Source organism: Lithobates pipiens, unplaced genomic scaffold (genome assembly GCF_037356315.1).
Source record: "Lithobates pipiens isolate NorthernLeopardFrog02 unplaced genomic scaffold, aLitPip1_a1.2 Scaffold_135, whole genome shotgun sequence".
In the NCBI taxonomy this organism is placed as follows: domain Eukaryota; kingdom Metazoa; phylum Chordata; class Amphibia; order Anura; family Ranidae; genus Lithobates; species Lithobates pipiens.
In genome coordinates this window covers 3,818-75,906 of record NW_027507724.1, presented here as the reverse complement: position 1 = coordinate 75,906, position 72,089 = coordinate 3,818, and the positions used below count along the sequence as shown (strand labels likewise).

Sequence of the window (72,089 nt, the reverse complement as noted above, 5' to 3'; positions counted from 1 at the left end):
AGAGGCCTATGGCTGCTCTCTGGTCATCAGGTTGGTGGAATTGGAGAAGGGCCAACACCTCCTCTGAGGGAATTATTGCTGAGGCCCTTCAGAATGGGTTGAGGGGCCAGCTCACTAAAAACAGCCATATATATGAACAAGCCCCTACACCTCCTCCTCCTCCTGCCACAAGTCCACCACCAGAGGCACAGGCTCCAAGAAAGGCTGCAGGGAAGCATGGAGGGAAGGCTGCAGTGAAGAGAAGAAAGCGATGGCCTGGGTTCAGTCTGGTCTGACAGAAGACTGAACTGCTGCATGGTAATTCTTACATTGTAGAAGGAGCAGTCTAAAGCTGCAGGATATGAAAAAAAGTTTTTAAAAGATTTGAATGTACTGGACCATTCTTTTACTGATGCCACTAGTTCCCTGCCCTACTCCGTGGTATGTTCCTGTACCAATTTATCAATGCACTCTTTGCAGAGTGTTTTTCCCCAGGAGTACCTAAGTGTAGCCTTACAAGAGGGGCACCTCTTCTTAGAACTATGAGGGGTTCTGGTTTTTTTTTGTTCTGAAAGACAAAAAACCCACAGGTATAAAAGTATTACTTTACATCAGGGGTGCCCAACCTTTTGAAGAGTGAGGGCTACTTAAGCGACTTGGTAACTGGTCGTGGGCCACAATGAGCAGAGCAGGCAAATGACAGGTCCATGCAGAGTGGACACAGACACAGCCCACTCTACTCTATGGGTCCTCCAATCCGATCTGCCCTGGCAGAAGGGGATTGATCAACTTTTTTTTTTTTTTTAACAAATTAGATTGGAGGTAGGCAGGTGTAAAAGGACACAAATCTGTTTACATCTGCTGTTTCATAGAGGTGAATGGAGGGTTTGATTGAGTTGGACCGATTGTGTGAAAGGGGCCTTTCACACTAAGGCCGCGTACACACGCGCGGACTGTTGGCCCAACTTTGTCCGTCCAACAGTTTGAGCGAACAGTCCGCTCAAACTTAGCATGGACGGACATGGCCACACACGACGGACGAACAGTTTGCTGAAACCGTGCGCGATGACGTGAACGGCACGTACGACGGGACGAAAAATACGACATCCTATACACTGCAATGCAACCTTCCGACGTGGAAATCCTTTCTGAGCATGCGCGAGACTTAGTTGGCCGAACAAGCCTACACACGAGCGAACAGTCCGCTGAAACAAGGTTTCAGCGGACAGTTTTTCGGAATTTCCGTAAGACCTTGTTCGGCCAACTGTCCGCTGAAACTGTCCGCTGAAGCCCCACACACGAGCGGACTGTCCGCCCAAACACTGTTCAGCGGACAAGGTTGGGCGAACAGTCCGCGCGTGTGTACGCGGCCTAATGGAGCACAGTACACCTGTGTCTTTCCTGCAGGTTAGCTACACTTTGCCATAGACTTCTATTATATCCTGCAGGTGTGGGGCACTTTCTGAAAGCTCACCAAACCCGCAGGTAATAACAGAACTCTATGCCTCAGTGCAGGTAAACTGAAGGTGCACTACACCGGCTGATCAGTTTGAAAGCAGCACTGCAATTTTAGTAATAAATTTACCTTTAATAACAGTCTTCCATTCAGTTATTGCCTGTTGTTGCTGTCCCCGGAAGAGTGCATTTGGTATCACTCCGCCTGTGGCAAGAGACGGCGCTATACAGGAAACATCAGCTTATACAGCTCTGCGCCACAGCTGCTTGCTTTGCCGGCTTCATTAACAACACAGATGCTCTGGGATGGCTAGGATGATTTGGGCTTGTCAATCTGCCACCCCACAGAAGGAGGTCGTGGGCCATATCAGAGGGCTCCGCGAGCCACATGTGGCCCCCGGGCCACTGGTTGGGCACCCCTTCTTTACATCCTCTGCAGTAAACTGCAGGTGTGGGCTTTCCTCACCAGGGGCCCCATGAATCTCCCTCTGACACCGGAGGGACCTTTCCCTACCCCCTTAAACCCATAGATTGAGGGAGGGGTGGTAGGTTCTGGTAAGGGGTGCTCCTACCTAGGTTCCCCTTACCTTAGCGTGGCTGGAGCTGGCCTCAGCTGGAGCAGTCTGGTCCCTTCCTTCTGCTTCCGACATCTTTAATGGTGCCGCCACCATAGCTTGTGCTGTCTCTGCAGCATTCGCAGCTCCTCTCCAGCCCATGCCTGGCTTCTTTTCGACCAGAACCGGAAGCCGCAGGTCAACCGGAAGTGCCTGCCCTTTCCGCCGGTGACATCTTCATAAAATTTCCACAACAGACTTTACCTGGGAACTACTATGCGACTCGACGTTAGCTAGTTACAGGGAGAGGGCAGGGATGGACCCCGGTGGATTAGAAAGGGAACAGATAGAGTGGGATCGGGAATTACTTTATTGGCGTGACCTGACCTAGCTGGTTACTTTGGAGTGACCAAAACTGTTCACCGTTTGACTAAGCTATTCTTCTGGCCAGGGATAACTGGGGATATTAGACAGTATTGCCGTACCTGTGATACTTCTCAGTGTGTGAGAAAGAAGGGCTAAAGCTCCTTTGTACACCCTATCGATCATAAGGGAGAGCTATCTTAGCGGGGAGAGCTAGCAAAGCTGGGAGAGATAGCGAAGCCCGAAAATTCTGAATTCATAACCAACAACTATTACTAGGTATTAAATTAAAAAGTAATTATACTTTTTAATATCAGAATCTGGAAGCCCCCCCTTTAACAAAGGCACCCCCAGATCCCAACCCTATGTGAATACATCGTAGCCCTACCCATTCACAAAAAAAAGTCAAAGTGTAAAAACCACAGACAATTCCCTTATTTAAAAAGAAAGGCATATAAAGTATCCTGCAACGTACATCAATCACACCACCCACCAGATAAAATAGAACACGCCGCCTCCATGGGAGGTCTTCCGGTGAATGTTTTTTGTAGTGACAGCTCTTACATAGCTGACCCCACTCTCCTCTGATGTCACATGTCAGAAGGGGGCAGGGTCTCAGTTACATGCATATATGCCCCGTCCCTGCCTATTTAACAGCTGTCAGTTGAGGCAGAGTTTTTTCCCTATTTTTTGGGTCTGTCGGGTGGCGTGATTGAAGATAGATGGACATCACTGGACACTTTTTAAATAAAGGAATTGTCAAAAACTGTCTGTTGTGGTTTTTACTTTGAGACTTTTTTGGTGAATGGATAGGGGTACAGTGTACCCCTACCCATTCACATTGGAGTGCTGGGATCTGTAAAGCCCCCCCCACCCACAGACCCTGACAACCAATGGCCAGGGTTTGTCAGGAAGAGGCTCTTGTCGCCATCAACAAGGGAAAAGGTGTGCTTTGGGGGGGCCTGGTATGGTTCAGACACTTGCTCGTCACCCTTTCCTGGCCTGCCAGGCCGCTTGTTTGGATTAAGTGAAAAAATGTGAGTTGCGCTAACCTATAAATAATGAAACATATGAGTGTGCGTATGAAACACAAAAATCAAAAAACAACCTAGTGCTGAATACAACTCAATGTCACCAATTGTCAGATCAGAAAAATGGTCAAAAACCATGATTAGTGCTGTGACAAGTAGCAATTAATATATAACAAATAATGGTGATCATCACATATAAATAATTAAGAAAGCAAAATGAATACACAAATTAATAATAGTGCTAATGAATAAAAAATTTGAAAATTAAAAATTAATATTGATAAAATAGTGTCCATATCAATAGCTGACCAACCGTGGTGAAAATGCACTAAAAAGCTAAATTCCAATAAGGCTCTTCAAAGGTGCAAATCGTGCTCTCTCCACCACCAACTATATAGAGATTGGCTCCTTACTGACTAGATATGACCCCATTACAGAGGGTCACAACAGATGTAAAATTGCAGTAAGTGAGCTCTCACGCTGTCAGACTATCCATCCGATCCCATATCTTCCACAGAATGGAGCCGGCTCACTCTCTCACAGATCCGCCCCTCCCGTGCATCACATACAAGATAAAGCTCCAAATAGTGTAAAACCTTCAACTTTAATTCAATCAAACATATACAAAGTATTGCACTTACAAGAGTAGTATGGCATCAAGAAGTGTGCGCCGGGCTGGACGCACACACAAACAAACCAACCCGTGCTTCCTGGTATGTCGACAAACGAAAAACAAGGTGACGTCAGCGAGTCACTCCGCCCTACGCGTTTCGTAATACCTTACGTCGTCCAGAGGTACGGGCGGCGCATGACGTCACCTCCTTTATACCCATCACAGTAACCCAAGCCTCGTTCTGGGTCGGCGGCCATCTTAAGGGTGTAGACAACATTAGAAACACCATATAATCGTAAACCAAGCCTCCTTCCCACTCAGCGGCCATCATGGGAATATACCATAAGGTCCTGAACCAACCCAGAAGTACCCACTGCTGGAACCAAAATTGAAGACAAAGTACAAACATCCAGTGGCTAAAAAACAGAGGAAACACAGGCACAGACTCGTGTCTATGTTTACCATGCCCACCGTAACCTGCACAGGCTAAAGGTATGTTAAAAAAAACATTCGATCCAAGATAACCTTAGATCAAAACATTTCCGTTCGTGCAAAATATACCGGAAGTAAATCCAAACAACACAACGGAGGCACATAACGAGAATGGTATAAAATAAAAAAATACTAGAAATACAAAACAAAAAATGAATGAATAAAATCAATTTTAAAAGTTGTTATAAAATAATTTTTATGATTAATTTTGTTATATAACATATATAATCATATACGTACTCGAAAAGCCCATACACTCAGAACAAAGATCTAACTACCGTATGTATGAGCTGAATATGAGCCTATATATTGGTGTCATCCAAGAACAGACATAAGCCAATAGGGTTAGTACTCTAACCAACAAGAATATTGAAATGCATCAAGAGTATAAAATATTAAAAACTTTGTAAGCTTTATATTAAGAAAAAAGGGGGAAAAATAAGTACTAAAACCAATAAAATGTAAAAAGGGGTGGAATAGCAAAGAAGTAGCTATTATCCATAACTGCTGTACTGCAGTCATGAACTAAACGCCAATGTCCAAATCACTAACCCAACTGGACTGGCATTTATAATAAACATCCCCAAAAAAAGGAGAATTGTAACAAATAGCAAAAAATACCCAATGCAACTGGCAGTTACAGGAACACAATATCCGAATTGACAGCTTCTCAACTTTTTGAAGATAAACCCTCACTCACGATGGCAGGCAGACCCAGAACAGGAGACATCCTAAATAGTGATGGACGAACTTCCGACGGGACGTTTCGCGAACGCGGACCGCGGCCGATAGTTCGCGAACCGTAACGTTCGCGGCGGGCCCCATTGACTTCAATGGGAGGCAAACTTTGCAAACCTACAGGTCAAATTTGCAGCCACAAAATAATTACTAGCTGTGCAAACATAGTCCCACCACATGGCCAATGACATAACACATGTATGAGGTGAATCTGGGATCGACAACTACAAGCATTCTTTTTTTATATGTGAAATTTTTGTGACAATTCAGGACTGTGGAGAGCATGAAGGCAATGGAGGAGAGGGAAGGTCAGGGTAGGCAAAGAAGAGGGTGCAGGAGATGATCACCAGCAGCGTGACATACAGCAATGACACCTGCACCGTGATCTGACACCAGCACCGTGATAGAGTGATCTGACACCAGCACCGTGATAGAGTGATCTGACACCAGCACCGTGATAGAGTGATCTGACACCAGCACCGTGATATACAGCACTGACACCAGCACCGTGATATACAGCACTGACACCAGCACCGTGATATACAGCACTGACACCAGCACCGTAAGCAGCCCCAGGAGGAAGTCAGCATAGCACAGGGATGGTGGGAGCCCCTAATAATGAGCATAGCACAGGGATGGTGGGAGCCCCTCATAATATGCACAGCAGAGGTACAGCCCCAGGAGGAAGTCAGCACAGCACAGGGATGGTGGGAGCCCCTCATAATAAAGCAGCCCCAGTAGAAATATGACACCGCTCAACCTCTTCAAACAGGAGGGTACGGGCATATAGTACGGTGTGCTTTTTTTGGACAAGGAAGTGAGCCAAAATGAAGAAAGAAGGTCTGTGTGCTCGATTAAAAAAATAGTTTCTAGACATATACATGGTCTACTGGTCATGTGTTAAATTCCTCCGAGATCCATGCCTCATTCATTTTTAGAAATGTGAGGTAGTTAACACTGTCGTGAGCTAGGCGAGTACGCTTATCGGTCACGATCCCCCCTGCTGAGCTGAACATCCTTTCGGACAGGACACTGGACGAGGGGCAAGCCAACAGTTTGATTGCAAATTGGGCAAGCTCTGGCCAGAGGTCAAGCCTGCCCACTCAGTAGTCCAGGGGTTCATCACTCCTCAGAGCGTCCACATCGGCCGTTAACCCGATGTAGTCGGACACCTGACGGTCTAGGCGTTCCCTGATGCTGGATCCGGATGACACCTGTCGATGGGTCAGCTGAAAGAATGACCTCATAGCCGAAGTCACCAACACATCTTCAAACCGGCCTCTTCTTGCAGGCGCTGTTGGATTGGTACCCGCAACTCCTTCTCTGGGAGTGGGAATTGCTCCTCTGCCAGCGCACGCAAAAGCAGAATGCAGCATTTCTCGAAGCAAGGCCTGGAAGTGCTCCATTCTGACAGCCCTCTGTGACGGTTTTTAATTTTGATTACTTAATTATTTATATGTGATGATCACCATTATTTGTTACTTGTCACAGCACTAATCGTGGTTTTTGACCATTTTTCTGATCTGACGATTGGTGACTTTGAGTTGTATTCAGCACGTGGTTGTTTTTTGATTTTTGTGTTTCAAACGCACACTCATATGTTTCATTATTTATAGGTTAGCACAACTCACATTTTTTCACTTCTTTTTTGTATATTTGGTGTACATTAGGCCGCGTACACACGCGCGGACTGTTCGCCCAACCTTGTTCGGCAAACAGTTTGTCAAACAGTCCGCTCAAAATTTGTATGAGCGGACTTGCCCACACACGAGCGGACTGTTTGACGAACAAGGTTGGGCAAACAGTTCGCTCAACTTTTGAAATGAACGGACTCGCCCACGTAAGGAGGCGGCAAATCCGCCCATTTCAAGCGCGTGTACAGGTAGGCGGGGCCCGCGAAGGATACGTCGCGGGCTCCGCCGCCTGGAATGGGCTTAAAGGGGAACCCCAACGCCGAAAAAAATCGGCGTGGGGGTCCCCCCCAAGTCCACACCAGACCCTTGTCCGAGCACGCTACCCGGCCGGCCAGGAAAGGGGGGCGAGCGAGCGCGCCCCCCCTCCTGAGCCGTACCAGGCCGCGTGCCCTCAACATGGGGGGGTGCCTCGGGGAAGGGGGGGCCGCGCGGCCCCCCCACCCCAAAGCACCTTGTCCCCATGTTGATGAGGACAAGGGCCTCTTCCCGACAACCCTGGCCGTTGGTTGTCGGGGTCTGCGGGCGGGGGGCTTATCGGAATCCGGGAGCCCCCTTTAAGAAGGGGGCCCCCGGATACCGGCCCCCCACCCTATGTGAATGAGTATGGGGTACAATGTACCCCTACCCATTCACCTGTGAAATAAAGTACAATAAAACACACAACACAGAGAAAAAGTATTTTATTGCACAGCCGGGGGTCTTCCGTCTTCGGGGGTCTTCTCGCCGGACTCCTCCGCTATGTGTGTGTAGCTCTTTTGCCAGCGGAGGAGTCCGGCTTTCTTCCTCCCCGCCGCCGGCCTCTTCTCCCGACTTCGGGGGTCTTGTCCCCCTCTTCGGTTCTTCTGCCGGGCCACCGCGCCTGGTCCGGTGGCCCGGTCTTCTGCCGCCGTCTTCTGTCGCCGCCTTCGGTTCTTCTGCCGGGCCACCGCGCCTTCTTGTAGCTCTTTTACAGGCGGTGGCCCGGTCTTCTGTCGCCGCTGTCGTCGCCGCCGCCGCCGCCTTCCGTTCTTGTTCTTCTTCTTGTTCTTCTTCTTCTTCTCCTGGAGATGTTGACTCGACGAGCTCTCCGGCCGGAATGCCAGAGCCGCGCTGTGCGGTCACTTATATAGTGACAATGGGGCGGTGTCACATGGTATATGTCACATGGGTTGGTCACATGGGTTGATGTCACATGGGGACTATGACATCGTAAGGGGGCGGGGTCACCATGTGACCAACCCATGTGACATATACCATGTGACACCGCCCCATTGTCACTATATAAGTGACCGCACAGCGCGGCTCTGGCATTCCGGCCGGAGAGCTCGTCGAGTCAACATCTCCAGGAGAAGAAGAAGAAGAACAAGAAGAAGAACAAGAACGGAAGGCGGCGGCGGCGGCGACGACAGCGGCGACAGAAGACCGGGCCACCGCCTGTAAAAGAGCTACAAGAAGGCGCGGTGGCCCGGCAGAAGAACCGAAGGCGGCGACAGAAGACGGCGGCAGAAGACCGGGCCACCGGACCAGGCGCGGTGGCCCGGCAGAAGAACCGAAGAGGGGGACAAGACCCCCGAAGTCGGGAGAAGAGGCCGGCGGCGGGGAGGAAGAAAGCCGGACTCCTCCGCTGGCAAAAGAGCTACACACACATAGCGGAGGAGTCCGGCGAGAAGACCCCCGAAGACGGAAGACCCCCGGCTGTGCAATAAAATACTTTTTCTCTGTGTTGTGTGTTTTATTGTACTTTATTTCACAGGTGAATGGGTAGGGGTACATTGTACCCCATACTCATTCACATAGGGTGGGGGGCCGGTATCCGGGGGCCCCCTTCTTAAAGGGGGCTCCCGGATTCCGATAAGCCCCCCGCCCGCAGACCCCGACAACCAACGGCCAGGGTTGTCGGGAAGAGGCCCTTGTCCTCATCAACATGGGGACAAGGTGCTTTGGGGTGGGGGGGCCGCGCGGCCCCCCCTTCCCCGAGGCACCCCCCATGTTGAGGGCACGCGGCCTGGTACGGCTCAGGAGGGGGGGCGCGCTCGCTCGCTCGCCCCCCTTTCCTGGCCGGCCGGGTAGCGTGCTCGGACAAGGGTCTGGTGTGGACTTGGGGGGGACCCCCACGCCGATTTTTTTCGGCGTTGGGGTTCCCCTTTAAGCCCATTCCAGGCGGCGGAGCCCGCGACGTCTCCTTCGCGGGCCCCGCCTACCTGTACACGCGCTCGAAATGGGCGGACTTTCCGAGCGGGAACAGTCCGCTCATTTCGAAAGTACAGCGGACAAGCCCACACACGGGCGGACTGTTCGCTCAAACACAGTTTCAGCGGACAGTTTTTCGGAATTTCCGAAAGACCTTGTCCGTCCAACTGTCCGCTGAAACTGTCCGCTGAAAGCCCACACACGAGCGGACTGTCCGCCCAAACACTGTTCAGCGGACAAGGTTGGGCGAACAGTCCGCCCGTGTGTACGCGGCCTTAGAGTTGCAGCTTCCGAAGGGCCTTTGTTTGGGCTGTTTAGACTTTTCTATCCCGTAGCGCAGTTTGCTTCTTTTTTTTCCTTGTTTGGATTAAGGTCTGGTAGGGATTTAGGTGGGACCCACACCAATTTTTAAAACTTTCACATGAAGTTCCCCTTAAAATCTATGCCAGACCCTGTTTTTGTTTTTTGACAGCTATTGGCTTGAGCAGAGAAGTCTGCATAGAATCACAGAAGTATCGAATTTATGGTATAAATCGAGATGTCTGCTCACTGAAGTAATCATTTTTCTGCCCGAAGAATAATAGACATGATCTTTGATGCAAGATCGAAAAATGTCTAATAGTTTTTCCAACATAGAAGGCATTACATTTGCAGGACACCAGGTATACCACACCTTGAGTCTCAGGCCGCGTACACACGCGGGGACTGTTCGCTCAACTTTGTTCGTCAAACAGTTTCAGCGGACAGTCCATCAAAATTAGCATGGACGGACTTGGCCACACACGACGAACGAACAGTCCGCTGAAACCGTGCGCGATGACGTGAACGGCACGTACGACAGGACTAGAAAACGACGTCCTATACACTGCAATGCAACCTTCGGCGTATAAATTCTTTCTGAGCATGCGCGGAACTTAGTTTGACGAACAAGCCTACACACGCGGGGACTGTCCGCTCAAACCAAGTTTCAGCGGACAGTTTTTCGGAAATTCCGAAAAACTTTGTTCAGCAGACTGTTCGCTGAAACTGTCCGCTGAAAGCCCACACACGAGCGGACTGTCCGCTGAAACACTGTTCAGCGGACAAAGTTGAGCGAACAGTCCCCGTGTGTGTGCGCGGCCTCACAATGTTTAGAGAATCTCGTAATGAATCTCACTGTTTGGGTCTGTTTAGTGTTTTTCTTCTTGTAAAGCAGAGTTACGTGATTGATGTAGAGCTTTGTTTGACTGATGTAGAGCAGTGCGATTTTGGTAATTTTGGACCTATTTTGGGCTAAAACGTCTGGCGGTGTGATTTTGGACCCATTTTGGGATAAAAGGGCCGGGGGTGTAATTTTGGATCCATTTTGGAATAAAAGGAACGGGGGTGCGATTTTAGTAATTTTTGACCCATTTCGGGCTAAAACGTCTGGGGGTGCGATTTTGGAAATTTTGGACCCATTTCCAGCTAAAAGAGCCGGCGGTACGATTTTGACAATTTTTGACCCAATTCGGATTACAAGGACCAAGAGTGAGATTTCTGTGATTTTGGACCCATTGCAGGCTAAAAGGATGTAATTTTGGTCATTCTTGACCCATTTCGGGCTAAAAGGGCCGGGGATACAATTTTGGTCATTTTTGACCCATTTTGGGGTAAAAGGGCTCGGGTATGATTTTGGTCATTTTGGCCCATTTTGGGGAAAATGGGCCGGGGGTGTGCGATTTTGGTCACTTTGGACACATTTTTGGGTCACTTTGGACATATTTTTGGGGTCACTTTGGACATATTTTGGTGATTTTTTGACCCAATTTGTGGTAAATGGGCTGGGGGTGCGATTTTGGTAATTTTGGACCCATTTTAAGGTAAATGGCCGGGGTGCGATTTTGGTCACTTTGAACCCATTTTGGGTTAAAAGGGCAGAGGGTGCGATTTTGGTAATTTTTAACCCATTTCAGGCTAAAAGGACCGCGATTGCGATTTTGGTAATTTTTGACTCATTTCAGGGTATAGGCTGGGGGTACGACTGGTCATTTTTGACCCATTTTGGGGTAAAAGGGCCGGGGTTGCGATTTTGCTCATTTTGGACCCATTTTGGGGTAAAAGGGCCAGGGGTGCGATTTTGGTAAATGTTTTACCCATTTTGGGATAAAACGGCCGGGGTGCGATTTTGGCAACTTTGGACACATTTTGGGGTAAAAGGGCCGGGGGTTCAATTTTAGTGATTTTGTACCCATTTCAGGCTAAAAGGGCCAGGAGTGCGATTTTGGTAATTTTTGACCCATTTTGGGCTAAAGGCCGGGGGTACGACTGTGGTCATTTTGGCCCATTTTGGGGAAAACGGGTCGGGGGTGCGATTTTGGTAATTTTGGACCCATTTTGGGGTAAAGGGGTCGGGGGTGCGATTTTGGTTATTTTGGACCCATTTCGGAGTAAAGGGGCTGGGGGTGCAATTTTGATCATTTTGTACCCATTTTGGGGTAAAAGGGCCGGGGGTGCGATTTTGGTCACTTTGGACACATTTTGGAGTAAAAGGGCCGGGGGTGTGATTTTGGTCACTGTGGACACATTTTTGGGTACAAGGGCCGAGGTGCAATTTTGGACATTTTGGACCCATTTTGGGGTAAAAAGAACGGGGGGGGGGTTAGTCAATTTGGACACATTTTGGGGTAAAAGGGCCAGGGGTGCAATTTTGATCATTTTGTACCCATTTTGGGGTAAAAGGGCCGGGGGTGCGATTTTGGTCACTTTGGACACATTTTGGAGTAAAAGGGCCGGGGGGTGATTTTGGTCACTGTGGACACATTTTTGGGTAAAAGGGCTGGGGTGCGATTTTGGTCATTTCGGACCCATTTAGGCGTAAAAGGGCTGGGGGTGCGATTTTGGACCCATTTTGGGAAAAAGGGCCAGGGGTGCGATTTTGGTGATTTTAGACCCATTTTGGGGTAAAAGGGCTGGGGATGCGATTTTGGTCACTTTGGACACATTTTGGGGTCACTTTGGACACATTTTGGGGTGCAATTTTGGTGATTTTTTTGACCCATTTTGGGGTAAAAGGGCCGGGGGTGCGATTTTGGTCATTTTGGACCCATTTTGGGGTAAAAGGGCCGGGGTTGCGATTTTGGTCATTTTGGGGTAAAAGGACAGGGTGTGCGATTTTGGTCATTTCTGACCCATTTTGGCCTAAAAGGGCTGGGGGTGCGATTTTGGTCACTTTGGACACATTTTGGGGTAAAAGGACCGGGGGTGTGATTTTGGTCACTGTGGACATATTTTGGGGTAAAAGGGCAGAGGGTGCAATTTTGGACATTTTGGACCCATTTTGGGGTAAAAAGACCGGGTGGTGTGATTTTAGTCAATTTGGACACATTTTGGGAAAAAGGACCGGGGGTGCGAGTTTGGTGATTTTAGACCCATTTTGGGGTAAAAGGGCTGGGGGAGGCGATTTTGGTCACTTTGGACACATTTTGGGGTCACTTTGGACACATTTTGGGGTGCAATTTTGGTGATTTTTTTACACATTTTGGGGTAAAAGGGCTGGGGGTGCGATTTTGGTCATTTTGGACCCATTTTGGGGTAAAAGGGCCGGGATTGCGATTTTGGTCATTTTGGACCCATTTAAGGGTAATGGGCCAGGGTGTGCGATTTTGGTCATTTTGGACCCATTTCAGGGTAAAAGGGCCGGGGGTGCAATTTTGGTAATTTTGGACCTATTTTGGGGTAAAAGGGCCGGGGTGCGATTTTGGTCATTTTGGACCCATTTTGGGGTAAAAGGGCCAGGGTGCGATTTTGGTCATTTTGGACCCATTTTGGGGTAAAAGTGCCGGGGTGCGATTTTGGTCATTTTGGACCCATTTCAGGGTAAAGGGCCGGGAGTGCGATTTTGGTCATTTTGGACCCGTTTCAGGGTAAAAGGTCCGGGGCTGCGATTTTGGTCATTTTGTACCCATTTTGGGGTAAAAGTGCCGGGTGCGATTTTGGTAATTTTTGACCCATTTTGGGGTAAAGGCCAGGGGTGTGATTTTGGTCATTTTGGACCCATTTTGTGGTAAAAGGGCCAGGGTGCGATTTTGGTGATATTAGAACCATTTTGGGCTAAAAGGGCTGGGGTTCAATTTTGGTAATTTTGGACCCATTTTGGGTTAAAAGGGCCGGGAGTGCGATTTTGGTAATTTTGGACCCATTTTGTGGTAAAACAGACGGGGGTGTGATTTTGGTCATTTTGGACCCATTTCAGGGTAAAAGGGCCATGGGGTGTGATTTTGGTCATTTTGGACCAATTTTGGGGTAAAAGGGCCTGGGTGAGATTTTGGTCATTTTGGACCCATTTTGGTGTAAAAGGGCAGGGGGTGTGCGATTTTGGTCATTTTGGACCAATTTTGGGGTAAAAGGGCGGGGAGTGAAATTTTGGTCATTTTGGACCCATTTTGTGGTAAAAGGGCCGGGGGTGCGATTTTGGTCATTATGTACCCATTTTGGGGTAAAATGGCCGGGGGTGCGATATTGGTCACTTTGGACCCATTTTGGGGTAAAAGGGCCGGTGGTGTGATTTTGGTCACTGTGGACACATTTTGGGGTAAAAGGGCCGGTGGTGCAATTTTGGACATTTGGACCCATTTTGGGAAAAAGGGCCGGGGGTGCGATTTTGGTCATTTTGGACCCATTTAAGGGTAAAGGGCCGGGGGTGCAATTTTGGTCATTTTGGACCCATTTCAGGGTAAAAGGGCCAGGGGTGCGATTTTGGTCATTTTGGACTCATTTTGGGGTAAAAGGGCCGGGGTTGCAATTTTGGTCATTTTGGATCCATTTTGGGGTAAAAATGCCAGGGTGCGATTTTGGTCAATTTGGACCCATTTCAGGGTAAAGGGCCGGGGGTGCGATTTTGGTCATTTTGGACCCATTTCAGGGTAAAGGTCCGGGGTTGAGATTTTGGTCATTTTGTACCCATTTTGGGGTAAAAGTGCCGTGTGCGATTTTGGTAATTTTTGACCCATTTTGGGGTAAAGGCCGGAGGTGCGATTTTGGTCATTTTGGACCAATTTTGTGGTAAAAGGGCCGGGGTGCGATTTTGGTGATTTTAGAACCATTTTGGGCTAAAGGGGCTGGGGTTAAATTTTGGTCATTTTGGACCCATTTCAGGGTAAAGGGCCGGGGGTGCGATTTTGGTCATTTTGGACCCATTTCAGGGTAAAGGTCCGGGGTTGAGATTTTGGTCATTTTGTACCCATTTTGGGGTAAAAGTGCCGTGTGCGATTTTGGTAATTTTTGACCCATTTTGGGGTAAAGGCCGGAGGTGCGATTTTGGTCATTTTGGACTCATTTTGGGGTAAAAGGGCCGGGGTTGCAATTTTGGTCATTTTGGATCCATTTTGGGGTAAAAGTGCCAGGGTGCGATTTTGGTCAATTTGGACCCATTTCAGGGTAAAGGGCCGGGGGTGCGATTTTGGTCATTTTGGACCCATTTCAGGGTAAAGGTCCGGGGTTGAGATTTTGGTCATTTTGTACCCATTTTGGGGTAAAAGTGCCGTGTGAGATTTTGGTAATTTTTGACCCATTTTGGGGTAAAGGCCGGAGGTGCGATTTTGGTCATTTTGGACCCATTTTGTGGTAAAAGGGCCGGGGTGCGATTTTGGTGATTTTAGAACCATTTTGGGCTAAAAGGGCTGGGGTTAAATTTTGGTCATTTTGGACCCATTTCGGGGTAAAAGGGCCAGGGGGTGTGATTTTGGTCATTTTGGACCAATTTTGGGGTAAAAGGGCCTGGGGTGCGATTTTGGTCATTTTGGACCCATTTTGGGGTAAAAGGGCTGGGGGGGTGCGATTTTGGTCATTTTGGACCAATTTTGGGGTAAAAGGGCCGGGAGTGAAATTTTGGTCATTTTGGACCCATTTTGTGGTAAAAGGGTCGGGGTGCGATTTTGGTCATTTTGTACCCATTTTGGGGTAAAATGGCCGTGGGGTGGGATATTGGTCATTTGGTACCCATTTTGTGGTAAAAGAGATGGGGGTGCGATTTTGGTAATTTTGGACCCATACTTGGAAAAGGGCCAGGGGTGCGATTTTGGTCCTTTTGGACCCATTTCATGGTAAAAGGGCTGGGGGTGCGATTTGGATCATGTTAGATCCATTTTGTTGTAAAGGGGTTGGGGGTGTGATTTTGGTCATTTCGGACCCATTTCGGAGTAAAGGGGCTGGGGGTGCAGTTTTGATCATTTTGTACCCATTTTGGGGTAAAAGGGCCGGGGGTGTGATTTTGGTCACTGTGGACACATTTTTGGGTTAAAGGGCCGGGGTGCAATTTTGGACATTTTGGGGTAAAAAGGCTGGGTGGTGTGATTTTAGTCAATTTGGACACATTTTGGGGTAAAAGGACCAGGGGTGCAATTTTGGTCATTTTGGACCCATTTTGGGGTAAAAGGGCCGGGAGTGCGATTTTGGTGATTTTAGACCCATTTTGGGGTAAAGGGGCTGGGGATGCGATTTTGGTCACTTTGGACACATTTTGGGGTCACTTTGGACACATTTTGGGGTGCAATTTTGGTGATTTTTGACCCATTTTGGGGTAAAAGGGCCAGGGGTGCGATTTTGGTCATTTTGGACCCATTTTGGGGTAAAAGGGCCAGGGTTGCGATTTTGGTCATTTTGGTCCCATTTTGGGGTAAAAGGACAGGGTGTGCGATTTCGGTCATTACGGACCCATTTTGGCGTGAAAGGGGGGGGTGCGATTTTGGTCACTTTGGACACATTTTGGAGTAAAAGGGCTGGGGGTGTGACTTTGGTCACTGTGCACACATTTTGGGGTAAAATGGCCGGGGGGGGCGATATTGGTCATTTTGGACCCATTTTGTGGTAAAAGAGATGGGGGTGCGATTTTGGTAATTTTGGACCATACTTGGAAAAGGGCCAGGGGTGCGATTTTGGTCCTTTTGGACCCATTTCATGGTAAAAGGGCTGGGGGTGCGATTTGGATCATGTTAGATCCATTTTGTTGTAAAAGGGGTCGGGGGTGCGATTTTGGTCATTTCGGAGTAAAGGGGCTGGGGGTGCAATTTTGATCATTTTGTACCCATTTTGGGGTAAAAGGGGCCGGGGGTGCGATTTTGGTCACTTTGGACACATTTTGGAGTAAAAGGGCCGGGGGTGTGATTTTGGTCACTGTGGACACATTTTTGGGTAAAAGGGCCGGGGTGCAATTTTGGACATTTTGGACCCATTTTGGGGTAATAAGGCCGGGTGGTGTGATTTTAGTCAATTTGGACACATTTTGGGGTAAAAAGGACCAGGGGTGCAATTTTGGTCATTTTGGACCCATTTTGGGAAAAAGGGTCGGGGGAGCGATTTTGGTGATTTTAGACCCATTTTGGGGGTAAAAGGGCTGGGGATGCGATTTTGGTCACTTTGGACACATTTTGGGGTCACTTTGGACACATTTTGGGGTGCAATTTTGGTGATTTTTTTACCCATTTTGGGGTAAAAGGGCCGGGGGTGCGATTTTGGTCATTTTGGACCCATTTTTGGGTAAAAGGGCCGGGGGTTGCGATTTTGGTCATTTTGGACCCCTTTAAGGGTAAAAGGGCCGGGGTCCCTCGGTCTCCACAGCACCAGGACCCCAATGACTGAAACGTTCCAGTGGGCCACCCCGGGCCTATTATTTTTTTTTTCCCCACCACTGGGGTTCTCCCCTGTGATGTGCTTGGACCCATGTGGGTCAGATAGCTCACTCGCTGAATAACCTCTTTCTTACAGTTTTTTTGTGTATTTTCCATGCCTTCTATTGCTGTGCCCCCTCTCCCCTATCCCTACAGTTGGAGTGCTCCACTATAACATTTTCAATTGCCAATGCACAGGTTTCAGGACTTGTCCTTGCACTCCACTGCCTGCAACAGCCCCCTCTGTGTTGCTCTTGCCAAAACTTTCCAGTTATTGTTATATTTAGTGTGATCCCTACATGGGGCCTGTTGCATATCCATATCTCCTATAACGCATAGATGTTATATTTTTTTATGCCGGTTTACAAATGCATTTTTTGATGACCGCTAAGATAATTTTAATTGTTATGTTATTTGGTTCACTCTTCAGGTCTTAGCTGATTCTGCCCTACATGTGGGGCCGGGGTGCAGGGAGCTGCCCTGCTCTGTGGTCTCGCTTTACACCCCCCCCCCCCCCCTTACGGGTTTTTGTTTATTTTTCACCCCCTAGTGATCCAATGGACACTGTGGAGTGCACTGATATGTGCCTTTATAAAAGGCCTTTTTCCTCCTTACTACTTGCCTTTTGGAGCCACCTAGTGGCCTTTTTTGTTTTTGTTATGGTTATTCCTTTTTTCTGCCTGACCTATTGGGCCCATCTCCCACAATTGACGCCTACAAAACACGTGTTACTTGTATTCCTGTTTATTATAGTGGGAGAAAGTGGCTGTGATTAGATTTTGGACCCATTTTGTGGTAAAAGGGCCGGGGTGCGATTTTGGTGATTTTAGAACCATTTTGGGCTAAAAGGGCTGGGATTAAATTTTGGTCATTTTGGACCCATTTCGGGGTAAAAGGGCCAGGGGGTGTGATTTTGGTAATTTTGGACCAATTTTGGGGTAAAAGGGCCTGGGGTGCGATTTTGGTCATTTTGGACCCATTTTGGGGTAAAAGGGCTGGGGGGGGTGCGATTTTGGTCATTTTGGACCAATTTTGGGGTAAAAGGGCCGGGAGTGAAATTTTGGTCATTTTGGACCCATTTTGTGGTAAAAGGGTCGGGGGTGCGATTTTGGTAATTTTGTACCCATTTTGGGGTAAAATGGCCGTGGGGTGGGATATTGGTCATTTGGTACCCATTTTGTGGTAAAAGAGATGGGGATGCGATTTTGGTAATTTTGGACCCATACTTGGAAAAGGGCCAGGGGTGCGATTTTGGTCCTTTTGGACCCATTTCATGGTAAAAGGGCTGGGGGTGCGATTTGGATCATGTTAGATCCATTTTGTTGTAAAGGGGTCGGGGGTGTGATTTTGGTCATTTCGGACCCATTTCGGAGTAAAGGGGCTGGGGGTGCAATTTTGATCATTTTGTACCCATTTTGGGGTAAAAGGGCCGGGGGTGCGATTTTGGTCACTTTGGACACATTTTGGAGTAAAAGGGCCGGGGGTGTGATTTTGGTCACTGTGGACACATTTTTGGGTAAAAGGGCCGGGGTGCAATTTTGGACATTTTGGACCCATTTTGGGGTAATAAGGCCGGGTGGTGTGATTTTAGTCAATTTGGACACATTTTGGGGTAAAAGGACCAGGGGTGCAATTTTGGTCATTTTGGACCCATTTTGGGAAAAAGGGTCGGGGGAGCGATTTTGGTGATTTTAGACCCATTTTGGGGTAAAAGGGCTGGGGATGCGATTTTGGTCACTTTGGACACATTTTGGGGTCACTTTGGACACATTTTGGGGTGCAATTTTGGTGATTTTTTTACCCATTTTGGGGTAAAAGGGCCGGGGGTGCGATTTTGGTCATTTTGGACCCATTTTTGGGTAAAAGGGCCGGGGGTTGCGATTTTGGTCATTTTGGACCCCTTTAAGGGTAAAAGGGCCGGGGTCCCTCGGTCTCCACAGCACCAGGACCCCAATGACTGAAACGTTCCAGTGGGCCACCCCGGGCCTATTATTTTTTTTTTCCCCACCACTGGGGTTCTCCCCTGTGATGTGCTTGGACCCATGTGGGTCAGATAGCTCACTCGCTGAATAACCTCTTTCTTACAGTTTTTTGTGTATTTTTCCATGCCTTCTATTGCTGTGCCCCCTCTCCCCTATCCCTACAGTTGGAGTGCTCCACTATAACATTTTCAATTGCCAATGCACAGGTTTCAGGACTTGTCCTTGCACTCCACTGCCTGCAACAGCCCCCTCTGTGTTGCTCTTGCCAAAACTTTCCAGTTATTGTTATATTTAGTGTGATCCCCTACATGGGGCCTGTTGCATATCCATATCTCCTATAACGCATAGATGTTATATTTTTTTTATGCCGGTTTACAAATGCATTTTTTGATGACCGCTAAGATAATTTAATTGTTATGTTATTTGGTTCACTCTTCAGGTCTTAGCTGAATTCTGCCCTACATGTGGGGCCGGGGTGCAGGAGCTGCCCTGCTCTGTGGTCTCGCTTTACACCCCCCCCCCCCCCCCCTTACGGGTTTTTGTTTATTTTTCACCCCCTAGTGATCCAATGGACACTGTGGAGTGCACTGATATGTGCCTTTATAAAAGGCCTTTTTCCTCCTTACTACTTGCCTTTTGGAGCCACCTAGTGGCCTTTTTTGTTTTTGTTATGGTTATCCTTTTTTCTGCCTGACCTATTGGGCCCATCCTCCCACAATTGACGCCTACAAAACACGTGTTACTTGTATTCCTGTTTATTATAGTGGGAGAAAGTGGCTGTGAATTAGATTTTGGACCCATTTTGTGGTAAAAGGGCCGGGGTGCGATTTTGGTGATTTTAGAACCATTTTGGGCTAAAAGGGCTGGGGTTAAATTTTGTCATTTTGGACACCCATTTCGGGGTAAAAGGGCCAGGGGGTGTGATTTTGGTAATTTTGGACCAATTTTGGGGTAAAAGGGCCTGGGGTGCGATTTTGGTCATTTTGGACCCATTTTGGGTAAAAGGGCTGGGGGGGGTGCGATTTTGGTCATTTTGGACCAATTTTGGGGTAAATAGGGCCGGGAGTGAAATTTTGGTCATTTTGGACCCATTTTGTGGTAAAAGGGTCGGGGGTGCGATTTTGGTAATTTTGTACCCATTTTGGGGTAAAATGGCCGTGGGGTGGGATATTGGTCATTTGGTACCCATTTTGTGGTAAAAGAGGATGGGGATGCGATTTTGGTAATTTTGGACCCATACTTGGAAAAGGGCCAGGGGTGCGATTTTGGTCCTTTTGGACCCATTTCATGGTAAAAGGGCTGGGGTGCGATTTGGATCATGTTATATCCATTTGTTGTAAAGGGGTCGGGGGTGTGATTTTGGTCATTTCTGACCCATTTCGGAGTAAAGGGGCTGGGGGTGCAATTTTGATCATTTTTGTACCCATTTTGGGGTAAAAGGGCCGGGGGTGTGATTTTGGTCACTGTGGACACATTTTTGGGTTAAAGGGCCGGGGTGCAATTTTGGACATTTTGGGGTAAAAAGGCTGGGTGGTGTGATTTTAGTCAATTTGGACACATTTTGGGGTAAAAGGACCAGGGGTGCAATTTTGGTCATTTGGACCCATTTTGGGGTAAAAGGGCCGGGAGTGCGATTTTGGTGATTTTAGACCCATTTTGGGGTAAAGGGGCTGGGGATGCGATTTTGGTCACTTTGGACACATTTTGGGGTCACTTTGGACACATTTTGGGGTGCAATTTTGGTGATTTTTTGACCCATTTTGGGGTAAAAGGGCCAGGGGTGCGATTTTGGTAATTTTGGACCCATTTTGGGGTAAAAGGGCCAGGGTTGCGATTTTGGTCATTTTGGTCCCATTTTGGGTAAAAGGACAGGGTGTGCGATTTCGGTCATTACGGACCCATTTTGGCGTGAAAGGGGGGGGTGCGATTTTGGGTCACTTTGGACACATTTTGGAGTAAAATGGCTGGGGGGGGGGCGATATTGGTCATTTTGGACCCATTTTGTGGTAAAAGAGATGGGGGTGCGATTTTGGTAATTTTGGACCCATACTTGGAAAAGGGCCAGGGGTGCGATTTTGGTCCTTTTGGACCCATTTCATGGTAAAAGGGCTGGGGGTGCGATTTGGATCATGTTAGATCCATTTTGTTGTAAAGGGGTCGGGGGTGCGATTTTGGTCATTTCGGAGTAAAGGGGCTGGGGGTGCAATTTTGATCATTTTGTACCCATTTTGGGGTAAAAGGGCCGGGGGTGCGATTTTGGTCACTTTGGACACATTTTGGAGTAAAAGGGCCGGGGGTGTGATTTTGGTCACTGTGGACAAATTTTTGGGTAAAAGGGCCGGGGTGCAATTTTGGACCCATTTTGGGGTAATAAGGCCGGGTGGTGTGATTTTAGTCAATTTGGACACATTTTGGGGTAAAAGGATCAGGGGTGCAATTTTGGTCATTTGGACCCATTTTGGGAAAAAGGGTCTGGGGGAGCGATTTTGGTGATTTTTAGACCCATTTGGGGTAAAAGGGCTGGGGATGCAATTTTGGTCACTTTGGACACATTTTGGGGTCACTTTTGGACACATTTTGGGGTGCAATTTTGGTGATTTTTTTACCCATTTTGGGGTAAAAGGGCCGGGGGTGCGATTTTGGTCATTTTGGACCCATTTTTGGGTAAAAGGGCGGGGGTTGCAGATTTTGGTCATTTTGGACCCCTTTATGGGTAAAAGGGCCGGGGTCCCTCGGTCTCCACAGCACCAGGACCCCAATGACTGAAACGTTCCAGTGGGCCACCCCGGGCCTATTATTTTTTTTTTCCCCACCACTGGGGTTCTCCCCTGTGATGTGCTTGGACCCATGTGGGTCAGATAGCTCACTCGCTGAATAAACCTCTTTCTTACAGTTTTTTTGTGTATTTTCCATGCCTTCTGTTGCTGTGCCCCCTCTCCCCTATCCCCTACAGTTGGAGTGCTCCACTATAACATTTTCAATTTGCCAATGCACAGGTTTCAGGACTTGTCCTTGCACTCCACTGCCTGCAACAGCCCCCTCTGTGTTGCTCTTGCCAAAACTTTCCAGTTATTGTTATATTTAGTGTGATCCCTACATGGGGCCTGTTGCATATCCATATCTCCTATAACGCATAGATGTTATATTTTTTTATGCCGGTTTACAAATGCATTTTTTGATGACCGCTAAGATAATTTTAATTGTTATGTTATTTGGTTCACTCTTCAGGTCTTAGCTGATTCTGCCCTACATGTGGGGCCGGGGTGCAGGGAGCTGCCCTGCTCTGTGGTCTCGCTTTACACCCCCCCCCCCCCCTTACGGGTTTTTGTTTATTTTTCACCCCCTAGTGATCCAATGGACACTGTGGAGTGCACTGATATGTGCCTTTATAAAAGGCCTTTTTTCCTCCTTACTACTTGCCTTTTGGAGCCACACTAGTGGCCTTTTTGTTTTTGTTATGGTTATTCCTTTTTTCTGCCTGACCTATTGGGCCCATCTCCCACAATTAACGCCTACAAAACACGTGTTACTTGTATTCCTGTTTATTATAGTGGGAGAAAGTGGCCGTGATTGTAATTGCTTGGTACTTCCTACACAAGGTTACTGTTCTGTCTTTTTCTCTCTCTTCTTACTTTTTTTCCCCTTGCGTCTTTCTCTTCACCTATGTCCTCACACCCTTTCCCCCTCCTTTATCCCCCATGACCAAAACGTATTCCCGTTCCCTATCCCACAAGGATTCACCCATAAAACCACTTGTTAAACTGATCCTAAGCTTCGTCCTCATGACCCCCCATGGCTGGTGACGGTCCAATAACCTTCGCTTCCTTTAACTGAAGAGGTTTCAACACGCCTGAGAAGCAGAGCCAGACACTCTACCATTTTCATAAAAAGCGTACTAAAATTCTGCTCCTCCAAGAAACGCACTTTCGCGCAGGGGCAATTCCAGCCCTACGCAATAGGTATTACTCACAATGGTTTCACAGTGTTAATCCTCAGGCCAAATCTAAGGGGGTGTCTGTTGCCTTTCATAAATCTTTTAAACCCGGAGGTTCTGGATTCTCTCATAGACAACTCGGGTCGTTACGTATTTTCTGAAAATGAAACTAAACGATTTTCTTTTCGCAGTGGCTAACATCTATGTGCCTAACGTGGGCCAGGCTCGGTTCCTCTCTTCGGTCCTCCCCAGACTATCCTCTTTTGGAGGGCCAGCTCTCGTCATTGGAGGTGATCTCAATGTTGTCCTCTCCCCATCCGCAGACACATCCTCGGGTAAGTCTTCTGTTCCTTACTCCACCTTGACACGTATCAAATCACTCTTACATTCCTCCCATCTGGTGGATGCCTGGCGGGTCCAGCATCCCACAGATAGGGACTACAGTTATTTTTTCAGTAGCACACAACTCCTACGGTAGATTAGACCACTTTCTCACATCACAATCGCTTCTAGACACACCTCTCCAAACATCGATCGGTAACATACTGTGGTCCGAACATGCCCCCGTGTAGGGCCGTCTTTAGGCAGGACAAAAGGGGCAGCTGTCCTGGGCCCTGTCATTGTTGTGGGGCCCAAAACAGCTGCCTCATACTTGCCAACTATCCAGGTTTAAATTCCCTTGTCCCTTAAAGTTTTATTCCTGTGCTGTGTCCCAATATCTCAGTGTAAAGTGCTGGTACTAATGCTGCCCAGCTCTGCCCTATTGTTGTGTGCAGATGACTCACCTGCAGATCCTGTGTTTACATGTAAATAGCTGGTATTCGTATGTAAATAGCAGTGACAATAATGAGTAAATAGCTGTGGCCGGCGGCATTGATATGCAAATAAAGGCGGCATTCCTATGTATATGATGCTCCCCTGCTGTGAGGAGGTGATGTGCTGTAACCTCTAGCAACTAATCAGTGAGTCATAATGTGTGCTGTAACCTCTAGACACTAGTCAGTAAGCAGTAATGATATGCTGTAACTGCTGGCAACCAATCTCATTTGCTGCCTGATCTGATACAGAAAACTGATTTTAAGTCTAGCTGCTATTTATTGTATGTCTCAGAGCAGGTGGAGAGGGAAATTGCATAGGGGGGCCTCAAGAATTTTTTTGCTCAGGGTCCAATCTATATTAAAGACGGCCCTGCCCCCGTGTATCTGACTCTAGTTTGCCCCCCTGCTACCCGCCAGGGAGCCAGCTGGAAACTTAATGACAATCTTCTACGGGACACTGTGTGCGTAACGGATGTCTCTAAAGCCATAAAAGACTTCATAGGTGACCACTCCTCGGACACGACTTCCTCCTTAAACCAATGAGACACAGTGGTGTAGTGGTTAGCACTCTCGCCTAGCAGTAAAAAAGGTCACTGGTTCAAAATCCCAACCATGACACAACCTGCCTGGAGTTTGCATGTTCTCCCTGTGCCTGCCTGGGTTTCCTCCGGGTACTCCGGTTTCCTCCCACACTCCAAAGACATGCAGGTAGGTTAATTGGCTTCTGTCTAAAATTGGCCCTAGTCTATAACTGGGGATCTTGGATTGTGGCTCCTTGAGGGTAGGGACCAATGTGAGTGTGCAATGTAAAGGGATAGGGACAATTGTAGACACTCACTCAGGTTGAACTGGATGGACTGATGTCTTTATTCAACCTTACTAACTATGTAACTATGTAACTAAATGTGTGATACGGGGTACCCTTATACAGCACGGTTCTCGCCTTAAGAAGGCCAGAGCTAATGACATACGCAAACTCCTCACTACAATAGCTGAATTCGAACCCCTCCATAAACGAGAACTAGACCCTGCAATTTTTGTTCAGCTTTCCAATGCCCACAGAGACCTACTCCAGCTCCTAGATGCGCACTCCTTAATCGTCAGAGACAAAGCACGAAACCACTTCTACTCAGTAGCGAATAAATGTGGTAAGCACCTGGCGAGGATCATTCACCCTAGACCCCCACGGCATTTATCCCCTTTATCGTTCAACCGGATCAAACGAAAACATTTAATACCTCTGGGATCTCTGCATCCTTCAGGCAATACTACTCCCAGCTATACAACCTTCCGCGCACAACCCCTGACGACCAGTCCCCCCCTCTAATGACCCCACACAAGATTATATTCTAGAGACCGCCCTGCCTACTGTTGACAAACCGGACGCGACAGCCCTCGATGAGCCCCTGACTACCTCTGAATTCTTGCAGGCCATCAAAGCCCTTAAAGTAGGCAAATGCCCTAGTCCTGGCGGCTTTACGCCCCGGTTTTACAAAACCTTTGCCCCCCAACTTGCACCCCTTCTGACAAAGGCCTTTAACTCGGTGGACAGTTCCAACCTCCCCTCCAAAGAATCTTTATCTGCCAACATCTCTATTATCCCTAAACCAGGCAAGGACCCATCCCAGTGCAGCAGCTATAGGCCCATCTCCCTACTTAACATAAATATTAACTTATTCGCAAAAGTTCTAGCTACCCGTTTGTCCCCTCTACTACCTAAAATTATCCATAATGATCAAGTGGGGTTTGTCCCTGGTAGAGAGGCTAGGGACAACACCACCAAAACGATACACCTTATATCCCTGATCCAGCATAAAGGCCTGAAAGCTTGCCTTTTATCTTTCAACGCTGAAAAGGCCTTCGATAGGGTCAGCTGGAGGTTTCTACAGCTGTCTCTAGAAGAACAGCTTGGCCTCGGAGTTCCCTTCATCTCTAAAGTTATGTCCCTATATTCCCGACCCTCAGCTACGGTCCTAGTCAACGGTACCACATCGGCTCCCTTTGAGATTGCAAATGGCACCAGGCAAGGCTGCCCCCTGTCCCCCCTCCTCTTTGTCATCATAATTGAACATCTGGCCTGCACCATACATCAAAACCCCTCCATTCTCGGTATTCAAACTCCATCTGCACACCACAAACTTTCCCTGTATGCAGACAATCTCCTAGTGCAGTGATGGCGAACCTTGGCACCCCAGATGTTTTGGAACTACATTTCCCATGATGCTCATGCACTCTGCAGTGTAGTTGAGCATCATGGGAAATGTAGTTCCAAAACATCTGGAGTGCCAAGGTTCGCCATCACTGTCCTAGTGTATATCCAGAATCCACACATCTCACTGCCATCCCTGCTTAGGGAATTCCAACGTTTTGGCACCCATAGTAACTTTAAGATTAATATAACTAACACGGAAGCCCCTAATATATCCCTCACCCCCTCCACCCTGTCCCTTCTAAAATCAAATTTCTCATTTAGATGGCAAACCAAGGGGATCTCTTACTTGGGGATCATCATACCCTCAAACCTAGCTAACTTGTTCTCCCTAAACTATATTCCCCTACTCTCCCGAATACGGAAAGACCTTGAGGAGTGGGGTGGGTCTTCACTGCCATGGTTCGGAAGGATCAATACCCTAAAGATGGACACCTTACCCAAATTCCTGTATTTATTACAAAAGGTTCCCATCCACGTCCCCAAATCATTTTTTACCTCCCTGCGCTCACTAGCCACCAGATTCATGTGGAGTTAAATTTAAATTGCTTACGCTTCCGAAGACAATGGGAGGAACAGGTCTCCCTGATTTTGAGACCTACCATACAGCTGCTCATATGGCTCGCATCCTAGAATGGTTCCCCCCGCCCTTTCTCCAAGGCTTCGGTGACCGTTGAACAAGACCTCTCTCCTGTAGACCTCCGGGCTCTTTTATGGGGTTACAAACACGACTACACTCGCTTGACATTCTTATCCCCACTGACTTTGGCCTCCTTGAAGCTATGGTATAGGAAAGGACTTAACATCACCCTCTCCTCTGACCCAGGCCCCCTGACATCCCTTTTTGACCATCCCGCTCTTCCACAAGGTATAGGGGCAGCCTCCCTAGGGGTCCCTTAAACGCACGGAGTGGCCACAAGCTTACACATTTGTACACTCATCGCAGGGGACTCCGGTCCCTCCGGCAGGCCCTGGAGACTGGCTCACAGCCTTACATATGTCCACATTTACCAAACACCTACACTCCTCCTCTCAAATACATCGCAAGCATACCAGCTTTGAGGAACTCTGTTCGCTTCCAGAAACTCCCAAACACTTCCTTTCCTCCTTATATAACCTACTACAGACTTTAGCACAAGATCAACTCCCGCACTACACTAGGATGTGGACTGCGGACCTGGGTGAAGACATCTCTGTGCCGGAATGGCAAACCTCTTTTCATTTCACGCATAAGTCAACCATCTCCTGCTACTCTCAAGAAAAGAACTACAAGCTCTTGTCCAGATGGTACAGAGACCCTGCAACTTTGCAAAAAATCTTCCCGTCTGCACCAGCCACTTGCTGGTGTTGTGAAACCTCAGTCGGAACATATATGCATGTCTGGTGGGACTGTGAGAGGATCCGCCCCTTCTGGACACAGGTTTTCGAGTGTTATAATCTTATAGCTGATAGACCAGTTCCTATTTCTCCGAAAATTGCACTACTCTCCATACTGCCTATACTGGTCTATAAAATCGCAGAGGCAAAGATTGCTTCGTTTCATTATGTCCTCTGCTAGGCAACTGATACCCGCTTATTGGAAGACAAAGAATACTCCCCCATTGTCACGGTGGGTATCAATTATGAATGATACCATGAGAATGGAGGAGATGCTGGCATTGGACAATGACACATACACCAAATTTATAACCCAATGGTCGATCTGGCTCCGCTTCTCCTCCTCTGACACTTTGTTGAACAAAATCTCGAACACATAGGGACACTCTGAGCTCCCTTTTACCCTACCCCCCTGTGCATAACCCTCTCCTCCTCCCTCTACTCTCCTCCCTCCCTGCTGTTCTGTTCACCCCCCTACCACATTGTTCCTTCTTTGTTTTGTTCTTCTCTTTCCTCTCTTCTCTCTCTTTCTGTCTCCTTTATGTTATTTATTACACATTACCTCATGTAGTAACCCATGAGCATCTCCCATTGGTATAACCTCGTGAATCAGAGAATAGGTTCTCTTCCCAATTCTCCAAGCTTACTGACGGGGACCAGCTATGGATGACAGTCATTGACTGGCCTCCCGTAAATGTATTTCTGTTACTGTTCTTTGCATACATTTATCTCATGATGTTTACTGTTTTTCTTGAAAAGCACCAATAAAAATATTTTCAAACACTAAAACTACTAGCCTGCCCTTTCTACGGTCGAGATCCTTCCCTAAGGTCTACCACTCTACTAACCCCTCCTCTAAGACCAAGGGAGTCCCCATTCTGATTTCTAGCAGGCTTCCCTGGGTTCTCAAGGATTCTCTGGTGGACCCTGGGGGCCAATATCTTTTTCTTAGTGGCCACATTGGAGAGCTCCTTTTTACATTTGCCACTGTGTACGCTCCCAATGATCAACAAGACACGTTTCTCAGAACTACCCTGCACAGATTATGTGACTTTCGGGAGGGCCAGTTGATATTAGGTGGGGACTTTAATGTCCCCTTTCGCCATCGGTTGACACTTCTGCCTCTTGCTCCTCACTCCCCATTTCCTCTAGAAAGCAGATAACTAAGTGTTTACTGAATGACCAATTAGCTGATGTCTGGCATCTGCAACACTCCGGGGAAAGGGACCACTCTTTTTGCTCTTCCCCTCACAAATCATACTTGAGGATAGACTTCTTGATTCCACATGACCAACTGCACTTGGTGAGCTCTTCCTCCATCGGCCTATTACTTGGTCCGACCACGCTCCTGTAGCCCCTACCTGCACCCTCTCTAGGAACCCCTCACCTAGGTCTCTATTCTGGCACCTTAATGAGAGCCTCCTCCAGATACCGGAAGTTTTAGCAGATGTGACCAGGGAATTGGACCTTTATTTCCAAGAAAACTAAATGCAGGACTGCAACCCGGGGATAATTTGAGAGGCTCACAAGTCAGTACTCCGCAGGGTACTTATCAGGCACGGGGCGCACATCAAACGAACATGGAAGGAACAGCTTGCTAATCTGTTTCGTGAACTTGCCTCTGTGGAAGCGAAACATAAACATGCCCCCTCACGGCCCTTAGCCCTTGTACAGACGGTCGGAGATTCCGACAACCAAATCCGTCGGATCTTGTCCGAAACTGTTGCATACACACGGTCGGACAAAGTTGTCGGAAAATCCGATCTTTCAGAACGTGATGACGTAATTTTGTTATGATGGGACTACATTTAGGCTAGTAGCCAATAGCTTTGATGTAGGAATTTGATCTGAGCATGCGTGGCACTTTGTCCGATCGGAATTCTCTACACATGATCGGAGTATGTCCGATCAGAGCAGTTTGGGGAAAATATTTCCAGCAAGTTGGAAAATTTGGTCCGACGGATATTCCGACGGAAACAGTCCGATGCATACCACACACAGTCGGAATATCCGACAAACCGCTCCGATCGGACACATTCCGACGGAATCTCCGATCGTGTGTACAAGGGATTAGAGATTGAATTGGGAATAGTGATGGCCGAACGGTTCGCCCGGCGGTCGTTTCGCGGCGAATTTCCGACTTTCGCCGTCCGCGGGTTCGAACGCCTTTTTCCGTCGTTCGCCCCGGCGGACTTACGTGTTTAATGTATACAAGAACTTTAACCTTTCGTGACACGTTTATCATGTGTTACAGGACAACCAATTGAGACATGACAGCTCATGGACACTTGGACATTCCCCCTAACCTATAAATACACCCGATCCGGTGGCCATTTTACATTCTTTCTTCTGTCACTGTAGGGAAAGGATCCTGTGTGGAGTAGGGACAGAGAAAACGCTAGCTATTTGGTACACAAAAGTTCTTTTCAGGACTGGTATAGGTGTTAGGTCAGCAGCCTGAGTTTCTTTTGTCAGTTTAGATAAAGGGACAGAGCGCTGTATGCTGCTATTTTAGGGACAGCTCAGCCAGATTAGTCTTTCTTCATCATCATCATCATCATCATCATTAGCTGTTACTATCAGGTCCACAAAAGAGCTGTTCCAGCTAATCGTTCCAGCCTACTCTTTTTTGCCAATTTGTATAGGGACAGGCAGGAAGCAGTGTGTCAGGCAGTGAGGATAATTTTAAAGACTTGCTGTTACTATTAGTTCCACAAAGGTTCTTTTCAGGACTGGTATCAGTGGTACGGTAATAGGCTTGTACACGTATAATATTCTTTCTTCCAAATATAGAAAGAATATTATACTTGACTGCTGCCCTTCTGCTGCAGTCTGCTAATCATTCACAACTCACTTGTTCCACAAAGCTCTTTATCAGGACTGGTAACTTGGTCTGTCTAGGGTGCTACGGTACATAGGCTTGGGTGCGGTACAGTCTGCTGTTCTGTAAGGACCGCTATCGGTCCACAATACATAGGGTTGCCGTGCACTACTGCTGACCGCTGCCCTATACTGCAGCAGTCCTTCATTGGTATAGGGACTGACGTACAGTCTGCTAATCACTAACACACAACCTGCTTGGTCCACAAAAGTTCTTATAAGGACTGGTAACTTGGTATAGGGTGCTACGGTACATAGGCCTGAGTGCGTTACAGTCTGCTGTTCTGTAAGGACCGCTATCGGTCCACAATACATAGGGTTGCCGTGCACTACTGCTGACCGCTGCCCTATACTGCAGCAGTCCTTCAGCGGTATAGGGACTGACGCACAGTCTGCTAAACACTAACACACAACCTGCTTGGTCCACAAAAGTTTTTATAAGGACTGGTAACTTGGTATAGGGTGCTACGGTACATAGGCCTGAGTGCAGTACAGTCTGCTGTTCTGTAAGGACCGCTATCGGTCCACAATACATAGGGTTGCCGTGCACTACTGCTGACCGCTGCCCTATACTGCAGCAGTCCTTCATTGGTATAGGGACTGACGTACAGTCTGCTAATCACTAACACACAACCTGCTTGGTCCACAAAAGTTCTTATAAGGACTGGTAACTTGGTATAGGGTGCTACGGTACATAGGCCTGAGTGCGTTACAGTCTGCTGTTCTGTAAGGACCGCTATCGGTCCACAATACATAGGGTTGCCGTGCACTACTGCTGACCGCTGCCCTATACTGCAGCAGTCCTTCATTGGTATAGGGACTGACGTACAGTCTGCTAATCACTAACACACAACCTGCTTGTTCCACAAAAGTTCTTATAAGGACTGGTAACTTGGTATAGGGTGCTACGGTACATAGGCCTGAGTGCGTTACAGTCTGCTGTTCTGTAAGGACCGCTATCGGTCCACAATACATAGGGTTGCCGTGCACTACTGCTGACCGCTGCCCTATACTGCAGCAGTCCTTCATTGGTATAGGGACTGACGTACAGTCTGCTAATCACTAACACACAACCTGCTTGGTCCACAAAAGTTCTTATAAGGACTGGTAACTTGGTATAGGGTGCTACGGTACATAGGCCTGAGTGCGTTACAGTCTGCTGTTCTGTAAGGACCGCTATCGGTCCACAATACATAGGGTTGCCGTGCACTACTGCTGACCGCTGCCCTATACTGCAGCAGTCCTTCAGCGGTATAGGGACTGACGCACAGTCTGCTAAACACTAACACACAACCTGCTTGGTCCACAAAAGTTTTTATAAGGACTGGTAACTTGGTATAGGGTGCTACGGTACATAGGCCTGAGTGCGTTACAGTCTGCTGTTCTGTAAGGACCGCTATCGGTCCACAATACATAGGGTTGCCGTGCACTACTGCTGACCGCTGCCCTATACTGCAGCAGTCCTTCATTGGTATAGGGACTGACGTACAGTCTGCTAATCACTAACACACAACCTGCTTGTTCCACAAAAGTTCTTATAAGGACTGGTAACTTGGTATAGGGTGCTACGGTACATAGGCCTGAGTGCGTTACAGTCTGCTGTTCTGTAAGGACCGCTATCGGTCCACAATACATAGGGTTGCCGTGCACTACTGCTGACCGCTGCCCTATACTGCAGCAGTCCTTCATTGGTATAGGGACTGACGTACAGTCTGCTAATCACTAACACACAACCTGCTTGTTCCACAAAAGTTCTTATAAGGACTGGTAACTTGGTATAGGGTGCTACGGTACATAGGCTTGAGTGCGGTACAGTCTGCTGTTCTGTAAGGACCGCTATCGGTCCACAATAGATAGGGTTGACGTGCACCACTGCTGACCGCTGCCCTATACTGCAGCAGTCCTTCAGCGGTATAGGGACTGACGTACAGTCTGCTAAACACTAATACACAACCTGCTTGGTCCACAAAAGTTCTTATAAGGACTGGTAACTTGGTATAGGGTGCTACGGTACATAGGCTTGAGTGCGGTACAGTCTGCTGTTCTGTAAGGACCGCTATCGGTCCACAATAGATAGGGTTGACGTGCACCACTGCTGACCGCTGCCCTATACTGCAGCAGTCCTTCAGCGGTATAGGGACTGACGCACAGTCTGCTAAACACTAACACACAACCTGCTTGGTCCACAAAAGTTTTTATAAGGACTGGTAACTTGGTATAGGGTGCTACGGTACATAGGCCTGAGTGCGTTACAGTCTGCTGTTCTGTAAGGACCGCTATCGGTCCACAATACATAGGGTTGCCGTGCACTACTGCTGACCGCTGCCCTATACTGCAGCAGTCCTTCATTGGTATAGGGACTGACGTACAGTCTGCTAATCACTAACACACAACCTGCTTGGTCCACAAAAGTTCTTATAAGGACTGGTAACTTGGTATAGGGTGCTACGGTACATAGGCCTGAGTGCGTTACAGTCTGCTGTTCTGTAAGGACCGCTATCGGTCCACAATACATAGGGTTGCCGTGCACTACTGCTGACCGCTGCCCTATACTGCAGCAGTCCTTCAGCGGTATAGGGACTGACGCACAGTCTGCTAAACACTAACACACAACCTGCTTGGTCCACAAAAGTTTTTATAAGGACTGGTAACTTGGTATAGGGTGCTACGGTACATAGGCCTGAGTGCAGTACAGTCTGCTGTTCTGTAAGGACCGCTATCGGTCCACAATACATAGGGTTGCCGTGCACTACTGCTGACCGCTGCCCTATACTGCAGCAGTCCTTCATTGGTATAGGGACTGACGTACAGTCTGCTAATCACTAACACACAACCTGCTTGTTCCACAAAAGTTCTTATAAGGACTGGTAACTTGGTATAGGGTGCTACGGTACATAGGCTTGAGTGCGGTACAGTCTGCTGTTCTGTAAGGACCGCTATCGGTCCACAATAGATAGGGTTGACGTGCACCACTGCTGACCGCTGCCCTATACTGCAGCAGTCCTTCAGCGGTATAGGGACTGACGTACAGTCTGCTAAACACTAATACACAACCTGCTTGGTCCACAAAAGTTCTTATAAGGACTGGTAACTTGGTATAGGGTGCTACGGTACATAGGCTTGAGTGCGGTACAGTCTGCTGTTCTGTAAGGACCGCTATAGGTCCACAATAGATAGGGTTGACGTGCACCACTGCTGACCGCTCACCTATACTGCAGCAGTCCTTCAGCGGTATAGGGACTAAGAGTTTTGTCACAGGGTCATTTAAAAAATGACATGCAGAGGAAGAGGCAGGCCCTTCCGCAGGGGTGGTAGGGGTAGGGCAGGAGCAACAGGCTTGAGCCAAAGTGGGAAGTTGCAGAAGGTGCGTTCAATTACTTTAAAGGATGCACCAGACTTGGTTGAGTGGCTCGCTCAGCCTTACTCTTCTGCACCCTCCTCATCCTCTCGATCTGCACCCTCTTCTTCACTCTCTGCTATGTGCACCCCCAAAGACACTACCACCAACAACACGACCACCACCACCACCACCACATACCTTCCGCTTGAGTCACTGGAATTATTTTCCGATCCATATCAAGAGGACATTTCTGATGCGCAGCCACTCTTGGTATTGGATCAGGAAGAGGAGGTAGCAACAAGCGCTACTCAGCAGTCTGACGCCAGTACCCAGATCAGCCCAAGGAGGAGGTTGGTCCCCGGTGTTGCTGCCTACTCTACTTATAGCGGTGGGGAAGGTGACGTTGATGATGACGTGTCTAGTGATGTCACGTGGGTGCCCACAAGAGAGGAAGAGGAGGGGAGTTCAGAGGGAGATATGGACCAGCAGATAGGGAGGAGAAGCAGCAATGACTTACATTGCACAGCAGGGACAAAGCAGACTGCAAATGTATCAGGAGCGAGTCATCGACCATGTACGGTCACATCTGGCGCTCCCAGGACACCGGCACATGGCTCCGCAGTGTGGGCTTTTTTTAACGTGTCCGCTGCTGACAATAGCGTTGCCATCTGCAATCTTTGCAGTCAACGCGTTAGTCGCGGTAAGCCCAATACTCACCTAGGGACGACCGCCTTAAGAAGGCACATGAGCAGCCATCACCGAGCCCAGTGGGAGCAACGGAACACACAAAGCCACACTGCAGGCTCTCACCGTCCAGCCTCGTCTTCTACTTCTCCTTCTCCTCTCTCCTCACAATTGTCCTCCACTCCACCTTCCATCACGCCAAGCTCACATTTTTCTGCAAAAAGGCAGGCTTCCGTGGGCCTAATGTTTGAGCGTAAAAAAATGATGACGCCGGATAACCCTCTTGCCCAACGGTTGGCGGCTGGCTTGTCAGAACTCATAGCCCGCCAACTACTGCCATATAAACTGGTGGACTCGGAGGCCTTTCGCAAATTTGTGGCCATTGGAACACCACAATGGAAGGTCCCAGGAAGGAAGTATTTCTCAGAGAAGGGCATCCCAGAGCTATATGGCCATGTTCAGCGGCAAGTGAATGTATCTCTGGCACACAGTGTCGGTGCCAAGATACATCTGACCACAGACACGTGGTCTAGCAAACACGGGCAGGGAAGGTATATCAGTTTTACTGCCCACTGGGTGAACCTTCTGACGGCCGTCAAGCATGTAACCCGTGGCACCCGTGTAGATTTGGTTTTACCGCCACGGATTGCATGCAGGCCTGACTCTTCTTCTCCTCCTCCTACTCCATCCTCCTCCCTCTCCTCCTCAGCTGCCTCCTCCTTTTCCGCTGCTAGCGTCTCTTCCACTGCACCGCCCAAGCTCCCCAGAACCTATTCCACATGCCAGGTGAGACGTTGCCATGCCGTGCTGCGTCTGTTGTGCCTGGAAGCAAAGAGCCACACTGGCCCGGCACTCCTTTCAGCTTTGCGTTCACAGGCAGATGAGTGGCTAACACCGCTCAATTTGACAGTTGGTAAAGTGGTGTGTGACAACGGTGCCAATCTGCTTAGCGCATTGAAACAGGGCAAAATCACGCACGTGCCGTGCATGGCACACGTCTTAAACTTGGTCGTGCAGCGATTCCTTGTCAAATACCCTGGGGTCCAGGACATCTTGCGGCAGGCAAGGAAAATCTCGGCCCATTTCAGAAGATCTTACACGGCCATGGCTCGCCTTGCTGACATTCAGCGGCGACACCATCTGCCGGTCAGACGTCTTATTTGCGATTGCCCGACGCGATGGAACTCAACCTTCTATATGCTTGATAGGCTGCTCCAGCAGAAACGTGCAGTTAACGTCTACCTGTATGAACTCTGCGAAAGAAACGGTTCTGGGGAGCTGGGTTTTTTTTCACCGCGCCAGTGGCTGCTCATGCGCGACACATGCAGACTTCTGCGGCCATTTGAGGAGATCACCAAACTGGTCAGTCGCAGCCATGGCGCCATCAGTGACATGGTACCTTATGCCTTCTTTCTGGAGCGTGCATTGCGTCGTGTCATTGATCAGGCTGTGGAGGAGCAGGAGCGGGAAGATGAGGAAGTCGCAATGCTGGATGAATTCCCAGGGGGGGCTACTCTATCTGAGACAAGTCAACAACAGGAGTCTGATGAGGAGTCAGAGGAGGATGGTGCCGGGGCGGATGAGCAGGAGCAAGAAGAGCATGCTTTAAACCTTTCTGGGATCCCTGTTGTGCGAGGATGGGGAGAGGAGAATGAAGAGGACGACATTATCCTGGATGATGAGCAGGAGCCAGGCCACCACACCGCTTCCACTTTAGTGCAAATGGGGGCCTTCATGCTCCAGTGTTTTAATAGGGACCCCCGTATAAAAAGCATGAGGGTCAAGGACCAGTACTGGGTGGCAACGTACTTAGACCCCCGGTACAAACACAAAATGGCGGAAATGTTACCGCCGTCGCAGAGGGCTGTCAGAATGCAGCACTTCCAGGCCTTGCTTCGAGAAATGCTGCATTCTGCTTTTGCGTGCGCTGGCAGAGGAGCAATTCCCACTCCCAGAGAAGGATTTGCGGGTACCAATCCAACAGCGCCTGCAAGAAGAGGCCGGTTTGAAGATGTGTTGGTGACTTCGGATATGAGGTCATTCTTTCAGCCGACCCATCGACAGGTGTCATCCGGATCCAGCATCAGGGAACGCCTAGACCGTCAGGTGTCCGACTACATTGGGTTAACGGCCGATGTGGACGCTCTGAGGAGTGATGAACCCCTAGACTACTGGGTGGGCAGGCTTGACCTCTGGCCAGAGCTTGCCCAATTTGCAATCGAACTGTTGGCTTGCCCCTCATCCAGTGTCCTGTCCGAAAGGACGTTCAGCGCAGCAGGGGGGATTGTGACCGATAAGCGTACTCGCCTAGCTCACCACAGTGTTAACTACCTCACATTTCTAAAAATGAATGAGGCATGGATCTCGGAGGAATTCAACACATGTGATCAGTAGACCATGTATATGTCTATAAACAATTTTTGGAATCAAGCACACAGACCTTCTTAATTCATTTGGCTCACTTCCCTGACCCAAAAAAGCACACCGTACTATATGCCCCTACCCTCCTCTTTGAAGAGGTTGAGCGGTGTCATATTTCTACTGGGGCTGCTTATTATGAGGGGTTCCCACCATCCCTGTGCTGTGCTGACTTCCTCCTGGGTGTTCTTATTATGAGGGGCTCCCACCATCCCTGTGCTGTGCTGACTTCCTCCTGGGGGTTCTTATTATGAGGGGATCACACCATCCCTGTGCTGTGCTGACTTCCTCCTGGGGCTGCTTACGGTGCTGCTGTCAGCGCTGTATGTCACGGAGCTGCTGTCAGCGCTGTATGTCACGGAGCTGCTGTCAGCGCTGTATGTCACGGAGCTGCTGTCAGCGCTGTATGTCACGGAGCTGCTGTCAGCGCTGTATGTCACGGAGCTGCTGTCAGCGCTGTATGTCACGGAGCTGCTGTCAGCGCTGTATGTCACGGAGCTGCTGTCAGCGCTGTATGTCACGGAGCTGCTGTCAGCGCTGTATGTCACGGTGCTGCTGTCAGCGCTGTATGTCACGGAGCTGCTGTCAGCGCTGTATGTCACGGTGCTGCTGTCAGCGCTGTATGTCACGGAGCTGCTGTCAGCGCTGTATGTCACGGAGCTGCTGTCAGTGCTGTATGTCACGGAGCTGCTGTCAGCGCTGTATGTCACGGAGCTGCTGTCAGCGCTGTATGTCACGGAGCTGCTGTCAGCGCTGTATGTCACGGAGCTGCTGTCAGCGCTGTATGTCACGGAGCTGCTGTCAGCGCTGTATGTCACGGAGCTGCTGTCAGCGCTGTATGTCACGGAGCTGCTGTCAGCGCTGTATGTCACGGTGCTGCTGTCAGCGCTGTATGTCACGGAGCTGCTGTCAGCGCTGTATGTCACGGTGCTGCTGTCAGCGCTGTATGTCACGGAGCTGCTGTCAGCGCTGTATGTCACGGAGCTGCTGTCAGCGCTGTATGTCACGGAGCTGCTGTCAGCGCTGTATGTCACGGTGCTGCTGTCAGCGCTGTATGTCACGGAGCTGCTGTCAGCGCTGTATGTCACGGTGCTGCTGTCAGCGCTGTATGTCACGGAGCTGCTGTCAGCGCTGTATGTCACGGAGCTGCTGTCAGCGCTGTATGTCACGGAGCTGCTGTCAGCGCTGTATGTCACGGTGCTGATGTCAGTGCTCTGTATTACGGTGCTGCTGTCAGTGCTCTGTATCTCCTGCACCCTCTTGTTTGCCTACCCTGGTCCCTGACCTTCCCTCTCCTCCATTGCCTTCATTAGCTCCATAGTCCTGAATTGTCAGAACAATTTCCCAAATAAAAAAAAAATGCTTGTAGTTATCGATCCCAAATTCACCTCATACATGTATTATGCTATTGTCCAGGTGGTGGGACTACGTGCTACCCCCTAATAATTACCCCGTGGCCGCAAATTCGACCTAAAGGTTTGCGAAATTCGCCTCCCATTGAAGTCAATGGAGCCCGCGGCGAACGGTCGTTTTCGCGAACGTTTGTGTCCGTTCGCGTTTCGCGTTCGCGAAACGTCCCGTCGGAAGTTCGTCCATCACTAATTGGGAACACTTCGTACCCAGATTACTGACCTACTCCATTATAAAGCGAAAGCGGCACTTCAGTTTTGTCGTAAACTGACGTAGGAGTCAGGGGAAAAATGCGGAAAAAAAAACGAAGCCAGGTCGGTAAAGGAGTTGAAATCTGCCTCTTACATACCACAGTTGATAGATGAGAATGGCCAGAGGGCCTCTACCCCAACCCAAATAGCCAAAGTCTTTGAGAAATTTTACTCTGATCTCTACAACCTGCCCGATTCAGGGTCCAGACAGGACAATATAGACAGATATGTAACCGGTTCAGGTCTACCAACCCTCTCATCGGAATCACGGGAGTACTTGGAGGACCCGATCACACTGGAAGAAGTCCAGACGGCCGTGGGACCTCTGAAGGTGGGTAAGGCTCCGGGCCCTGACGGATATACCGCACAATACTATAAGACCTTCCTCCCTATTCTCGGCCCGTGCTTGGTGAATTTATTTAATACTCTGAGCTTGAATGGGGATTTTCTTTGAAAATGGGATTTTCCTGAGGATACCCTTAGAGCCCACATCTCGTTGATACCTAAGGAGGGCAAAGACCCGGGTCATCTGAGACCCCTTGTCTTTTTGTGAGTACTGATGCCGAGAAGGTTTTTGATCAGGTTAAATGGACATTCATGTTCTCGGTCCTTCGCCATATAGGTCTGAGTGAACAGATGCTGGCATGGATAAGTAAGATATACTCACGCCCTTCAGCTCAAGTCAAAGCGAATGGGGTGCTCTCATCTCCCCTTGACATCGGGAATGGGACCAGACAGGGTTGCCCCCTGTCGCCCCTATTATTCGCACTCTCATTGGAACCCTTTCTCTCTACAATTCGACAAAACTCAGACATAACGGGACTCCAAATGGGTACTATTGAGTGCAAGATATCTGCCTACGTGGATGACATACTGTTCTCGCTGACAAATCCCAGAGTTTCCTTGCCAAATCTCCTTCGGGAATTCCAGATATATGGGATACTTCTTGAAATCAGAGGCCATGGGGGTTGCAGTCCCCCCGCATACGTTACTAGACTTGCAGTCCAATTTTCGATTTAAATGGGCCCATACAGCCCTTAAGTACTTAGGTACTTACATTCCACTGGACATCGAGCGTACGTTTATGTTGAACTTCCCCCCACCCCTTGTCACTAAGATCCGCAGTTTGCTTCACGGGTGGCATTCTGGCCTCCATTCCTGGTTCAGGAGATGCAACCTCATTAAAATGAACATACCATATAAATTTACCTATCTTTTCCAAGCTCTCCCGATCCAGATTCCAGTCCCGTTTTTTAAGCAAGCTCAATCCCTGCTCACTCAATTTAACTGGGCCCACAAAAATCCCAGACTTAAGTGGTCACAGCTGACATAGTCTAAACAACAGGGAGGGTTGGTTCTCCCTGACTTGCGACGCTACTACCTGGCCTCCCATCTGGGGCGTGTATTGGACTGGAATTGAAACAAACTCTCTAAGCTCTGGGTGCAACTAGAACAATCTCACTCCCGAATTCCGCTAAGAAGAGCCATGTGGTGCTATAAGGATTTACCCACAGAATTGACGTCACATCCCACTATAGTGGCTTCATTTAAAGTCAGTCACCTGATCGCTACCCAAAACACACTCACGTCTTTGACTTCCCCCCTATTCCCTATACGTGGCCATCCGAACTTTGAACCGGGACCCACTTAGGCCGCGTACACACGCGCGGACTGTTCGCCCAACTTTGTCCGCTGAACAGTGTTTGGGCGGACAGTCCGCTCGTGTGTGGGCTTTCAGCGGACAGTTTCAGCGGACAGTTTGACGAACAAGGTTTTTCGGAAATTCCGTAAAACTGTCCGCTGAAACCTTGTTTCAGCGAACAGTCCGCCCGTGTGTAGGCTTGTTCGTCAAACTAAGTTCCGCGCATGCTCAGAAAGGATTTACACGCCGAAAGTTATAATGCAGTGTATAGGACGTCGTATTTTTCGTCCCGTCGTACGTGCCGTTCACGTCATCGCGCAAGGTTTCAGCAAACTGTTCGTTCGTCGTGTGTGGCCATGTCCGTCCATGCTAATTTTGAGCGGACTGTTTGCCGAAACTGTTGGACGGACAAAGTTGGGCGAACAGTCCGTGCGTGTGTACGCGGCCTTAGAAATTCCAACCTAGACCATGCGTCTAAAGTCGTCATTGACAGAAAATGGCCTTCTATCTCAACCCTAACAGATCCGACAGGGCTTTTCCAACTGCCTTTTTGGAGAGCGGCGCAACGACATAATTTTCTCCATTCCATCCCCAATCCTCAAACTTTCGCCTGCCCTCAGACGGAGTTTGAGACTCTATGCAGGAGCGAAGGCCCTTTGGCCCACATTCTCTCTCAAACAGATCACCCACACTTAACCCGTCTGTCCAACTGGGAAAAGGACCTTAATTGCTTGTTTTCCCCAACACAGAGACAACGCATTATCACTTTGGCTCTCAAAACCTTGCTGTGCACGAAGATACAGGAGACGAATTTTAAACTTCTCACCAGGTGGTATTTGACACCATCAAAGCTGCATAAATCTTTCCCCTCTTCCTCGAACATATACTGGGGGTGTGGAGAAGAAGACGGTCACGTTGCTCCACATTTTTTGGTCCTGCCCCAGCTTGGTGGACTTCTGGACAGAGATCCGATGTATAACACAAAATTCACAGACTTCTCCATCCCGGAAGAGGCTGCATTCTTTCTCTTGCACCATTCACAGATTCCCATTAAGAAGTACAAAAAATCTATTTTATGGCATGTGATAAATGCGGCGAAATCCTGCATCCCTCTCTATTGGAAAAAATGTTCCCCCGCTTTCATTACTCACTGGCTTAGGAAAATAGAGGACATTAAAAAAATGGAGGACAAGGTAAGCAAGAATTTTTTAAACAAACCTGGGACATCTGGAATACCTTTATATTCTCGCTGGAAGGATGTCGCCTGCTGTCGCCTTAGTGCTCTGAGCTTTCCTTGACTGGCCCCTTGGGCAGTGGCTGCCATCGTGTCTCGACCCCTCTTCTCCTTTCCTGATCTTTCACCCTTCTCTTTTTTGCCTTCCTCCCCTATCTCTCACCCCCTCCACCCCCTCTCTCTTTTGGAAAAAGTGGAAAATTGGGAATGACGGCCCAACACCCCCCTCTGGATGGATTATGCCGTAGGGACCTGGGGTTTGTGTGACCCTGGATCTTGGTACAGTACTTTATCCGTGCCTCGAATCATTATGATTGATGGAAGGCAGACTCACAGTTGCGAATATACCTGTATCAAGTATTGTTCAGCTGCTTTTTGCTCTGTATTTCTCTGTTGCATTATGTACTCGGGGGACCGTCTTAACCTGTTTGGAGAAAAAAATTATATTTGAAAAAAAAAAGAAGCCTACGACACCTGATATTCCCAGGCGGTCTCCCATCCAGGCATTAACCAGGCCGGACCCTGCTTAGCCTCCAAGATCAGACGAGATGGAACAGATTCAGGGTGATGTGGCCGTAACCAATATATTCAGGCACTCTCAACTCTCTTGACAAACGCCAAGATGGTCACCTTGAGAACAAGCGGAAAAAAATAGGTCAACGGCAACAACATAAAAAGAAGCCTACGGCATCTGGAAATCCCAGGCGGTCTCCCATCCAGGTACAAACCAGGCCCAACCCTGCTTAGCCTCTGAGATCAGATAAGATTGGGCTCTTTCAGGGTGATGTGGCCATAGGAGCTTTCTTCAGGCACTCTCAACCCTCTTGACTAACGCCAAGATGGTCACCTTGGGAAACAAACAAAGAAAACAAGTCAACGCCAACAACATAAGAAGAAGTCTACAGCACCTAGTATTCCCAGGTGGTCTCCCATCCGGGTATTAACAAGGCCCGACCCTGTTTAGTCTCTGAGATCAGACGAGATCTGGTGCTTTCAGGGTTATGTGGCCATAGGCGAGCTCTTCAGGCACTCTCAACCCTCTTGACAAACACCAAGATGGTCACCTTGGTAAACAAACAAAACAAAAACAAGTGAACGCCAACAACATAAAAAGAAGCCTTCAGCACCTAGTATTCCCAGGTGGTCTCCAATCCAGGTACTAGCAAGGCCCAACCCTGTTTAGTCTCTGAGATCAGAGGAGATCGGGCGCTTTCAGGGTTATGTGCCCATAGGCAATCTCTTTGGGCACTCTCAACCCTCTTGACAAATGCCAAGATAGTCACCTTGAGATACAAGCGAAAAAAACAGGTCAATGTCAACAACATAAAAAGAAGAATACGGCACCTGGTATTCCAACGCCATCTCCCATCCAGGTACTAACTAGGCCCAACCCTTCTTAGCCTCAGAGATGAGAGGAGATAGGGCTCTTTCAGGGTGATGCTGCTGTAAGCGATCTCTTTGGGCACTCTCAACCCTCTTGACAAATGCCAAGATGGTCACCTTGGGAAACAAGCGGAAAAAAACAAAACAAATCAACGCCAACAACATAAAAAGAAGCCTACAATAACTGGTATTCCCAGGTGGTCTCCCATCCAGGTACTAACCAGGCCTGACTCTTCTTAGCCTCCAAGATCAGACGAGATTGGGTGCTTTCAGAGTGATGTGGCCATAGGCAATCTCTTCAGGCACTCTCAACCCTCTTGACAAACACCAAGATGGTCATCTTGGGAAACAAGCAAAAAAAAAAACAGGTCAACGCCAACAACATAAAAAGAAGCCTACGACACCTGGTATTCCCAGGCGGTCTCCCCTCCAGGTACTAACAAGGCCCGACTCTTCTTAGCCTCCAACATCAAACGAGATTGGGTGCTGTCAGGGTGATGAAAGTGCCTGATCTCTTCAGGCACTTTCAACCCTCTTGACAAATGCCAAGATGGTCACCTTGGGAAACAAGCAAAAATAAATAAGTCAATGCAAACAACTTAAAGAAAAAACCTATGGCATCGAGAAATCCCAGGCGGTCTCCCATCCAGGTACTAACCAGGTCCCAACCCTGCTTAGCCTCTGAGATCAAATGAGATTGAGCTCTTTCAGGGTGATGCGGCCATAGTAGATTTTTTCAGGCACGCTCAACCCTCTTGACAAACGCCAAGATGGTCACCTTGGGAAACAAACAAAAAAAACAAGTCAACGCCAACAACATAAAAAGAAGCCTACAGCACCTAGTATTCCCAGACGGTCTCCCATCCAGGTATTAACAAGGCGCGACCCTTTCTAGCCTCTGAGATCAGAGGAGATTGGGCGCTTTCAGGGGGATGTGCCCATAGGCAATCTCTTTGGGCACTCTCATCCCTCTTGAAAAATGCCAAGATAGTCACCCTGGGAAACAAGCGAAAAAAAACAGGTCAACGCCAACAACATAAAAAGAAGAATACGGCACCTGGTATTCCAAGGCTGTCTACCATTCAAGTACTAACTAGGCCCAACCCTTCTTAGCCTCCGAGATCAGAAGAGATAGGGTGCTTTCAGGGTGATGCGGCTGTAAGCGATCTCTTTAGGCACTCTCAACCCTCTTGACAAATTCCAAGATGATCACGTTGGGAAACAAGCGAAAAAAAAACAGGTCAACACCAACAACATAAAAAGAAGCCTGCGGCATCTGGAAAACCCAGGCGGTCTCCCATCCAGGTACAAACCAGGCCCAAGCCTGCTTAGCCTCTGACACCAGACGAGATTGGGCGCTTTCAGGGTGTTGTGCCCGTAAGCAATTTCTTTGTGCACTCTCAACCCTCTTGACAAATGCCAAGATGGTCACCTTGGGAAACAAGGGAAAAAAAACAGGTCAACGCCGACAACATAATGAGAAGCCTACGGCACCTGGTATTCTCAGGCTGTCTCCCATCCAGATACTAACCAGGCCCATCGCTGCTTAACCTCCGAGATCAGATGAGATTGCGCTCTTTCAGGGTGATTTGGCCGTAGGCACTCTCTTTGGGCACTCTGAAGCCTCTTGACAAAGGCCAACATGGTCACCTTGGGAAACAAGCTAAAAAAAAACAGATCAAAGCCAACAACATAAAAAGAAGCCTACGGCATCTGGTATTCCCAGGCGATCTCCCAATCAAGACACTAACCAGGCCAGATCCTTCTATGGCACCTGGTCTTCCCAGGCAGTCTCCCATCCAGGTACTAACCAGGCCTGACGCTGCTTAGCCTCTGAAATCAAACGAGATCGGGTGCTTTCAGGGTTATGTGGCCGTAAGCGTTTTCTTCAAGACACGCCCAACCCCCTTGACAAACGCCAAGATGGTCGCCTTGAGAAATTAGCGAAAAAAACAGGTCAAAGCCAACCACATAAAAAGAAGCCTATAGCACCCAGTATTCCCAGGCGGCCCCCCATCCTGGTACTAACCAGGCCCAACACTGCTTAGCCTCCGAGATCAGAGAAGATCGGGTGCTTTCAGGGTGATGGGGCCGTAGGTGATCTCTTTGAGCACTCTCAACCCTGTTGTTAAACGTCAAGATAGTCACCTTGGGAACCAAGCAAAAAAAAAAACAGGTCAACGCCAACAACATAAAATGAAGCCTACGGCACCTGGTATTCCCAAGCAGTCTCACATCCTAGTACTAACCAGGCCTGACCCTGGATAGCCTCCCAGGCCAGACAAGATCAAGCGCTTTCAGGATGATGTGGCCATAGGCGATCACTTAGGGCACTTTCAACCCTCTTGACAAACGGCAAGAAGGTCACCTTGGGAAACAAGTGAAAATAAACAGGCCAAAGCCAACAACGTAAAAAGAAGCCTACGGCACCTGGTACCATCAAGGTACTAACCAGGTTGTACACTGCGAGGCCTCCGAGATCAGACAAGATTGGGCGCTTTCAGGGTGATGGGGCTGTAGGTGATCTCTTTGGGCACTCTCAACCCTCTTGACAAACGCCAAGATGGTCACCTTGGGAAACAAGCAAAAATAAACAGGTCAAGGCCAACAACATAAAAAGAAGCCTACGGGACCTGTTATTCCCAGACATTCTCCCATCCTGGTACTAACCAGGCCCGACACTGCTTAGCCTCCGAGATCAGACAAGATCGGGTGCTTTCAGGGTGATGGGGCCGTAGGTGATCTCTTTGGGTACTCTAAACCCTCTTGTTAAACGCCAAGATGGTCACCTTGGGAAACAAGCAAAAATAAACAGGTCAACGCCAACAACATAAAAAGAAGCCTACGGCACCTGGTATTCACAGATGGTCTCCCATACAGGTATTAACCAGGCCGTACACTGCTAGGCCTCCGAGATCAGATGAGATTGTGCGCTTTCAGGGTGATGTGGCCATAGGTGTTCTATTCAGACACTCTCAACCCTCTTGACAAATGGCAAGATGGTCATTTTGGGAAACAAGTGAAAAAAAACAGGTCAACGCCAACAACATAGACCCTGGCGGTCTCCCATCTGACCCTGACCCTGCTTAGCCTCTGAGATTGGACGCTTTCAGGGTGATGTGACCTTAGGCGAACGCTTCGGGACATACTCAAAACTCTTGACAGATGCTAAAATGGTCACCTTGGGAAACAAGTGAAAAAAAAAACAGGTCAAAGCCAACAATATAAAAAGATTCCTACGGCACCTGTAATTAGGTACTATCCAGGCCGGACCCTGCTTAGCCTCTGAGATCAGATGAGATCGGGCGCTTTCAGGGTGATGTGGCCGTAGGAGATTTCTTTGGGCTCTCTCAGCCCTCTTGACAAATGCCAAGATGGTCACCTTGGGAAACAAGCGGGAAAAAAAAACATGTCAACTCCAACAACATAAAAAGAAGCCTACGGCAGGTGGTATTCCCAGTCGGTCTCCCATCCACTTACTAATCAGGCCCCGACAATGCTTAGCCTCCGAGATCAGACAAGATCGGGCACTTTCAGGGTGATTTGGCCGTAGGCACTTTCTTTGGGCACTCTCAACCCTCTTGACAAACGCCAAGATGGTCATCTTGGGAAACAAGCGAAAAAAAACAGGTCAACGCCAACAACATAAAAAATAGGATTTTTATATACAGCTTACCTGTAAAATCCTTTTCTTGAGAGTACATCATGGGACACAGGAGCTTCATTACATAGTGGGTTATATAGGCACTTCTGTTGATTGGACACTGGTTAACCCCCAATTAAGGAGAATTCCTCCCCTATATAACCCCTCCCATATGATATGGGAGACACCTCAGTTTTGTAGCAAAGCAATAGGAAACCACGTAAAACCCAAGAGGGGCGGGAGCTCTTTGTCTCGTGATGTACTCTCAAGAAAAGGATTTTACAGGTAAGCTGTATATAAAAATCCTATTTTCTTGATCATACATCACGGGACACAGGAGCTTCATTACATAGTGGGATGTCCCAAAGCAATGCTCAGATTGAGGGGAGGGAGACACAGATCATAATATATAGACCGCCAAGGACCGGAGTACACTGCGCCCAAAGGCGATATCCTCTTGCCCTCTGACATCCACCTGATAGAATCTGGTGAATGTGTGGACTGATGACCAAGTTGTAGCCTTACAGATCTGAGCCAGGGAGGCCTGGTGATGCACTGCCCAAGAAGCACTTACAGCCCTAGTTTAGTGCGCTTTCACTTGAAAAGGAGGGATCTTCTCTTTAACACTATAGGCCTGAGAAATAATCTGTCTAATCCACCTTGAGAGAGTGGATTTTGATGCCGCCTGGCCCTTCCTAGGGCCTTCCGGCAAAATAAATAAGCAATCAGTTTTCTTTATCTGAGCAGTTGCCTGAAGATAGATACTGATTGCCCTTACCACATCCAAAGTGTACAAAGATTCTTCTTCTGCGGACTGTGGGTCCGGAAAAAAGGATGGTAGGATTACATCTTGATTCAAATGGAATCCTGAAACCACCTTAGGCAGAAAGGACCTGTTGGGACGCATTACCACCCGGTCCTTATGAATAATTAGATACGGCTCTTTGCTGGAGAGAGCTGCTAGTTCTGACACTCTTCTAGCCGTGGATATGGCTACCAAGAAAACCAATTTTTTAGTCAAAAGAACTAACGAAGCCTGATGCAAAGGTTCAAAAGGTTGCCCCTTCAAAACTGAGAGAACCTAATTCAGATCCCATGGGCATACCGGAGGTTTGACTGCTGGCCTTATCCTCATAGCCCCCTGGATGAAAGCCCGCACCAGAGAATGCGATGCAAGTGGCTTCTGAAAAAACACTGACAAGGCCAAAATCTGCACCTTGATAGTGCTTACGGCAAAATAATTTCTAGGCCTGACTGGAGGAAGGTCAAGATCCTGCTAGTGACATACTTTCTAGGATGCCATTCCCTGAGTTCACACCAGGAAACATATGCCCTCCAGATTTTGTAGTAAATAAGCCTGGAGGCCGGCTTTCTGGCATTGACCAGAGTAGAAAGGACTGGCCCCGAAAGCCCACGGTCTCTCAGAATGTGGGTCTCAGCAGCCAAACCATCAATTTCAGACTGTGTAAAGCAGGATGGTAAATTGGACCCTGTGAGAGCAGATCTGGCCGGAGAGGGAGGATCCACGGCCTGCCTACTGCCAACTTCATGATCTCTGCATACCACGGTCGCCTGGGCCAAGCCGGGGCTACCAAAAGAACCGACTTTGTCTCCCTCTTGACTCTTCCCAGGAACCGCGACAGAAGCGGACATGGGGGAAGGCATAAATCAAATTGTACTGATCCCAGGGAACTGTCAGCGCATCCGACCCCTGAGCGAGTGTATCTCTTGTCCTTCACACAAATTTGTCCAGTTTTCTGTTGAACCTGGATGCAAACAGATCTACGTCTGGAGTACCCCACCTGCGACATATGTTCCAAAACACGTAGGGGTGCAGAGCCCATTCTCCTGGGCACAACTGCTGGCGGCTCAAAAAATCCGCCTGCCAATTTTCCACTCCTGGAATGAAGACTGCAGAAAGGCATGGAACATGCCTTTCGGCCCAGACAAGTATGCAATTCACCTCTTTTTGCGCAACCAGACTCCTGGTACCGCCCTGGTGATTGATATAGGCCACTGCTGTGGCATTGTCGGACTGAACCCGAACAGGAAGACCCCGTATTCTGAAAGACCAGTTTATGAGAGCCATATAAACTGCCCGGATCTCCAAGGCATTTATGGGCAGTAGCTTCTCGATCGCAGACCATTTTCCCTGCGAGCACGTCTCCTCCAACACTGCTCCCCAGCCTGTCAGGCTGGCATCTGTCGTAATAATCTTCCATGGAAGAGGAAGTAAAGTTTTGCCTTTCAGCAAATTCTCGGTTTGTAACCACCAAAAGAGACTCTTGTGTGTCCCTGGGGATAGACGCATAGGAAGATCCAAGGACTGGGGCTTCCTGTTCCAAGCCGCAAGGATGCATCTTTGCAGAGGCCTTGAGTGGAACTGGGCGAATGGAATGGCCTCGAAGGAGGCGACCATTTTTCCTAACAGTCTCATGCACAACCGAATGGGGGAAGATCTTCTGCCCAGAATTAGGCACACCAGATCCCCAATGGCCAAGGCTTTTGGCCTTGGTAGAAACACCTTGCCCTGAGTGGTGTCGATAACCATACCCAGGTATTCCAACCTGGTAGCAGGCTGTAAGGACGACTTTTCTAGGTTTATAATCCAACCTAGGCGTTCCAGGTGTTCTAGCGTTCTGGTAACACTGTGGTTCAGGAGCTCTACTGTTTTCTCTATGAGAAGCAAATCATCTAGATAAGCCATGACGGCTATAACCTGAGCTCTTAGGTTTGCAAAGAGAGGGTCCAGAATCTTTGTGAAGACTCGAGGGGCCGTAGCGAGCCCTAACGGCAAGGCCACAAATTGAAAATGGCGCCACTCTACCGCAAACCTTAGATACTTTTGGTGTGCGGGAAAAATTGGCACATGGAGATATGCATCCTTGATGCCATAAACTCTCCCCCTTGCAGGGAGGAGACCACAGTGCGAATTGACTGCATTCGGAAGGACCGGATGCGTAAAAACCGGTTCAGATCCTTCAGATCCAGGATAGGTCTGACACTTCCATTTGGCTTTGAAACGGTGAAGAGATTCGAGTAAAACCCTGAACCCTGTTCTTTTCGGTCCACTTCTACTATCACCCCCTGGGATAGTAAGTGATCTAAGGCCAGAAATAGCGGTCTTTGCTTTACTGGATCCCTGGGGATCCTTGACCTTAGAAAGCGAGAAGGTGGAATCTCCTGAAACTCCAGCTTGTAGCCTAGAGATACCGAAGAGACCACCCACTTATCCCGGATCTCTTCCCACCAGGCTTCCGCAAACTGCGGGAGCCTTCCCCCCACTCGGCCGAGCGGGGGCGCCCCTTCACAAGGAAGCTTTTGGGCTCTGCTTGGCAGGCTTTCGCCCCCAGGATTTCTTCTGCCTCTGGGCCCGGCCTTGAGCCTTTCCTGTAGAGGGGGGTTGAGAAGGCCGTCACCACTGCTTAAAGCTTGATGCTCCGGGAGAGAGAGAACGCCTAAATGATGGACGTTTGCTCCTTTTGACTGGAAGGAGAGTAGATTTACCCCCTGAAATTTTTTGGACGAATTTGTCTAATTCTTCTCCAAACAAACATTCCCCTTTAAACGGGAACCCAATCAAATGCTTCTTGCATGATAGCTCAGCTGCCCAATTCTTTAGCCATAGGGCCCTTCGCATGTGTACCAACAGGAGAGACAAATGAGATGCTTGTTGGACAGAATCCAAAATCGCATCAATCATGAAACACAGAATTTGAGGTATTTCTGCATAATTCTCCACTTCCTCACTGGGAAGGAGGCCAAGCATCTGCTTAATCTGTTCCTTGAGGAACTGACACAACCCCACAGCTGCGACTGTAGGTTGCACTACAGCGCCAGTCATGGAAAAGGAGGCTTTTAATAATGTTTCCAGCTTCTTATCAGTTGGATCTTTAAGTACCTGAGCATTATCCAAAGGACAGGTCAGGTTTCTATTCACGCAAGAAACAGCCGCATCGACAGATGGGACCCCCCATTTCTTGGTGAAACTTTCCTCCAGAGGATAAAGCACAGAAAACCTTTTAGAAGGAGCAAACAGTTTATCGGGATGTCCCCAATCCTCATACAACAATTTATCCATTAAGGGATGAATTGGAAAGGAAAAGGCAGTCTGTGGGATTTTCCTGACTCCCAGGGAAGAAACAGAGGACGTAGCGATCTCAGCAGCAGGCATTCCGAATGTGGTACGCACCAATTCAGTATAATACTGCACCTGTTTTCTGAGCGCCTGGGAGGAGGGGACTCTTTCCTCTTCCTCTGATTCATCCGACTGCTCAAGATCCCTGTCCCAAGATAGGGATCTCTCCTCATTGTCAGAAGTGTCATCTGAAAGAGGAATCTCAGCAGAGGGAGGGGATCTACCCCTTTTCCTGCTATCTTTCAGGGAAGCTGAAATAAAATGTATTATTCTCCCTTCAAAACCCTCCAATGTAGCCCTAAGGGAGTCCTCAGTGACGTATACCGGGGCTGAAATATTAGGAGAGGCTGCAAAACCTGACAGGGGCACTGACTCATCCTGTGAGGCTGGCTCCAGTCTTGCAGGGGGGGGATGGTAACCTACAGGCATTTTTAGAACCCCTAGACCTAGTCGGTGATTTACCAGTGCCCTTCTTACCTCCCCCTGAGATCCTCTTACGAGGAGACATAGTCCTAAGCTACAAAGCAGAGGTACTAGTACAAAGTGCAATCACTGTTGTGCTTAAAGTCTCACAATAAATATATATGCTTAAACTGCACAACCTGATGCTGAGTAGGTGTCTTAGGTTTGCCTGGATCCAATCCCTTGGGATGCTTACTGCCCACAGCTCCTGTGTCTCCACTTACAGCCCCCTGACGCTCTGGGCTTTTTTTTTTGTTATGCAAATATCGTTTTTATTAATATCACACACATGGGGAAAAGCCCCAAAACATACAGTAATAACTGAAACAATGAAGGTCGCAGCCTCCCAAACATGCCTTACAATTACAGATATTGCAGCGTATAACTTCTCAGTTTATCTTAAATGGTTGTCTGACCTCGTAGACATTGCCTTCTTGGTCATAACTGGTAGAGAGGTCATTGCCACTCTACGACAATCAATTATTCCGAGGTCCAGTCTAGTAACTTAGGCTAAGGTCACTGTGAGCAGGCTTGGGGCCACGGCCAAGATAAAAAATAAGAGTGCATATAAGGTAAGATAAGAACAGAAAAGAGAAAAGAGGGGGGTGAAAGGGGAAGGGGAGGGTAATGGGGGAGGGAGAGAGAGAGAAGAGGGGGGGAGGAAGGAAGGGGTGGGGAATGGAGGGAGGGATGGATGAGGGAGGAAGAAAGGGGTGGGGGATGGGGGTGGGGTCGGCGTTCCCTGTGCGTACTTCTGTGTAATGCCATGCAATTAATTAGTTTCCGAAGAGGGCCTTTCCCTCATCTGAGTACACGAACGCATTCCAAAGAGACCAAGTCTTTCGATAGGCTTCCTGCCGATCTTGGGCTGTTAGTATCAGATCCTCCATTTTGTTGATATCTTCCACCTTCCGTAGCCACATTGCCGCGGTCGGGGGAGTTTGTTGCTTCCAAAGTAGAGGGATACAGGACTTGGCTGCATTTGTGAGGTGGCGCAGTATCGATTGTGTGTATTTCCTAGGGGGCAGGGTCGATGCGTGCAGTAGGAAGAACGCCGGGTCATTCGGGATTTGCCACTCTGTGAATTTTTGAGATATGTTTCGGACCGCTGTCCAGAACTCTGTTAGCTTGGGACAGGACCAAAAGATGTGTAGGATTGTACCTCTGTCCTCTCAACAGCGCCAACAATGTTCAGGCACGTCAGGGAAGATAAGGTGGAGGCGACTAGGTGACAGGTACCACCTCACAAGGATTTTATAGTTCGTCTCTTGTATTTTTGTGCATAGCGAGGACTTCAGGGCGAACCGCAAAATATTATTAAATTGGGTTTGCGTAAAGGTGCGACCCAAATCTACTTCCCATTTCGTGAGACCTGCGATGTATGGTGGTTGTGTTGGCATGTTTAGTAGTAAATACATTTTAGAAAGGACTCGGGAGATTGGTTTCGTGTCAGAAAAGTATTCTTCAAATGCAGTTATCGACGTTCCAGAAATCCAGGCGATAAGGACCGATAGGGTCCATAAGGTCTGGTATGGAAGTCCAGCCACCACGTGTTACAAACTGAGAGGCCGCGGTGAGGTTGGAATCTCGTAATGGCCGGAACTGTGTGGTCGTTAGACCCGATGGAAACCTAGGGTTACCTAGGATCGGTGTTAACGGCGACGTCTTGGTCATCAGAGAGTGTTGTAGAGCTGTCTTCTCGCCCTGGCAGAGGGTGTTACCTATGAGAGGGTGGGTTTTCGTTTCCCGCGGCAGTGCATCTCTGCACCAGAGAGCAGCCTTTAGTGGGACATAGCAGTGGTGTTGCTCAATTTGGGCCCATAATTTAGTGTCAAGATTGCGACTCCAATCAACCATCCTACTCAAATGGGTAGCACGATAGTACTGTTTGATGTCTGGTAGAGCCAATCCTCCGTAATGTTTTGGCAGGGAGAGTTGAGATCGTGGTATCCGAGGCTGCTTTTGTGCCCAAACAAAACGGGTGAACAGTACCCGTTTAAAATATGCAGGGGGGGTTTTAATCGGTAGGGTCTGAAATAGGTATAAAAATTTGGATAGAATGCACATTTTCAGTAAATTACATCTACCGAACCAGGAGTGAATCCCTTTGTGCCATGAGTCCAAAAGCAACCTCACCTTCGTCAACAGGGGGGGGGGGGGAATTGTGTTCATAAAGGTCTGATAAGTCAGGTGGGATGTTAGTCCCTAGGTAAGTCAGCGTGGTAGTCGTCCATTTGAAATGGAAGTTAGACTGTAGGGTGGGAAGTAAGCGTGGCGGTATCAATCTTCCCATAGCTTCTGATTTGTATATAGAAGCCTGGTTAGTGTATACAGAGAAGCTAGTGTGTACAGAAGAAAGGCTAGACAGGCTATAAAGAGAGGCAAGTGTTTACAGAAGACAGTTTGGGGTATACAGAGATGCTAGTTTATACAGAGAGACTAATGTATACAGAAGACAGGCTAGGGCATACAGAAGACAGAAGACGGGCTAGTGTATTCAGAACATAGGCTAATGTATATCGAAGACAGGCTATTGTATGCAGAAGACCGGCTAGTGTATACAGAGAAACTAGTGTATAACAGAGAGGGTAGTGTATATAGAAGACAGGCCAGGGTATAAAGAAGACAGAGTAATGTATACAGAAAACAGAAAACATGCTGGTGTATATAAAGAGGCTAGTTAATTTAGAGGGTAGGCTAAGTGATAACATAAGACAATCTGTGCTATACAGAGACATTTCATCATTTCATCTAGCTACCATCTCTAATGGAGTTTGTCTCATTGCCATGTTATGCCTTTTCATTCTTATGCTAAATATAGATTATACTCACTACACGATTTTAATCATCCACATCAAGCATGCAATAAAACTATCATACATCAAAATAAACCATGTACTCTTATGCTCTATTTTGCATATTTTTAATTCTCCACATCAACTGTCACATTGATATCACCACTGATGACACACCATCCTGACTTATTTTGCTTTATTTATTATTAGAAATAGAGAGTACTATCTCAAAATACGGTTAAATCTATTCACTTCGATGAGGTCTACCGCTAACTGTACGGTAATGCAAAATGTTCACAAAACCATCCATTTGCTATCAGACATGCTGCACATACTAAGAGTAATGTAACTATCGCTCGCTAACGATGTAAACAGTTTTATTGCTTTTCTGACATTAACCGAGTATCTCTGACATTAACTGAGTATCTCTGCAATAGGATTGTAATAATAATAATAATAGGATTGTGTAATGCAAAGATCAACTAGTCTAATATAAGCTTTCTCAGTGGTACCGGCATATCCTTTAAATTTAGACCAACGCAACTATTTCTCGGCCATTTTCAAGCTAGGCTTTCAATCTCTTACCGTTGAACAGCGATATTTCCTCCCTGCAATATTAAGCCATTTAAATGTCCTATTGGTCGCCTATATTATACAACTCTCTGAAAAGCATATATGTAGAGAATAAAACTAGTCTTACATCTTAATAAAACTGTTTTATTGCTCAACCAGTATCAGCTGTCATGACATAAGCAAATAAACGTTTCCACTGTTTGACTCTATTTTCTGTATTACTTCTTTTTCTCCACCTTAACTGTCACAGTTAAAATACAGTGACAAAACATTTCTTTTTACCGCAGCAAAATGTGAGAAAAGCAGTGTAAGCCGTCTTTCTGCCATATGCTTCAGAAAATTAACCACTTAACAACCGCCCATTGCTGATTAACGGCTTCAGGGCGGTTGTTTAACTCTGAGAGGCCGTTAATTAACGGCCTCCCAGAATTCTGCTCTCGCGCGCCCCCTGGGGCGCGCACACGAGAGCATCCGTGACCGCTGGGTCCAGTGGACCCGGCGCATCACGAATCACGGTAAACGGCCGCTCATCGCGGCCGTTTACCACGTGATCGCTCCGTCAAATGACGGAGTGATCACTTGTAAGCAAACCGGCGTCATGTTATGACGCCGGTTCCTCCCTCCCCCTCTCTGTACCGATCGGTACAGCGGAGGGGGAAGAGATCGGTGTCAGCAGCGATGTGGGCTGCATCTGCAGTGCCCACATCGCTGCTCACCGAAAATTAACCCTTCAATTCCCTGCCAACACTCTGCAATACCCTGCCATTACTCTGCATTACTCTGCAATACCCCCATTACTCTGCATTACTCTGCAATACCCCCATTACTCTGCATTACTCTGCAATACCCCCATTACTCTGCAATACCCTGCATTACCCTGCAACACTCTGCAATGCCCTGCAACACTCTGCAATGCCCTGCAACACTCTGCAGTGCCCTGCAACACTCCGCAATGCCCTGCAACACTCCGCAATGCCCTGCAACACTCCGCAATGCCCTGCAACACCTTGCAACACTCTGCAACACTCCGCAATACCCTGCAACACTCCGCAACACCCTGCAACACTCCGCAACACCCTGCACCACCCTGCAACACTCCGCAACACTCCGCAACACCCTGCAACACCCTGCAACACTCTGCAATACCCTGCAACACTCTGCAACACTCTGCAACACTCTGCAATACCCTGCAACACTCGCCAATACCCTGCAACACTCTGCAATGCTCTGCAACACCCGCCAATACCCTGCAACACTCTGCAATGCTCTGCAACACCCGCCAATACCCTGCAATGCTCTGCAACGCAATACTCTGCAACGCTATACTCTGAGATACCCAGCCATACTCTGAGATACCCAGCCATACTCTGAGATACCCTGCAATACCCAGCCATAGACATCCCCCCTCCCCCTCCCGCCACCCTCCGGTGCTTCTACCGAATCGCTAATACGATCAAAGTCAGAATCTTTTTATTTTTTTTCAGGCTTCCCAGCTTAGAGGTGAGATGCGGGGTCTTATTGACCCCATATCTCACTGTAAAGAGGACCTGTCATGCCATATTCCTATTACAAGGGATGTTTACATTCCTTGTAATAGGAATAAAAGTGATCAAAAAAATTTTTTTTGGGGAAAAAAATGTCAAACTAAAATAAATAAAGTAAAATGAACAATAAAAAAAAAATGTTTTTTTTAAAGCGCCCCTGTCCCCATGTGCTCGCATGCAGAAGCGAACGCATACGTAAGTCCCGCCCACATATGAAAACGGTGTTCAAACCACACACGTGAGGTATCGCTGCGAACGTTAGAGCGAGAGCAATAATTCTAGCCCTAGACCTCCTCTGTAACTCAAAACATATAACCAGTAAAAAAAAATTAAATCGTCGCCTATGGGGATTTTTAAGTAGCGACGTTTGGCGCCATTCCACGAGCGTGTGCAATTTTGAAGAGTGACATATTAGGTATCTATTTACTCAGCGTAACTTCATCTTTCACATTATGGAAAAATTGGGCTAACTTTACTGTGTTTTTTTTTTTTTTAACCACTTGAGGACCGCCGTATTGCCATTGTACGTCAGCACAATGGCACAGGCAGGCATAATCACGTACATCTACGTGATTGCCTTCCAGCGGGTGGGGGGTCCGATCGGACCCCCTCCCGCTGGTTACGGCGGTCCGATTCGGTCCAGGAGCGCTCCGTGATGAGGGGATGGCCGTTGGTTTTCGGCCACCCCCTCTGGATCGCTCCTGGCCAATGAGAAGCTTCCTCCCCTGTGTATTGTTTACACAGGAAGGAGGAAGTGATGTCATTCTCCTCGGGGCGGTCTTTTTGACCGGACTACGAGGAGAACAGTAAAAGTAAGTGTGCACCAACACTACACTGACATGTAGGTACACACAGGCACACAAACCCCCCCTGATCCCCCCCCCGATCGCCCCCCGATCCCCCCCCGCCCCCCCTCCCCCCCCAGTCACAGTGTCACTGATTGCATTGATCATTTCTTTACTGATCAATGCATTCAGTGTCAGTTGTGACAGTAAAAACTGTCAGGACAGTTAGTGTTAGGTCCAGGGTAGCCCCCTATCACCCCCCAATAAAGATTTAACCCCCTGATTGCCCCTAGAGTTAACCCTTTCACCCCCTTTTGCCAGTGTCACTAAGCGATCATTTTTCTGATCGCTGCATGTGTCACTAGTGTCGCTAGGTAGCTAGTTATTTTTTTAGGTTCACCGCCAGGTTTTTATATCGCTAGGTACCCCGATATACTACCCAATAATGTTTTTAACCCCCTGATTGCCGCTAGTTAACCCTTTCACCCCCTTTTGCCAGTGTCACTAAGCGATCGTTTTTCTGATCGCTGCATTAGTGTCGCTACAGTCGCTAGGTAGCTAGTTATTTTTTTAGGTTCACCGCCAGGTTTTTATAGCGCTAGGTACCCCGATATACTACCCAATAATGTTTTTAACCCCCTGATTGCCCCTAGAGTTAACCCTTTCACCCCCTTTTGCCAGTGTCACTAAGCGATCATTTTTCTGATCGCTGCATGTGTCGCTAGGTAGCTAGTTATTTTTTTAGGTTCACCGCCAGGTTTTTATATCGCTAGGTACCCCGATATACTACCCAATAATGTTTTTAACCCCCTGATTGCCGCTAGTTAACCCTTTCACCCCCTTTTGCCAGTGTCACTAAGCGATCGTTTTTCTGATCGCTGCATTAGTGTCGCTACAGTCGCTAGGTAGCTAGTTATTTTTTTAGGTTCACCGCCAGGTTTTTATAGCGCTAGGTACCCCGATATACTACCCAATAATGGTTTTAACCCCCTGATTTCCGCTAGTTAACCCTTTCACCCCCTTTTGCCAGTGTCACTAAGCGATAATTTTTCTGAACGCTGCATCAGTGTCGCTAGTGTCGCTAGGTAGCTAGTTATTTTTTTAGGTTCACCGCCAGGTTTTTATAGCGCTAGGTACCCCGATATACTACCCAATAATGGTTTTAACCCCCTGATTGCTGCTAGTTAACCCTTTCACCCCCTTTCACCAGCGATCACAGTATAAGTGTCACTGGTGACGCTGGTTAGCCAGTTAGTTATTTAGGTTCCCCGTCAGGTTTTTATATAGCGCCAGGGACCCCCATATACTACCTAATAAAAATTTGAACCCCCTGATTGCCCCTAGTTAACCCTTTCACCAATGATCACCGTATAAGTGTTACGGGTGACTCTGGTTAGTTTGTTTTTTATAGCATTTTATATTCAAATCCGGAAGGCAGTGCTTGGTTTTCGGGGTCCCGTACGTGGCTAGGCTCCCAAAAAGTCCCCCACATGTGGTATCCCCGTACTCGGGAGAAGCAGCAGAATTTATTTTGGGGTGTAATTTGACTTCTGCCCATAGCATGTGTGAGCAATATATCATTTAGTGACAACTTTGTGCAAAAAAAAAAAGTTTGTAATATTCCCGCAACTTTTGGCAAAATATAAAATATTCCATGGACTCAACATGCCTCTCAGTAAATAGCTTGGGGTGTCTACTTTCCAAAATGGGGTCATTTGGGGGGGTTTTGTGCTATTTTGGCATTTTATGGCCTTCGAAACTGTGATAGGTAGTGAGGAGTTAAATCAAAAATTTGCACCCTTAGAAATCCTGAAGGTGGTGATTGGTTTTCGGGGTGCCGTGCGCGACTAGACTCCCAAAAAGTCCCACACATGTGGTATCCCCGTACTCGGGAGAAGCAGCAGAATGTATTTTGGGGTGCAATTCCACATATAACCATGGCATGTGTGAGCAATATATCATTTAGTGACAACTTTTTGTAAAAAATTTTTTTTTTTTTTTTTTTTGTCATTATTCAATCCCTTAGGACAAAAAAAATAAATATTCAATGGGCTCAACATACCCATCAGCAATTTCCTTGGGGTGTCTACTTTCCAAAATGGGGTCATTTGGGGGGATTTGTACTGCCCTGCCATTTTAGCACCTCAAGAAATGAGATCGGCAGTCATAAATTAAAAGCTGTGTAAATTCCAGAAAATGTACTCTAGTTTGTAGACGCTATAACTTTTGCGCAAACCAAAAAATATACGCTTATTGACATTTTTTTTACTAAAGACATGTGGCTGAATAAATTTTGCCCTCAATGTATGACTAAAATTTAGTTTATTCGATTTTTCTTATAACAAAAAGAAGAAAATATCTTTTTTTTTCAAAATTTTCGCTCTTTTTCCATTTATATCGCAAAAAAAAAAAATCGCAGAGGCAATCAAATACCATCAAAAGAAAGCTCTATTTGTGGGAAGAAAAGGACGCAAATTTCGTTTGGGTGCAATATTGCATGACCGCGCAATTACCAGTTAAAGCAGCGCAGTGCGAAATTGCAAAAAGACCTCTGGTCCTTAAGGTGTTTATTGGTCCGGAGCTGAAGTGGTTAAGCACAAAACTGTTTTTTTTCCAAAAAAAAGCATTCGAAAAATTACTGCGCAAATACCGTGCGAGATAAAAAGTTGCAAAGACCACCATTGTATTCTCCAGGGTGTTTGCTAAAAAAACATATATAATGTTTTGGAGTTCTATGTAATTTTCTAGCAAATAAATGATGATTTTTACATGTAGGAGAGAAATGTCAGAATTATCCTGGGTGCTCCAGAACACCTGATGGCGCTCCCTGCATGTTAGGCCTCTGTATGTGGCCACACTGTGTAAAAGTCTTACACATGTGGTATCGCCATACTCGGGAGTAATAGCAGAATGTGTTTTGGGGTGTAATTTGTGGTAGGCATATGCTGTGTGTGAGAAATAACCTGATAATATGACAATTTTGTGAAAAAAAAAAAAAAGTAAAAAAAATCTTGATTTTGCAAAGAATTGTGGGAAAAATTGACAACTTCAAAAAACTCATCATGCCTCTTACTAAATACCTTGGAATGTCTTCTTTCCAAAAAGGGGTCATTTGGGGGGTATTTGTACTTTTCTGGCATGTTAGGGTCTCAAGAATTGAAATAGGCCATCAGTACTTCAGGTGTGATCAATTTTCAGATATTGGCACCATAGCTTGTGGACTCTATAACTTTCACAAAGACCAAATAATATCCACCAATTTGTACTTATTTTTACCAAAGATATGTAGTAGTATAAATTTTGGCCAAAATTTATGAAGAAAAAATTACTAATCTGCTAAATTTTCTAACAGAAACAAAGAAAAATTCATTTTTTTACAGAATTTTCGGTATTTTTTCCTTTATAGCACAAAAAATAAAAAACCCAGCGGTGATTAAATACCACCAAAAGAAAGCTCTATTTGTGTGAAAAAAAGGACAAAAATTTCATATAGGTCCAGTGTTGCATGACTGAGTAATTGTCATTCAAAATGCGAGAGCACCGAAAGCTGAAAATTGGTCTGGTTATTAAGGGTGTTTAAGTGCCCAGTGGTCAAGTGGTTAATGTACCGCTTTTAAATCCATATCAATTCCACATCCTAATGTAAACCATCTTACAATTTTAACATTTACTGATAGCAATTACTGATATTACATTATCATTATACCAGTGGAAAAGGACCGCGTAATGGAACTGTCAAATTAATCATAATCTCAGAGTTAACTTATCTGATAAATTTACGATTTACTCAACGATTTACTCAACTATTTAAACTTAGATTTTTTCAAGCTAAGTCAATTTAATCTTAAATAATTAATACTATATTCTACTGTACTCTTAAATTATGTACTGTTTTTCTGTATTTTAGCCGTGCTCATATTTCGTGTTATGTTGCAACCATCTAATCTCATTGCTATTCCGACATTCTGCCTTAATGAGGATATTACTTTGCAACTATCCCTTGATCCCTTTTGTGTATTCACTTTATCTCGACCTATATCTACTGCCTCAATATTTTCCTAATTTGTTTTGCTATACCGTATATACTCGAGTATAAGCCGAGATTTTCAGCCCCTTTTTTTAGGCTGAACGTGCCCCCCTCGAGTCACCGCCGTCTGTCTACCCGATCAGCGTGTCGTGCAGACAGACGGCGGCCATTCCACTAGTCAAAAGCCGCGCCTCCCTGTCTGTGATAGGCGGAACACTCAATTTCCCAGCAGTCAGTGGTCCGCCTATCACGGACATCCGCTCATCTTCATACTACGGACGAGGATGAGAGGATGTCAGTGATAGGCGGAACACTTACTGCTGGGAAATTGAGTGTTCCGCCTATCACAGACGGAGGCGCGGCTTTTGAACAGTGGAATGGCCGCCGTCTGTCACAGAGGAGGAGGAGAGGTGCGGCGATCCTGGCATGGCCGCCATATGTTTTTTGGCACACAGAGGCTGCAGAAGGACACAGAGGCTGCAGAAGGACAAAGAGGCTGCAGAAGGACAAAGAGGCTGCAGATTGGCACACGGAGGCATGCACAGGACACAGGTAGGCTGCAATGGACACAGGGATGGACACAGGAATGGACACAGGGAGGTATACAGCTGCAGATGGGCATTGTTGACCCTCTTTTCCACTCTTTTAAGCTGTAACAGTAGCTGCTGCATGTCTCACCCTCGGCTTATACACGAGTCAATAAGTTTTCCCATTTTTTTTGTGGTAAATTAGGGGCCTCGGCTTATATTCGGATCGACCTATACTCGAGTATATACGGTACTTATTATTATTATATTATAGAGATTACTATCTCTAAATCATTGTAAACCTAACCATAGTTATAATGTCTACAGCTAATTTTACGTTAAAGCAAAATTCTCACAAAACCATCTTTTTAAAACCTTTTACACACTGCACATTAAGAGTAATGCAACCATCTCTCGCTATGCAATAGGATTCTCTTTCTGACTCTATTTTGTGTATTACTTCTTCTCCACATTAACTGTCACACTGATAACCATTTGTAACACATAACACTAGCAACACATTTTTTAACAGCAGCAAAATGTGAGAAAAGCAGTGGGACGGTTTACTTGATTGAGAAGTGGTTGCAGTAGCAAAGGATAGCAATAAGGTTTGATTACATTAATAACACATAATGCAACTATTTTACATTCACATCAAGCATACATCCTAATGTATACTGTCTGTCACCATTAATGTTCAAGGTTACTGATACATTATGCCGATAACCAGTGGAAACGGAAAACAGTCAGTGTAAGCCGTGTCTTCGTGCGTAACAAAATTAATGGAACGATTTACACGTTGGAATTTTCAAGCTACGTCAATTTACTCTTAAATAATGTATACCCTTTACCTGCTTAGCTCACACTTTGCTGTATGTAGCCACGTTAACTGTATTAATGGTTAAATGTAAGTAACCAATGGGGATTGACATTTCATGTCTATCTCACATCTCTAATGCAATTTGTCTCTTTGCCATGTCATACTTTGCCAGTTATTATATTTTTTCATCATTAAAGACACGTAAGGATCCTGAAAAACGATAGGAACCTAGTAACGTCGTTGCTGATATTTCATGATTACAGCAATCATCTCATCTAATTGCTATTTCGACATTCTGCCTTGGTTTTACTTTGCAACGCTCTATTGAACAATGTAAAGGTAAACTAGATATTTTGTGTATTTCCACTTAAACTTGACCCGTATATACTGTCTCAATATTATCCTTTCTAATTTTGCTAAATTAGATTATAGAGTTTGCTATGTCTAAATCCAGGTTACCTACTCACCTTTATTACGTATACTGCTAATTTTAGGATAATACAAAACCATCTTATTGCTTCTTTACACGCTGCACACATTAAGAGTAATACAATGCTACCAATGCGATCACTCATCTAATATCAATCCACTCATTGCTACCGGGATAACTTTTACATCTGGAGTAATGAAATGATTTCTCAGTCATTTTGAAGCTACTGCAACTAAAGCTTCCGATCTCTTTTCAACTGCAATAATTAATCTCTGCAATATTAAGTAATATTTAGCTGCTTAGCTCACACTTTGCTGTACGTAGCCGTGTTAACTGTATTAATGGTTACCTGTAAGTAACCAATGGGGATTGACATTTCATCTCTAATTCACATTCACATTTCTAATGCAGTTTGTCTTTTTGCCATGTCATCCTCTGCCAGTTATTATCCTTTCTCATCCTTATGCTATATTTGGGGTATATTCACTACATGATTAAAGACACGTAATGACACTGATTGATAAAAACCTACACAAGTCGTTGCTGTTATTTCCTGTATTTTCACTTAAACCCGACCTCTATATACTGTCTCAATATTAATCTGAGTTATTTTGCTATATTTATTAATAGATTAAACAGATTGCTATCTCTAAATCCTGGTAAACCAACTCACACAACACCATCTTATTTCTACCTTACACGCAGCACATATTAAGATATTAACATTTAGCCGGTATCTCTCTGCAGTAGTAAAAGAAATGTGTAGATCACTCATCTAATATCAGTCTTCTCAGTGCTACCAGAACAAAATAAACCATGTACTGCCAAACAAATAACGGGCAATTACTTAATGTCTATCAGTCAATGACTTAACAAAATAAACCTAGCACTCTTTTGCTCTATTTTGTATATTTGTAGTTCTCCACATTAACTGTCACATTGATATCACCACTGACAACACACCACTGACCTTTTAACAGCACCAAAGAATGAAAAAAGCACTGTAACTCTTTACATGATTCAGAAGTAGTTGCATTAGCAAAAAATAAAGTTATGTCTTCTGTACACGCTAGCCATTCTGTATACATTAATCTCTCTGTGTACACCAGCCTTTCTATATAGACTAGCCTCTCTGTCTTCTGTATATACGTGCCCATAATCTATATACACTAGCCTGCCTTCTTTTTACAATAGTCTCGGTGTCCCAGCCTCTCTGCATACACTAGCCTCACTGAATCCCCCAGACTGTCTTCTGTATAAACAAACATATCTGTACACATTAGCCTCTCTGTATACACTAGCCATTTTTCTGTATACACTAGGCTCAGGGGAATAACATTAGCCTATCTGTATTACCTTGTTTGACTTTTCTGTTTTCTGTTTCTTCTCTAGGGTGCACCTCGCCGTATACCCGATCCAATCTTATTACCCCAGCCTCATTCCAATTATAATAGCCTCACTGTATACCCCAGGCGGTCTTATGTATACCCTAGCTTGTCTTTTATACACCTAGTCTCTCGGTATACCCCAGCCTTTCTGTATACATCTTTATACACTAGCCTCTCTGTGTACCCTAGCCTCTCTGTATAATCTTGCCTCTTATTATACCCCAGCCTGTATTCTGTTTACCTAATTTTGTCTTTTATATAAACTAGCCTGTCTACTGTATAACCTAGCTTCTCTTTATACCCCAGCCTCACTGTCAGCTTGTCTCTGTACACTAGCCTCTCTGTTTTCCCTAGTCTCTCTGTATAAAATAGCCTCTCTGTATACACTAGTCTGTCTGTATACTGTAGCAAGTCTGCATACACTAGCCTCTCTGTGTAAAACAGCCTCTTCCTCTGTATAACCGAGCCAGATGACGTCTGGATACCTCGTCTGGTGAAGGGAATATCATGTGGTGTCTGCATGACCTTTGTATGTAAAGAAGGTGGATGGTGATTTCCTACATACCTGTGGATCAGACTATCACATACAAGAGACTCTGTATCTCTTTCTTTTTTGGACTTTTTTTTTTTTTATACCTGTTATTTTTCACTTACCTGTAATTATCATATACACGTGATTTATAGGAAACTTTGTTCCTTTTTAGGTTATTTTTTTTCTTATTTCACACTGTTAATGTTTAAAACACATATGCATATGTTTTATATATGAGTGTTTATTATTTCTACATGAGAATGTTATAATATGCCTGGTTTTTAGCGCTACACTTTTGTATAGAATCTACACGTTACACTTCTAAATATCCTTGTGGTGTGTTAGCAGCTTTTTTTTGTTTTAAAGGATAGCGCAGTGTTTGTTTGATAGTTTCTGTATAATCTAGCCTATCTGTATACACTAGCCTGTCTTTTCTACTCATTAGCCTCTCTGTATAAACTAGCCGGTCTTCTGTATATACGAGCCTCTCTGTATATCCTTGGTTGTCTTTTGTATACATTAGCTTCTCTTTATACATTAGCTCTCTGTATACCCAAGCCTCTCTGTATACACTAGTCCGTCTGCATACACTAGCAAGTCTGCAAACTCTAGCCTCTCTGTGTAACACAGTCTCTCTCTGTGTACCCTAGCCTCCATCTCTGCATACCCAGGACCTTCCTCTCTATAATCTAGCCTATCTGTATACACTAGCCTGTCTTTTGTACAAATTAGCCTCTCTGTAGCCGGTCTTCTGTATACACGAGCCTCACTGTATACCCTTGGTTGTCTTTTGTATACACTAGCATTTCTTTATACATTATCTCTCTGTATACCCAAGCCTCTCTGTATACACTAGTCCGCCTGTGTACACTAGCAAGTCTGCATACACTAGCCTCTCTTTGTAACCCAGCCTCTCTCTCTGTATACCCTAGCCTCCATCTCTACATACCCAGGACGTTCTTCTCTATAATCTAGCCTATCTGTATACACTAGCCGGTCTTCTGTAGACATTAGCCTCCCTGTATAAACTAGCCGGTCTACTGTATACACTAACCCGTCTGTATACACTAGCAAGTCTGCATACACTAGCCTCTCTGTGTAACCCAGCCTCTATCTCTGTATACCCTAGCCTCCATCTCTGCATACCCAGGACATTCTTCTCTATAATCTAGCCTATTTATATACACTAGCCTGTCTTTTGTACACATTAGCCTCTCTGTATAAACTAGAAAGGTCTTCTGTATACACTAGTCCGTCTGTATACACTAGCAAGTATGCATACTCTAGCCTCTCTCTCTGTATACCCTAGCCTCCATCTCTGCATACCCTGGACGTTCTTCTGTATAATCTAGCCTATCTGTATACACTAGCCTATCTGTCTACACTAGCCTGTCTTTTGTACACATTAGCCTCTCTGTATAAACTAACCGGTCTTCTGTATACACTAGTCCGTCTGTATACACTACCAAGTATGCATACTCTAGCCTCTCTGTATACCCTAGCCTCCATCTCTGCATAACCAGGATGTTCTTCTGTATAATCTAGCCTATCTATATACACTAGCCTGTCTTTTGTACACAATAGCCTCTCTGTATAAACTAGCCGGTCTACTGTATACACTAGTCCATCTGTATACACTAGCAAATCTGCATACTCCTGCCTCTTTGTGTAACCTAGCCTCTCTCTCTGTATACCCTAGCCTCCATCTCTGCATACCCAGGACGTTCTTTTGTATAATCTAGCCTATCTGTATACACTAGCCTGTCTTTTGTACAAATTAGCCTCTCTGTATAAACTAGCCGGTCTTCTGTATACCCTACTTCCCTCCCCCCTTTCCCCCCTTCCCTCCCTCTTTGGTTCAACTTTCTTTGCTTTTCTCTGACGTCCCCCTCCCCCTCCCCGAGGAGCGATGGCAGACTCAGTCAAGGTCACCTCTCTAAACGTTAAGGGACTGAACTCCCCTGAAAAAGGGTGGATCCTCCTGTGAGAACTGAAGACTTCCTGTACTGATGTGGCCTTTATACAAGAAACACATTTTAAAACTACTAGCCTGCCCTTTCTACGGTTGAGATCCTTCCCTAAGGTCTACCACTCTACTAACCCCTCCTCTAAGACCAAGGGAGTTTCCATTCTGATTTCTAGCAGGCTCCTCTGGGTTCTCCGGGATTCTCTGGTGGACCCTGGGTGCCAATATCTTTTTCTTAGGGGCCACATTGGAGAGCTCCTTTTTACATTTGCCACTGTGTACGCTCCCAATGATCACCAAGACACATTTCTCAGAACTACCCTGCACAGATTATGTGACTTTCGGGAGGGCCAGTTGATATTAGGTGGGGACTTTAATGTCCCCTTTTGCCATCGGTTGACACTTCTGCCTCTTGCTCCTCGCTCCCCATTTCCTCTAGAAAGCAGATTACTAAGTGTTTACTGAATGACCAATTAGTTGATGTCTGGTGTCTGCAACACTCCGGGGAAAGGGACTACTCTTTTTGCTCTTCCCCTCACAAATCATACTTGAGGATAGACTTCTTCTTGATTCCACATGACCAACTGCACTTGGTGAGCTCTTCCTTCTTCGGCCTATTACTTGGTCCGACCACGCTCCTGTAGCCCCTACCTGCACCCTCTCTAGGAACCCCTCACCTAGGTCTCTATTCTGGCACCTTAATGAGAGCCTCCTCCAGATACCGGAAGTTTTAGCAGATGTGACCAGGGAATTGGACCTTTATTTCCAAGAAAACTAAACGCAGGACTGCAACCCGGGGATAATTTGGGAGGCTCACAAGTCAGTACTCCGCAGGGTACTTATCAGGCACGGGGCGCACATCAAACGAACATGGAAGGAACAGCTTGCTAATCTGTTCTGTGAACTTGCCTCTGTGGAAGCGAAACATAAACATGCCCCCTCACGGACCTTAGAGATTGAATTGGGGACACCCCGTACCCAGATTATTGACCTACTCCATTATAAAGCGAAAGCGGGACTCCAGTTTTGTCGTAAACTGATGTAGGAGTCAGGGGACAAATGCGGAAAAATCTTAGCCAGGACGGTAAAGGAGTTGAAATCTGCCTCTTACATACCACAGTTGATAGATGAGAATAGCCAGAGGGCCTCTACCCCAACCCAAATAGCTAAAGTCTTTGAAAAATTTTACTCTGATCTCTACAACCTGCCCGATTCAGGGTCCGGACAGAACAATATAGACAGATATGTAACCGGTTCTGGTCTACCAACCCTCTTATCGGAATCACGGGAGTACTTGGAGGACCCAATCACACTGGATGAAGTCCAGACGGCCGTGGGACCTCCGAAGGTGGGTAAGGCTCCGGGCCATGACAGATATACCGCACAATACTATAAGACCTTCCTCCCTATTCTCGGCCCGCGCTTGGTGAATTTATTTAATACTCTGAGCTCGAATGGGGATTTTCCTGAGGATACCCTTAGAGCCCACATCTCGTTGATACCTAAGGAGGGCAAAGACCCGGGCCTATGTGGGAGCTACAGACCCATTTCCCTCCTAAATTCGGTCCTAAAACTATTCTCTAAAATCCTTGCCATGCGATTGGCACAGCACTTGTAGTCCCTTATACACATTGACCAGTTAGGTTTTATTCCCACCAGGGAAGATAGGGACAACACCATTAAGGTGCTTACCCTGGTCCATAAAGCAAAGTCATCTGAGACCCCTTGTCTTTTTGTGAGTACTGATGCCGTGAAGGCTTTTGATCGGGTCAAATGGACATTCATGTTCTCGGTCCTTCGCCATATAGGTCTGAGTGAACGGATGCTGGCATGGATAAGTAAGATATACTCACGCCCTTCAGCTCAAGTCAAAGCGAATGGGGTGCTCTCATCTCCCCTTGACATCGGGAATGGGACCAGACAGGGTTGCCCCCTGTCGCCCCTATTATTCGCACTGTCATTGGAACCCTTTCTCTCCACAATACGACAAAACTCAGACATAACGGGACTCCAAATGGGTACTATTGAGTGCAAGATATCTGCCTACATGGATGACATGCTGTTCTCGCTGACGAATCCCAGAGTTTCCTTGCCAAATCTCCTTCGGGAATTCCAGATATATACGGGATACTTCTTGAAATCAGTCCCCCTGCAAACGTTACTAGACTTGCAGTCCAATTTTCGATTTAAATGGACCCATACAGCCCTTAAGTACTTAGGTACTTACATTCCACTGGACATCACGCGTACTTTTATGTTGAACTTCCCCCCACCCCTTGTCACTAAGATCCGCAGTTTGCTTCACGGGTGGCATTCTGGCCTCCATTCCTGGTTCAGGAGATGCAATCTCATTAAAATGAACATACTCCCTAAATTTACCTATCTTTTCCAAGCTCTCCTGATCCAGATTCCAGTCCCGTTTTTTAAGCAAGCTCAATCCCTGCTCACTCAATTTCACTGGGCTCACAAAAATCCCAGACTTAAGTGGTCACAGCTGACATTGTCTAAACAACAGGGAGGGTTGGTTCTCCCTGACTTGCGACGCTACTACCTGGCCTCCCATCTGGGGCGTGTATTGGACTGGAATTGAAACAAACTTTCTAAGCTCTGGGTGCAACTAGAACAATCTCACTCCCGAATTCCGCTAAGAAGCGCCATGTGGTGCTATAAGGATTTACCCACAAAATTGACGTCACATCCCACTATAGGGGCTTCGTTGAAAGTCAGTCACCTGAACGCTACCCAAAACACACTCACGTCTTTGACTTCCCCCCTATTCCCTATACGTGGCCATCCGAACTTTAAACCGGGGACCCACTTAGAAATTCCAACCTAGACCATGCGTCTAAATTCGTCATTGATGGAAAATGGCCTTCTTTCTCAACCCTAACAGATCCGACAGGGCTTTTCCAACTGCCTTTTTGGAGAGCGGCGCAACTACATCATTTTCTCCATTCCATCCCCAATCCTCAAACTTTTGCCTGCCCTCAGATTGGCTCTCAAAACCTCGCTGTGCACGAAGATACAGGAGACGAATTTTAAACTTCTCACCAGGTGGTATTTGACACCATCAAAGCTGCATAAATGTTTCCCCTCTTCCTCGAACATATGCTGGAGGTGTGGAGAAGAAGAGGGCACGTTGCTCCACATTTTTTGGTCCTGCCCCAGCTTGGTGGACTTCTGGACAGAGATCCGATGCATAACACAAAAATTCACAGACTTCTCCATCCCGGAAGAGGCTGCATTCTTTCTCTTGCACCATTCACAGATTCCCATTAAGAAGTACAAAAAAATCAATTTTACGGCATGTGATAAATGCAGCGAAATCCTGCATCCCTCTCTATTGGAAAAAATGTTCCCCCGCTTTTATTACTCACTGGCTTAGGAAAATTGAGGACATTAAAAAAATGGAGGACTTGATCCTCACATCACAAGGTAAACAAGAATTTTTTAAACAAACCTGGGACATCTGGAATACCTTTATATTCTCGCTGGAAGGATGTCACCTGCTATCGCCTTAGTACTCTGAGCTTTCCTTGACTGGCCCCTTGGGCAGTGGCTGCCATCGTGTCTCGTCCCCTCTTCTCCTTTCCTGATCTTTCACCCCTTCTCTTTCCTGCCTTCCTCCCCTATCTCTCACCCCCTCCACCCCCTCTCTCTTTTGGAAAAAGTGGAAAATTGGGAATGACGGCCCCACACCCCCCTCTGGATGGATTATGCCGGAGGGATCTGGGGTTTGTGTGACCCTGGATCTTGGTACAGTACTTTATCTGTGCCTCGAATCATTATGATTGATGGAAGGCAGACTCACAGTTGCGAATATACCTGTATCAAGTATTGTTCAGCTGCTTTTTGCTCTGTATTTCTCTGTTGCATTATGTACTCGGGGGACCGTCTTCCCCTGTTTGGAGAAAAAATTATATTTGAAAAAAAAATAAGCCTACGACACCTGGTATTCCCAGGCGGTCTCCCATCCAGGCATTAACCAGGCCCGACCCTGCTTAGCCTCCAAGATCAGACGAGATGGAACAGATTCAGGGTGATGTGGCCGTAGCCAATATCTTCAGGCACTCTCAACTCTCTTGACAAACGCCAAGATGGTCAGCTTGGGAACAAGCGGAAAAAAATAGGTCAACGGCAACAACATAAAAAGAAGCCTACGGCATCTGGAAATCCCAGGCGGTCTCCCATCCAGGTACTAAACTGGTCCCAACCGTGCTTAGCCTCTGAGATCAGATGAGATTGGGCTCTTTCAGGGTGATGTGGCCGTAGGAGATTTCTTCAGGCTCTCTCAACCCTCTTGACTAACGCCAAGATGGTCACCTTGGGAAACAAACAAAAAAAAACAAGTCAACACCAACAACATAAGAAGAAGTCTACAGCACCTAGTATTCACAGGTGGTCTCCCATCCGGGTATTAACAAGGCCCAACCCTGTTTAGTCTCTGAGATCAGATGAGATCTTTTGCTTTCAGGGTTATGTGGCCATAGGTGAGCTCTTCAGGCACTCTCAACCCTCTTGACAAACACCAAGATGGTCACCTTGGTAAACAAACAAAACAAAAACGTTCCAAGGTGGGGGCGTGGCCTGCAGCTGCATGGTGTAGGATGCTCTTTCCATGAGCTCCGGCTGCACTTTATCCTTTATACTATCCTCGCTGACCTAATCGACTCTTTTACACGGCATATTACTCTGCTTCTTCCGGGAGAACACCCCACGTCCATGTCGCCGCCGAAAAAGACCCAGGGCGCACTCGCAAAGCTCGGAAAGTTCTGAGCGGACGCTCCGGACCTCATGGAGGAAGATGGCCTCAGGTGATACGGCGCACATTCTCGAGGCTGGCACCCTCTGCCGAACCTCCCTCACTTCTAGGATTGAGGAGGTTAAAGTGGACATTTCCCTTATCCGCCAGGACCTACACAAGTTGAGGGGGAGGGTCAGCGAAACGGAGCGCAGGCTGGGACAGGTGGAAGATGACATTCCCCCCCTTCAGATTTCCACTGAAAGGTTGCAGCATCAGTTAACCGCTGTCCTGTGCAAACAGGACGAACTTGAGAACAGAATGTGCCGCTGTAATCTTCACTTCGTGGGATTGCCTGAGAAGGTGGAGGGCTCCGACCCCCCCGCATTCCTTGAACGCCTGCTGATTGCAAACTTTGGTCGTGAGGCCTTCTCCTCTACCTTCGCGGTCGAGCGTGCCCATCGCCTGGTATCAAGACCCCCGCCTGCAGGTGCCCCACCGCGCACTTTTATTGAAAAGATGCTCAACTACCGCGATCGGGACGCGGTTCTGCGCCTCACCCGAGAGAAGGGCAACATTCCCTACGAGGACAAGCGCATTGCGGTGTTCCCGGATTTCTCCGCTGAGATCCAGAAGAAGAGGGCTCAGTTTACTGAGGCCAAGAGACAGCTCCGCATCCGGCACCTGGTATATGCAATGATGTTCCCTGCACGACTCCGTGTTGTTCACGACGGCAAGGCCCACTTCTTTGAGGATCCTTCTGCTGTTCTCTCCTGGCTTGAACAACACCCGGATGATGCCCCTGCCTGACTCTGATGGCCACTACTCTGCACTTCTGCGGACCTGCCTTGCTCTCCACGCCTGGGGGCCAGTTATGTTACCAACCGTAAGTAATCCTGAACCCCTGTTGCCCTCCCCTATGTTACTGGCTTCTCTGATGCTTGTTGTGCCTCACCCATGCTCATGTGTGCCCCTGGATGTTCTGTGTGAGTCCCTGCTTATGCCACATATCCTATTTGACCTACTCCATATGAGTCCCCCTTTCCACAGACACTTTGCAGCTGGGGAACTGGACACTGCTCTCGGCCGAGACCTTTCTATGCTGAGACTTCCTACCCGGCCCCACAGCACAGTTGACTTCTGTTCGTCCCGGCTCCTGACTGGGAGCGCACCTGGTCACATATGCTCTCTACACCTGGATGCTCCCCTTACTGTCCACAGTGGCCGGGTGCACTCCCCACTATCACTCCAAGATGTGTTTCCCTGGCCGGCCTTAGTTCCCATGTGTTCCGTGGGCTACTGTGTACTTTGCCTGCCTTGCCGGTCCAGCGTAGGCACTGTTAGTTGCACTTTACCAATTTCAGTTCCTGTTTGATGTTAACCTTTCATGTTCTTTTTATGCCTGTACCTATTAACCCATGTCTGACAATTGTTCTACTGCTC

The 72,089-nt window shown here is 47.2% G+C and overlaps 8 pseudogenes; all 8 read right to left on the bottom strand.

Moving 5' to 3' along the window:
* Window positions 1-41,571: 41,571 nt before the first annotated feature.
* On the bottom strand, window positions 41,572-41,690 carry LOC143981297 (5S ribosomal RNA; annotated as a pseudogene).
* Window positions 41,691-41,788: 98 nt separating this feature from the next.
* LOC143981301 (5S ribosomal RNA) lies at window positions 41,789-41,907 on the bottom strand (annotated as a pseudogene).
* Window positions 41,908-42,447: 540 nt separating this feature from the next.
* On the bottom strand, window positions 42,448-42,566 carry LOC143981295 (5S ribosomal RNA; annotated as a pseudogene).
* Window positions 42,567-43,757: 1,191 nt separating this feature from the next.
* Window positions 43,758-43,876, bottom strand: LOC143981300 (5S ribosomal RNA; annotated as a pseudogene).
* Window positions 43,877-44,037: 161 nt separating this feature from the next.
* On the bottom strand, window positions 44,038-44,156 carry LOC143981298 (5S ribosomal RNA; annotated as a pseudogene).
* A 99-nt stretch (window positions 44,157-44,255) lies between these two features.
* On the bottom strand, window positions 44,256-44,374 carry LOC143981299 (5S ribosomal RNA; annotated as a pseudogene).
* A 522-nt stretch (window positions 44,375-44,896) lies between these two features.
* LOC143981302 (5S ribosomal RNA) lies at window positions 44,897-45,015 on the bottom strand (annotated as a pseudogene).
* Window positions 45,016-69,842: 24,827 nt separating this feature from the next.
* LOC143981296 (5S ribosomal RNA) lies at window positions 69,843-69,961 on the bottom strand (annotated as a pseudogene).
* Between the last annotated feature and the right edge of the window lie 2,128 nt (window positions 69,962-72,089).